The sequence below is a fragment of the Haliotis cracherodii genome, unplaced genomic scaffold (assembly GCF_022045235.1).
Source record: "Haliotis cracherodii isolate W230 unplaced genomic scaffold, xgHalCrac1.p SCAF_3, whole genome shotgun sequence".
Taxonomy (NCBI): Eukaryota; Metazoa; Mollusca; class Gastropoda; order Lepetellida; family Haliotidae; genus Haliotis; species Haliotis cracherodii.
Window position 1 is genome coordinate 188,604 of NW_027266286.1, and position 72,089 is coordinate 260,692.

A 72,089-nucleotide genomic window follows, 5' to 3' on the forward strand; every position below is an offset into this window, starting at 1 on the left:
CCCTTTCAGCACTGGAGTCATGCTTGGGAGTAGCTTCCATAGAAAATGACGCTGAATGCCGTCGAATATTATAAAATTCAATAAATGCTCATATGATGTATCCCCTAAAAGGTATCAAAAAGGAATTTAAAACAAAACAAAAATTAGTTGAATAGCCTTAGTTAGAATAACAATAGTTGAATAGCCTTTTTAAAACACTCCGCCGAGCCACTGGAACCGTCGAGCAGGCAACACACGTGTATAGCTGACTTCCACAGCAGTCGGTCTTCCCACGTGGCACCAAACACACACACACACACACACACACACACACACACACACACACACACACACACACACACACACACACACCACCTCTTGACTCGCCACTGTGGCCACCTCTCTACTGTTGATAACACATAATAGGAGTTATGCATTGCATTAGTATTATCAATAATGCCTCAACTATTCTGTGTTATGCGTCGTGAGCTTGGCAAGACTCATGAATAACACGTTCCGTGACATAAAACACTATGTAGGTGCAGGCGTGCACGACTGAACATGTCTCAGCGATGGCTGAACAAAGAAAAGTAACTTCTTTCAAGATATTAAAGTGCATTCATCGTGTGGTATCTCCTCTCGTGACATGGATCCCGAACTCCCGAACAGCTGTACAGTATATCACGGAGCAGGACGTATCGCATGACTTCTCTCCGCGCCACCCCTTGGCTTATGTATTCTCCGTGTGACAAAAGCCTTTCTGCAGTGTTCACCACTTCCTGGTCGTGAGTCTGCGAGAGGGTAAGAAGAGACACACCCTGAATCAGTGCTGGCACAATGGCGGCCCGAGGTGTGTTGTGGTGGACGTTGTTGGCTTGTGGCTGTGCCGGATTCTTCCGCCTTACAGGTAAGTTGAAGGGTGCCTCGACACAGGTAAGTTGACGGGTCCCTCGACACAGGTACCTTGACGCCGAGCAGTACAAACCACATGTACATAGTGTGCCCACAGACCCGAACATCACATACTCTGTGTGTAGCGTAATGGGTGTCAGTTTGACAGGTGGGTGTGTGGTGTTTACTGGAACCCCCTTGTAAACACAAACAGTGGACGTGTGCATGTCCCCACTCCGACAGGCACCACGTCGACACTGAGACAGACACTACAGACATCGTGTTCCACATTGTCATAGAACGGATTTTTAGGCCATAACATATTATATGTTCATATGAAGGTTTCACCATTTGACGTATGTAAGTAGGGCACATCATGTAACCAGTCGGGCTGTTATTGTACTCGGGGTTTATTCGATATCCTGGGAGTCGGTAAGGTATATTTATACAGAACAAAGGCATGACGTGACTATGACGCAGCCCTTTCAACATACGTTAAACTGATCCACCCATACTGTCTACCAGGCGAGCAACAACGCCGACAGCCGGGACAACAGCTGTCACATGGGTGTGATCAAATGTCACATTCCTACAACTGGTTTGGTCTGTTGTCTCCACATGAGTGATGGGCCCCGTCGCGCCTCTTGGGAAACCCACGACCACTCATGAACTGAGCTGAACACTCCGAGACAGTATCTCAATGAACAGACAAAATAGCGAATTGGGGATATGATAGATGGACAATTGCACTACGTAATAGATTCAAATCTACTCCTGTTATCAAAAGAGAATTCAGTACAATAACAGGAAGGTGAATTTCAACATCTACCGTTAAAAAAACGACTCTTTGCAGCCCGCCGGAAAGCAGGGTGTCCTGTGAAGGGTGTGGCCCTAAAAGCTTACCAAAGGCGGGCAGGATTGGGGTGACTGTGCGATAATGGCGTTATGCCATGTTTACAGACGAATCAAGGTTTTGACTCCGATTCGCAACCGATTGTCTCCAACGAGAAGGCAAACTGACATTGGACAGGTGAGCTGACATGTCTGTGGGGCGGAGGGTGTTCGCCAGTGGCCCAGCACCCACCAACGCGGACATGCTCGGGGTAGCTCTCCAAGCTGAATGGCGTCCATTACCATGTGCAACCATACACACGTTAATACAGCATGCCATCAAGGTGTCGTGCATGTATCACCCAAAATGGTGGACTCGACACCCCAGATATTGATTTACTCGCCCGAAATTGCAAATAATTATCGTCATAACACCTTCACAGTCATTTCATAAGTATAGTATACATACATATTTATATATTTATATGTATATACTTTTGCAAGTTTTGCAGCAGCCTTATAAAACGGTTTTCCCCCTTTTTTAAGTGTACCCATACCCCCCCCTCTCCCCCCCCCCCCCCCAACACCCACACCCACAAACACACATACACCCCCACACACATATCCACACGTCACTACAGTCTAGTCTCGTCACGCTGTGTGTCTTCACATCGCGAGGATGCGAGATAATGACGTCAGTTGACACGGGCTCAATAGAGCAAATCTAACGTCGTAATACTACTGTATTGAAAGACGTACATACTACTGTATCTCGACGGGTGATGTTCACCATGGGCGCGTAATGGTTCACGTGTACATATAGGGTTTCCAGTAGCACATACGAAGTATAATATTGACTTCAGTGTAATATCATGTACCTTTACAGTTCTTGGTTCAACACGTAGTATAACATTGACTTCAGTGTAGTATCATGTACCTTTACAGTTATTGGTTCAACACGTAGTATAACATTGACTTCAGTGTAATATCATGTACCTTTACAGTTCTTGGTTCAACACGTAGTATAATATTGACTTCAGTGTAGTATCATGCACCTTTACAGTTCTTGGTTCAACAAGTAGTATAACATTGACTTCAGTGTAATATCATGTACCTTTACAGTTCTTGGTTCAACACGTAGTATAATATTGACTTCAGTGTAGTATCATGCACCTTTACAGTTCTTGGTTCAACACGTAGTATAATATTGACTTCAGTGTAATATCATGCACCTTTACAGTTCTTGGTTCAACAAGTAGTATAACATTGACTTCAGTGTAATATCATGTACCTTTACAGTTCTTGGTTCAACACGTAGTATGACATTGACTTCAGTGTAATATCATGCACCTTTACAGTTCTTGGTTCAACACGTAGTATAATATTGACTTCAGTGTTATATCATGCACCTTTACAGTTTTTGGTTCAACACATAGTATAATATTGACTTCAGTGTAATATCATGCACCTTAACAGTTCTTGGTTCAACACGTAGTATAATATTGACTTCAGTGTAATATCATGCACCTTTACAGTTCTTGGTTCAACACATAGTATAATATTGACTTCAGTGTAGTATCATGCACCTTTACAGTTCTTGGTTCAATACCTAGTATAATATTGACTTCAGTGTAATATCATGTACCTTTACAGTTTTTGGTTCAACACGTAGTATAATATTGACTTCCGCCAATGTACTGTGTACATTGTAACACCATGTACCTTTGCAGTTGTTGCTCAAGACAAGGTGTCTCTTGGATGTTTTGGGTCTGCTGGAACGTGTCTGAATCACAACCTGACATGCCCAGACACGGCCAGGGTGGCGATACAGGAGGCCCTCTACGGCCACAAGACGTGGGTGAACTGCACCACCGGTGTAATCAGCTGCAACGACACCTGCTGCTCCTACCTCCGCAAAAAGGACTGCTTCCACACCTTCATCGCTGGCGACATCAGCGACATCTACCGGAACTGCTCCTCCCACTTCTGTGACTTCCGCACACCGCGGCTCAATCAACCGTGCTCCGGGTTTCAGGCGATCTCCAGCTACTCAGTGGTGGAGTATGAATGCGTCGAAGGTAGGAGACAATAATGTTTAAGCGAATGAGTAATGAGACAGTGCGTCGACGGTTCTGTGTGTTTTCAAGTCATGCATGAAATAATTTCCGAATGTGACTCGGAAACGTTGTGTTCCTCATAATAAAGAAGTTTGCATCCTTAAATCCTCTTCCTTTACACTTCTTTATACGTTTCAAAGACTAGTTTATCAGTATTATCGACCTTCTTAATGCTCTTATATCAACAATTCCTAGAGAAACGTGTAGATGACTTGAGATGTGAGAAACGACCCACTTAATGTCAACACAACAATTCCTAAAATGTACTTGGTTCGCAGATTCAACATTTAAAAGGAAAAGTGGTGTATGTAAATATTTTCTTGCTATGTGGTTAATGTTTCGATGTTTGTTTCAGTAGTAATTAAACTTCAGATCGCACCCCTTGTCTCAATGCTCATGATACTTGTGTTAGATAGTATTCGTGAGTCCGAGGTGAGCAATGTGACTCAGAGTGAAACATTAGACATCGTGATTCAATGGAGGAAGGGGTTGGCACCCTCATTAACAACACTATATTATAATAAATACGCGAAGACAATTATATAGAATACGCTTTATTATTTAGGTATCTTTCTCCCGGCCCCCTCTGGCGTTGCCCGGACGCTCCCGGAGGCCCCCGGGGGTTAATTTGTAGGACCGGTTACATGTCTGATTCCATTCGTGACCTACTCATTCCATTCGTCGACAAGCCGATAGTAGACTCGTGCCCCTCTCGAAGGTTTCTATATTGGCGTATAAACACGAGAACTGCTTCAAACAAGAACGATAACACTTATTCTACCCGCGTCTAAAAGTACATTTAATGTAGGTGTTCCAGCAGCGCTCGCTTATTCCTGTTGTAAAAGTATTGAACCTCTCTCATACTATGTGAGGTCTGTGTAGATGTAGATGTAGACATAACGTGATGACAGGGAAGGGTGCGAGGTCTGTGTAGATGTCAACATATCGTAATGACAGGGTAGGGTGCGAGGTCTGTGTAGATGTAGACATAACCTGATGACACAGGGAAGGGTGCAAGGTCTGTGTAGATGTCAACATATCGTAATGACAGGGTAGGGTGCGAGGTCTGTGTAGATGTAGACATAACGTGATGACACAGGGTAGGGTGCGAGGACTGTGTAGATGTAGACATGGCATGATGACACAGGCTAGGGTGCGAGGTCCTTGTAGATGTAGACATAACGTGATGACACAGGGAAGGGTGCGAGGTCTGTGTAGATGTCAACATATCGTAATGACAGGCTAGGGTGCGAGGTCTGTGCAGATGTAGACATAACGTGATGACACAGGCTAGGGGGCAAGGTCTGTGTAGATGTAGACATATCGGCAGGACAGGGTAGGTTGCGAGGTATGTGTAGATGTAGCCATAACGTGATGACACAGGCTAGGGTGTGAGGTCTGTGTAGATGTAGACATATCGGCAGGACAGGGAAGGGTGCGAGGTCTGTGTAGATGTAGCCATAACGTGATGACACAGGCTAGGGTGTGAGGTCTGTGTAGATGTAGACATATCGTGATGACAGAGTAGGGTGCAAGGTCTGTGTAGATGTAGACATAACGTGATGACACAGGCTAGGGGGCAAGGTCTGTGTAGATGTCAACATATCGTGATGACAGGGTAGGGTGCGAGGTCTGTGTAGATGTAGACATAACATGATCACACAGGCTAGGGTGTGAGGTCTGTGTAGATGTAGACATAACTTGATGACAAAAGCTAGGGTGTGAGGTCTGTGTAGATGTAGACATATCGTGATGACACAGGGTAGGTTGCAAGGTATGTGTAGATGTAGACATAACGTGATGACAGGGTAGGGTGCGAGGCCTGTGTAGATGTAGACATAACATGATCACACAGGCTAGGGTGCGAGTTCTGTGTAGATGTAGACATAACATGATGACACAGGCTAGGGTGTGAGGTCTGTGTAGATGTAGACATAACGTAATGACAGGGTAGGGTGCGACATCTGTGTAGATGTAGACATAACTTTATGACACAGGCTAGGGTGTGAGGTCTGTGAAGATTTAGACATAAAGTGATGACACAGGCTAGGTTGTTAGGTCTGTGTAGATGTAAATATAACATGATGACACAGGCTAGGGTGTGAGGTCTGTGTAGATGTAGACATAACGTGATGACACAGGCTAGGGTGCGAGGTCTGTGTAGATGTAGACATAACGTGATGACACAAAGTAGGGTGTGAGGTCTGTGTAGATGTAAACATAATATGATAAAACAGGCTAGGGTGCGAGGTCTGTGTAGATGTAGACATAACATGATGACACAGGTCAGGATGCAAGGTCTGTGTAGATGTAAAGATAACATGATCACACAGGCTAGGGTGTGAGGTCTGTGTAGATGTAGACATAACTTGATAACAAAGGCTAAGGTGTGAGGTCTGTGTAGATGTAGACATATCGTGATGACACAGGGTAGGTTGCGAGGTATGTGTAGATGTAGACATAACGTGATGACAGGGTAGGGTGCGAGGCCTGTGTAGATGTAGACATAACATGATCACACAGGCTTGGGTGCGAGGTCTGTGTAGATGTAGACATAACATGATGACACAGGCTAGGGTGTGAGGTCTGTGTAGATGTAGACATAACGTGATGACATGTTAGGGGGCGAGGTCTGTGTAGATGTAGTCATAATATGATCACACAGGCTAGGGTGCAAAGTCTGTGTAGATGTAGACATAACATGATGACACAGGGTAGGGTGTGAGGTCTGTGTAGATGTAGACATAACGTGATGCCACAGGGTAGGCTGCAAGGTCTGTGTAGATGTAGACCTAACGTGATGACACAGGCTAGGGTGCGAGGTCTGTGTAGATGTAGACATAACCTGATGACACAGGGAAGGGTGCGAGGTCTGTGTAGATGTCAACATATCGTAATGACAGGGTAGGGTGCGAGGTCTGTGTAGATGTAGACATAACGTGATGACACAGGGTAGGGTGCGAGGACTGTGTAGATGTAGACATGGCATGATGACACAGGCTAGGGTGCGAGGTCTGTGTAGATGTAGACATAACGTGATGACACAGGCTAGGGTGTGAGGTCTGTGTACATGTAGCCATAACGTGATGACACAGGCTAGGGTGCGAGGTCTGTGTAGATGTACACATATCGTGATGACAGAGTAGGGTGCGAGGTCTGTGTAGATGTAGACATAACTTGATGACACAGGCTAGGGTGTGAGGTCTGTGTAGATGTAGACATATCGTGATGACACAGGGTAGGTTGCGAGGTCTGTGTAGATGTAGACAAAACGTGATGACAGAGTAGGGTGCGAGGTCTGTGTAGATGTAGACATAACTTTATGACACAGGGTAGGGTGTGAGGTCTGTGAAGATTTAGATATAAAGTGATGACACAGGCTAGGTTGTTAGGTCTGTGTAGATGTAGATATAACATAATGACACAGGCTAGGGTGTGAGGTCTGTGTAGATGTAGACATAACGTGATGACACAGGCTAGGATGCGAGGTCTGTGTAGATGTAGACATAACGTGATGACACAAAGTAGGGTGTGAGGTCTGTGTAGATGTAAACATTATATGATAAAACAGACTAGGGTGCAAGGTCTGTGTAGATGTAGACATAACGTGATGACACAGAGTAGGGTGTGAGGACTGTGTAGATGTAGACATGGCATGATGACACAGGCTAGGGTGCAAGGTCTGTGTAGATAAACACATATCGTGATGACAGGGTAGGGTGCGAGGTCTGTGTAGATGTAGACATAACGTGATGACACAGGTCAGGATGCAAGGTCTGTGTACATGTAGACATAACATGATCACACAGGCTAGGGTGTGAGGTCTGTGTAGATGTAGACATAACTTGATGACACAGGCTAGGGTGTGAGGTCTGTGTAGATGTAGACATATCGTGATGACACAGGGTAGGTTGCGAGGTCTGTGTAGATGTAGACATAACGTGATGACAGGGTAGGGTGCGAGGCCTGTGTAGATGTAGACATAACGTGATCACACAGGCTAGGGTGTGAGGTCTGTGTAGATGTAGACATAACGTGATGACACAGGGTAGGCTGCAAGGTCTGTGTAGATGTAGACATAACGTGATGACACAGGGAAGGGTGCGAGGTCTGTGTAGATGTAGACATAACGTGATGACACAGGCTAGGGTGCGAGGTCTGTGTAGATGTAGACATAACGTGATGACACAGGGAAGGGTGCGAGGTCTGTGTAGATGTCAACATATCGTAATGACTGGGTAGGGTGCGAGGTCTGTGTAGATGTAGTCATAATATGATCACACAGGCTAGGGTGCGAAGTCTGTGTAGATGTAGACATAACATGATGACACAGGGTAGGGTGTGAGGTCTGTGTAGATGTAGACATAACGTGATGCCACAGGGTAGGCTACACGGTCTGTGTAGATGTAGACATAACGTGATGACACAGGGAAGGGTGGGAGGTCTGTGTAGATGTAGACCTAACGTGATGACACAGGCTAGGGTGCGAGGTCTGTGTAGATGTAGACATAACGTGATGACACAGGGAAGGGTGCGAGGTCTGTGTAGATGTCAACATATCGTAATGACAGGGTAGGGTGCGAGGTCTGTGTAGATGTAGACATAACGTGATGACATGTTAGGGGCGAGGTCTGTGTAGATGTAGTCATAATATGATCACACAGGCTAGGGTGCGAAGTCTGTGTAGATGTAGACATAACATGATGACACAGGGTAGGGTGTGAGGTCTGTGTAGATGTAGACATAACGTGATGACACAGGGTAGGCTGCAAGGTCTGTGTAGATGTAGACATAACGTGATGACACAAAGTAGGGTGTGAGGTCTGTGTAGATGTAAACATAATATGATAAAACAGGCTAGGGTGCGAGGTCTGTGTAGATGTAGACATAACGTGATGACACAGGTCAGGATGCAAGGTCTGTGTAGATGTAAAGATAACATGATCACACAGGCTAGGGTGTGAGGTCTGTGTAGATGTAGACATAACTTGATATTAAACGCTAAGGTGTGAGGTCTGTGTAGATGTAGACATATCGTGATGACACAGGGTAGGTTGCGAGGTATGTGTAGATGTAGACATAACGTGATGACAGGGTAGGGTGCGAGGTCTGTGTAGATGTAGACATAACGTGATGACATGTTAGGGGGCGAGGTCTGTGTAGATGTAGTCATAATATGATCACACAGGCTAGGGTGCGAAGTCTGTGTAGATGTAGACATAACATGATGACACAGGGTAGGGTGTGAGGTCTGTGTAGATGTAGACATAACGTGATGCCACAGGGTAGGCTGCAAGGTCTGTGTAGATGTAGACATAACGTGATGACACAAAGTAGGGTGTGAGGTCTGTGTAGATGTAAACATAATATGAAAAAACTGGCTAGGGTGCGAGGTCTGTGTAGATGTAGACATAACGTGATGACACAGGTCAGGATGCAAGGTCTGTGTAGATGTAAAGATAACATGATCACACAGGCTAGGGTGTGAGGTCTGTGTAGATGTAGACATAACTTGATAACAAAGGCTAAGGTGTGAGGTCTGTGTAGATGTAGACATATCGTGATGACACAGGGTAGGTTGCGAGGTATGTGTAGATGTAGACATAACGTGATGACAGGGTAGGGTGCGAGGCCTGTGTAGATGTAAACATAACATGATCACACAGGCTAGGGTGCGAGGTCTGTGTAGATGTAGACATAACATGATGACACAGGCTAGGGTGTGAGGTCTGTGTAGATGTAGACATAATATGATCACACAGGCTAGGGTGCAAGGTCTGTGTAGATGTAGACATAACATGATGACACAGGGTAGGGTGTGAGGTCTGTGTAGATGTAGACATAACGTGATGCCACAGGGTAGGCTGCAAGGTCTGTGTAGATGTAGACCTAACGTGATGACACAGGCTAGGGTGCGAGGTCTGTGTAGATGTAGACATAACCTGATGACACAGGGAAGGGTGCGAGGTCTGTGTAGATGTCAACATATTGTAATGACAGGGTAGGGTGCGAGGTCTGTGTAGATGTAGACATAACGTGATGACACAGGGTAGGGTGCGAGGACTGTGTAGATGTAGACATGGCATGATGACACAGGCTAGGGTGCGAGGTCTGTGTAGATGTAGACATAACGTGATGACACAGGCTAGGGTGTGAGGTCTGTGTACATGTAGCCATAACGTGATGACACAGGCTAGGGTGCGAGGTCTGTGTAGATGTAGACATATCGTGATGACAGAGTAGGGTGCGAGGTCTGTGTAGATGTAGACATAACTTTATGACACAGGCTAGGGTGTGAGGTCTGTGAAGATTTAGATATAAAGTGATGACACAGGCTAGGTTGTTAGGTCTGTGTAGATGTAGATATAACATAATGACACAGGCTAGGGTGTGAGGTCTGTGTAGATGTAGACATAACGTGATGACACAGGCTAGGATGCGAGGTCTGTGTAGAGGTAGACATAACGTGATGACACAAAGTAGGGTGTGAGGTCTGTGTAGATGTAAACATAATATGATAAAACAGGCTAGGGTGCAAGGTCTGTGTAGATGTAGACATAACCTGATGACACAGGGAAGGGTGCGAGGTCTGTGTAGATGTCAACATATCGTAATGACAGGGTAGGGTGCGAGGTCTGTGTAGATGTAGACCTAACGTGATGACACAGGCTAGGGTGCGAGGTCTGTGTAGATGTAGACATAACCTGATGACACAGGGAAGGGTGCGAGGTCTGTGTAGATGTCAACATATCGTAATGACAGGGTAGGGTGCGAGGTCTGTGTAGATGTAGACATAACGTGATGACACAGGGTAGGGTGCGAGGACTGTGTAGATGTAGACATGGCATGATGACACAGGCTAGGGTGCGAGGTCTGTGTAGATGTAGACATAACGTGATGACACAGGCTAGGGTGTGAGGTCTGTGTACATGTAGCCATAACGTGATGACACAGGCTAGGGTGCGAGGTCTGTGTAGATGTAGACATATCGTGATGACAGAGTAGGGTGCGAGGTCTGTGTAGATGTAGAGATAACTTTATGACACAGGCTAGGATGTGAGGTCTGTGAAGATTTAGATATAAAGTGATGACACAGGCTAGGTTGTTAGGTCTGTGTAGATGTAGATATAACATAATGACACAGGCTAGGGTGTGAGGTCTGTGTAGATGTAGACATAACGTGATGACACAGGCTAGGATGCGAGGTCTGTGTAGAGGTAGACATAACGTGATGACACAAAGTAGGGTGTGAGGTCTGTGTAGATGTAAACATAATATGATAAAACAGGCTAGGGTGCAAGGTCTGTGTAGATGTAGACATAACGTGATGACACAGAGTAGGGTGTGAGGACTGTGTAGATGTAGACATGGCATGATGACACAGGCTAGGGTGCAAGGTCTGTGTAGATGTAGACATATCGTGATGACAGGGTAGGGTGCGAGGTCTGTGTAGATGTAGACATAACGTGATGACACAGGTCAGGATGCAAGGTCTGTGTACATGTAGACATAACATGATCACACAGGCTAGGGTGTGAGGTCTGTGTAGATGTAGACATAACTTGATGACACAGGCTAGGGTGTGAGGTCTGTGTAGATGTAGACATATCGTGATGACACAGGGTAGGTTGCGAGGTCTGTGTAGATGTAGACATAACGTGATGACAGGGTAGGGTGCGAGGCCTGTGTAGATGTAGACATAACATGATCACACAGGCTAGGGTGTGAGGTCTGTGTAGATGTAGACATAACGTGATGACACAGGGTAGGCTGCAAGGTCTGTGTAGATGTAGACATAACGTGATGACACAGGGAAGGGTGCGAGGTCTGTGTAGATGTAGACATAACGTGATGACACAGGCTAGGGTGCGAGGTCTGTGTAGATGTAGACATAACGTGATGACACAGGGAAGGGTGCGAGGTCTTTGTAGATGTCAACATATCTTAATGACAGGGTAGGGTGCGAGGTCTGTGTAGATGTAGACATAACGTGATGACATGTTAGGGGGCGAGGTCTGTGTAGATGTAGTCATAATATGATCACACAGGCTAGGGTGCGAAGTCTGTGTAGATGTAGACATAACATGATGACACAGGGTAGGGTGTGAGGTCTGTGTAGATGTAGACATAACGTGATGCCACAGGGTAGGCTGCAAGGTCTGTGTAGATGTAGACATAACGTGATGACACAAAGTAGGGTGTGAGGTCTGTGTAGATGTAAACATAATATGATAAAACAGGCTAGGGTGCGAGGTCTGTGTAGATGTAGACATAACGTGATGACACAGGGTAGGGTGTGAGGTCTGTGTAGATGTAGACATAACGTGATGCCACAGGCTAGGGTGTGAGGTCTGTGTAGATGTAGACATAACTTGATATTAAAGGCTAAGGTGTGAGGTCTGTGTAGATGTAGACATATCGTGATGACACAGGGTAGGTTGCGAGGTATGTGTAGATGTAGACATAACGTGATGACAGGGTAGGGTGCGAGGCCTGTGTAGATGTAAACATAACATGATCACACAGGCTAGGGTGCGAGGTCTGTGTAGATGTAGACATAACATGATGACACAGGCTAGGGTGTGAGGTCTGTGTAGATGTAGACATAACGTGATGACATGTTAGGGGGCGAGGTCTGTGTAGATGTAGTCATAATATGATCACACAGGCTAGGGTGCAAAGTCTGTGTAGATGTAGACATAACATGATGACACAGGGTAGGGTGTGAGGTCTGTGTAGATGTAGACATAACGTGATGCCACAGGGTAGGCTGCAAGGTCTGTGTAGATGTAGACCTAACGTGATGACACAGGCTAGGGTGCGAGGTCTGTGTAGATGTAGACATAACCTGATGACACAGGGAAGGGTGCGAGGTCTGTGTAGATGTCAACATATCGTAATGACAGGGTAGGGTGCGAGGTCTGTGTAGATGTAGACATAACGTGATGACACAGGGTAGGGTGCGAGGACTGTGTAGATGTAGACATGGCATGATGACACAGGCTAGGGTGCGAGGTCTGTGTAGATGTAGACATAACGTGATGACACAGGCTAGGGTGTGAGGTCTGTGTACATGTAGCCATAACGTGATGACACAGGCTAGGGTGCGAGGTCTGTGTAGATGTAGACATATCGTGATGACAGAGTAGGGTGCGAGGTCTGTGTAGATGTAGACATAACTTTATGACACAGGCTAGGGTGTGAGGTCTGTGAAGATTTAGATATAAAGTGATGACACAGGCTAGGTTGTTAGGTCTGTGTAGATGTAGATATAACATAATGACACAGGCTAGGGTGTGAGGTCTGTGTAGATGTAGACATAACGTGATGACACAGGCTAGGATGCGAGGTCTGTGTAGATGTAGACATAACGTGATGACACAAAGTAGGGTGTGAGGTCTGTGTAGATGTAAACATAATATGATAAAACAGGCTAGGGTGCAAGGTCTGTGTAGATGTAGACATAACGTGATGACACAGAGTAGGGTGTGAGGACTGTGTAGATGTAGACATGGCATGATGACACAGGCTAGGGTGCAAGGTCTGTGTAGATGTAGACATATCGTGATGACAGGGTAGGGTGCGAGGTCTGTGTAGATGTAGACATAACGTGATGACACAGGTCAGGATGCAAGGTCTGTGTACATGTAGACATATCATGATCACACAGGCTAGGTTGTGAGGTATGTGTAGATGTAGACATAACTTCATGACACAGGCTAGGGTGTGAGGTCTGTGTAGATGTAGACATATCGTGATGACACAGGGTAGGTTGCGAGGTCTGTGTAGATGTAGACATAACGTGATGACAGGGTAGGGTGCGAGGCCTGTGTAGATGTAGACATAACATGATCACACAGGCTAGGGTGTGAGGTCTGTGTAGATGTAGACATAACATGATGACACAGGGTAGGGTGCGAGGTCTGTGTAGACGTAGACATAACATGATGACACAGGCTAGGGTGCGAGGTCTTTGTAGATGTAGACATAACATGATGACACAGGCTAGGGTGCGAGGTCTGTGTAGATGTAGACATAACGTGATGACACAGGCTAGGGTGTGAAGTCTGTGTAGTGGTCACCTCTGATGACAAACCGACACCCTGCAACGATGAATGCAGTAATAATCATACAATTGTACATTTCATGTATTAATCAGCTGTGAACATAGAACACAGAACACTTGATAATACAACACTTAAGTCCTGGATGAAACAACACTTACGTACTGGATAATACAACACTTAAGTACTGGATAATACAACAAGTAAGTACTGGATAATGCAACACGTAAGTACTGGATAATGCAACACGTAAGTGCTGGATAATACAACACGTAAGTACTGGATAATGCAACACGTAAGTACTGGATAATGCAACACGTAATTGCTGGATAATACAACACGTAAGTACTGGATAATGCAACGGGATAATGCAACACGTAAGTACTGGATATTACAAGAAGTAGGTACTCGATAATACAACAAGTAAGTACTGGAAAATACAACACTTAAGTACTGGATAATACAACAAGTAAGTACTGGATAATGCAACACGTAAGTACTGGATAATGCAACACGTAAGTGCTGGATAATACAACACGTAAGTACTGGATAATGCAACACGTAAGTACTGGATAATGCAACACGTAATTGCTGGATAATACAACACGTAAGTACTGGATAATGCAACGGGATAATGCAACACGTAAGTACTGGATATTACAAGAAGTAGGTACTCGATAATACAACAAGTAAGTACTGGAAAATGCAACAAGTAAGTACTGGATAATACAACAAGTAAGTACTTGATAATGCAACAAGTAAGTACTGGACAATACAACACGTAAGTGCTGGATAAAACAAAACGTAAGTACTGAATAATACAACACGTAAGTACTTCATATTACAAGAAGTAGGTACTCGATTTTACAACACGTAAGTACTGTATATTACAACAAGTAATCACTCGATAATACAACAAGTCTTTCAGCTGCGATCTGTCTGAGTTAAATTGTCCTCCCACCCGATATTAGGGATCTATCCGACACTTCTCTGACAGACCCGGTAACCTGCATACAAGCATGTGAGTTGAATGTGCAGTGAAGCCGTACAGATATGGGGGTTAACATTTAGGTTGTGGGTCATGCTGAAACGAGATCTACTAGATTGTCATTCCTCAATGGCGGCCATATTGGATTTGTTGGTTGAATGTATCTCTCTGGTCCTGACAGAGTCGTCCATCATCCCGATGTGTGGCGCTGCGAATTACACCGTAGGCCAGTCTGTCTCCATCCTGTACGACCCGACCCACCAGTACATGCTCCCCACTGACGTGTGTTATTGCACCATGTACCAACCCACCACAAACCCAGTCGTCATTGAAGGCATCGACATCCGCCTGGCTGGACCGAACGGCGGCTGCGGAACCCTGGGTATCTACAACAGCACTTCCGCCTTCCCGCAGCGCAACTGCCGCTCTCCGTCAACATGGCCGTCACTGAGTCTCGCGCAGACGTCAGATCGCTACTTCTACTTGACGCTGACCAATCTGGCAGAATTTGTATGGATAAGATTCAAAGGTAATCCCACCCTCAAGCTTAAAAAAGAAATATTGCTAGAGAAAAAGAATTAGAAACTAAACTGTATGATCTGGAAACAAAAATAGATAATGTGGAATTAGAATTGGAAAAGACCAAAATATTGAGCACCATAGATGAACTAAAAGCAGAAAGGGTGGATATATATAAACTTAAGACACAGGGATTATTCGTCAGGTCAAAAGCAAAATGGATAGAGTATTGGGAAAAACCTAGTAAATATTTTCTGCATTTAGAATATAGAATTTTTTTAAATAAATCTATTAGTGAATTGATAAAAAGTGACGGAACAGTAATTAAAAAACAAAATGAGATATTGGAAGAAACAAAATTATTTTATCAAAATTATATTCCAGTGAAGAATGTACACAAATTATTTTAGAAGAGCTTTTCATTGAGATAAATATTCCAAGACTAGACACAAATATTTCGTTAGATTTAGAAGGTGAAATATCTTATGAGGAAGCTCTTGTAGCATTAAAAAATATGAAAAATGATAAAAGTCCTGGACCTGATGGCTTTACATCAGAATTTTTAAAATTCTTTTGGAATGACATTGGTAAATATCTAATAAATTCTCTTAGTTATGCATACATAAATGAATCTTTATCAATAACACAAAAACAAGGATTGATTACATGTTTGCCTAAAGAAAACAAATCTAAATTATTTCTAAAAAACTGGAGACCAATATCACTTTTGAATACCTCATATAAATTAGCATCAGCAATAATTGCAAACAGACTTAAAAAAGTACTACCCCAAGTTATATATGAAGACCAAAAAGGTTTTGTTCCTGGAAGATATATTGGAGAAGTGACGAGGCTTATATATGATTTGATGGATTATGCTGATACATACCAAATACCTGGTCTATTATTACTCATAGACTTTGAAAAAGCTTTCGATTCAGTGGATAGAAAATTTATTTTAGATGTTTTAGAATTTTTTAAATTTGGACCAAGTATACAACAGTGGGTAAAAACATTTTTTAATGGTATGGAATCAAGTGTTCTAGTAAATGGTTTTGCAAGTTCTTTCATTAAACTGACTAGAGGTTGTCGTCAGGGCGATCCATTATCACTATATTTATTTATTATGCGTGCTGAAATACAAGAAAGTATAACATATTTTCAACAGTTACTTCTAGATAAACTTGATAACAATATTGAGGGGGCAATTGATGACTTTGTTGAAATTATGCTAACTGCAGCAGCTTGTATGAGAAAAGAATTAAAACTGAACATGGATAAAACTAAAACTTTTAATACTGGATGTAGAATTGCAAGGCGTAACGCCCGCAAAGCGCTGCGAAAATTTAGAACAACCCGTACTAGTCTTGACAGAAAACAATATTGCGAAAGTAGGAATAAATATAAAAGTTGCTGTCGGAAATACAAATTCGATATGCGTAGACATAGACAAGACAAACTGAAAAAGTCCATTAACAACCCTTCTGCGTTCTGAAAACAAGTACGATCTCTGAAGAATAGATCTTCTGCTACAGATAACATAACAAAGTCGCAGTGGCTTAGTCATTTTAAGAAGGTTTTTTCAAATGATGCAATATTCACTATGGTAACTGATGATATGCAAAATTATTTTAGTGAATGCTACACGGATGTTGATGAAGTTCTGCTAGATTCACCCATTGTTGAAAACGAAATATAAGATGCGATAAATCACCTCAAGAAGGGAAAAGCAGCTGGTCCTGATGATGTAGTTATCGAAATGTTGAAGTGTTCTAAGTTTGAAGTTATGCCTTTTCTTTGCAAATGTTTTAACAAGCTATTTGAAAATGGAGTTTTCCCAAGCAATTGGTCATGTTCTATAATAATCCCCCTGCATAAAAAAGGAGACAGGAGTGACCCAGATAACTATAGTGGTATTTCATTAATGAGCATTTTAGGAAAAGTATTTACTACAATACTAAACAATAGAATTTCAAAATTGGGCGAATTTCAAGCTGGCTTCAGAAAAAGTTATTCCACCGTAGATCATGTATTTACACTTATTCATAAAAACCTTGTCACGGCGTAAGCATAAACTGTATGTAGCATTTGTAGATTTTAAAAAGGCCTTTGATTCTGTCAATCGCTTTAAGCTATGGACATGTCTACGAAAAGCTGGCTTACGTGGGAAAATGTTTACTATTCTAAAGTCAATGTATTCTAATGTGAGATCATGTGTTCGTTGTGGGGATAGTTTAACAGATTTCTTTGATTGTCCTTTGGGCCTAAGACAAGGCTGTATTTTGAGTCCGATCTTATTTTCATTTTTCATTAATGAATTATATTACGAAATAGCTGCCAGTGGTAAACATGGTATCCAAATGTTCCCAGATTGGATAGAAATATTAATGCTACTTTTCGCAGATGATGTCATTCTAGTGTCAGATACTGTTGTTGGTCTTCAAAGGCAATTAAATATTTTAAGTACGTACACCAAAGAATGGAAATTATCAGTAAACTTGGAAAAAACTAAAATTGTGATCTTTAGAAAAGGTGGTCCAATAGCGTCGAAAGAGAGATGGTCATTCGATGGCCAGTTAGTCAATATAGTAGATCACTACTCATATTTAGGAATCTGGTTCTCAAACACAATGAATTGGAAAAAATGTGCCCTTGACTTGTCCTTGCGTGCAAAGAAAGCTTTAATAAGTGTAATGTCTATTTCTCATAAAGTGGGATCGATGTCACCTAATATCTTCTTTAAGCTTTTTGATTCCCAGTTACAACCAATTTTATTGTATGGTTCTGAAGTATGGGGATTTCAACGTTATGACTGTTTAGAGAAGGTTCATTTATTAGCATGTAAAAAGTTTCTTTGTGTCGGATCCAAATTGCATGGTTTATGGTGAATGTGGTAGATACCCATTATATATTAATTCTCAGATCAGATGTTTAAAATACTGGTTTAAAATTCTTCATATGCATGAACAACGTCTCCCCAAATTAGCTTATAACATGCTTCTACATTTAGATAACATGGGAAAGAATACTTGGACATCGCATATAAGAAATCTTTTATTTTCGCATGGTTTTGGTTTTATATGGCTATGTCAGTCAGTTGGAAATGTAAATATGTTTCTTAATGAATTTCGGAATCGGTCTATAAATATGTTCTACCAAGAATGGCACTCCACTTTAGAGCAGAGTTCACGTTATGAATATTACAAAACTTTCAAGACTTTACTTCAACCAGAAATATATTTATCAGTACTCACTACGGAAAACTTAAGAAAACAGTTAATTAAATATCGACTTGGTTTGCTAGACCTATTTGTAAATGAAGGAAGAAAACTGTCCATTGAAAAAATGAAAAGAATTTGTCCATTGTGTAATCTAGAGATAGAAAATGAAATTCATTTTGTGTTTGTCTGTCCATTTTACAATGATCTCCGAAAGAAATATATAAAAGATTATTTAATAGCAATGTCACCGATAAAAGCCTTTGTAGTTATGCTGACGACAAAGGACGAATCAAATATATTAAATCTCTCTCTTTATATTAAGCATGCATTAGCCAAAAGAAATGAATTAATCAAACAACGTGTATATCCTAATGTGTAACATATATAATTGTATCTCCATGCGTAACTCTTTCTTGTATATGGGCCGGTGGCCTTTTGTACAATAAACTTCTTTGACTTGACTACTGGCAATTATGATTAGGAGCAACAAAAAGATTAAGGGAATTCAAATGGGAAATGTAGAACATATCTTAGCTCAATTTGCTGATGATACTACTCTAAGTTTAGATGGTACAGAAAATAGTCTCTATGCAGTAATGAATACATTACAGTTTTTTGCTAGATTTTCAGGATTAAAGGTAAATACAGATAAGACCAAAATAATATGGATTGGATCCAAAAAGAGATCACGGTATAAACTATGTAAAGAATGGAAGTTAGATTGGACAAGTACAAAATTTAAATTGTTAGGAACAAATTTTGATGTGGACCTTGCAAAATTAGTGGAGATTAATTATGAGGGAAAACTGGAAAAAAATTGAAAAGGAAATGAATCAATGGTCAGCAAGAAGTTTGACACCAATAGGCAGAAATGTAGTCTTAAAATCCCTTCTATTGTCAAAACTAAACCATTTATTCACTGCAATACCAAATCCTTCTATCGAAACTATTGAAAATTTTCAAAAAAAAGTTTTAGATTTGTATGGAAGGGTAAACCAGACAAAATCAAGAGAAGCAATATTTCATTACCTAAAAAATATGGAGGAATTAAAGTACCCATTATAAAAGATGTTATAGCAGCACAAAAAATAGTATGGGTGAAGAGATTACTGTATAGTCAGTCCAAGTGGTCAACTCTAGTTTCTTATTGTATAACGAATAGAAACAGATTACTATGGATGGCAGATGCTATGTACATTGATACTTACACCATCCCAAATGTTGTAAATTTATTTTGGAAAGAGGTTTTGGAGGCATGGTCGCGATACCTGGGAATGAATAAAATAAAGACTAAAATTGAATTTATAAGCCAATCTCTATGGTATAATAACAATAATATGATTGGGGGAAAACCGGTATTTTATGGAAATTGGTTCTGTAAAGGTTTAATGTTTATTTGTGATTTATTGAAGGATAGCGGGGAAATATATACATATGAAGAATTTGTGGAAGCATACAAAATCTAAACTGATTTTCTTACATTTCAAGGTTGATTAAGTGCTGTCCACCAATATTGTAAAACCAACAATTTAGATAATTATACGGGAATATATTTACGACCAATATTACCGTTTAATGTATCACTTATAATTAATTGTAAAGGCGGAAGTAAAGACTTTTATAACACTCTTCTACAACCAAATTTCGTAAAAACCCATGGTATGCTTAAGTGGGAAAATGTTTTACAAAAAGATTTTAGTAATGAGGAGTGGGAAATATATAATTTGATGGTTTATAGATGTACACAAAGTGTAAGCCTAATTTGGTTTCACCTTAAGATACTACACTATATTCTTGCAACAAATAGTTATTTATTTAAGATTGGTTATGGAGATACCCCACATGTACCCTTTGTAAAACTTGCCCAGAAACCATGATGTTTTGTGAATGTCAATATACAATTCATATTTGGGAGGACTTGAAAGATTGGTTAGGGACAACAGTGGAAGGAAGTATTGATTGTAGTAACCAAAATCTTATATTTGGATTTAAAGGAAAAAACAATCACCCAGTAAATATTATATTTTTAATTGCAAAATTTGTAATTTATAAACAAATGAGAAAGAAATCAATTCCACACTTTAAACAAGTAAAGTGGGAAATAATTAAATATTATGAAGCTACAAGATCTATTGCTTTCTCAAATTGTAAACAAGCTAAATTTTTCTCTTTTTGGTCTTCATTCCACACATTATTCAAGAATACCAAAATATGATTTAATACTACAATTTGTCTGTTATTCTGTATAGAAACCTTATATATAGATCTACCAGATGTACCAGAGAAACAAACCACTGACTTTACAACAAGGCGATTTGAATATATACCATGCTAATCTTAGTGTAATATGTTCCATGTATACTTTGTATTTTAAATGATGGGGAAAAAAAAAAAAAAAAAAAAAAAAAAAAAGATTCAAAGGTAATCGCACCCTCAAGCTTAAAACGTATGCTAATATTAAGAGTACAAAGTAACAGTCAGGACATAGTTGTAGGGACCGTGATCACCACGAAGCCCAGAGACCCTATCTCCTGACTGAAGATCTCGAACCCATACCACTATCCCATGACTGTAGAGATTGTAATAATTTTTCCCCGCCACGATGTGGGGCGGAGATATAGGCACGGAATTCGTCCGTACGTCCGCCCGTCCGTGCGCTTCTAAAAGGGGACCAATATTTCTGAAAAAACTATTTAAGTCAGAGAAATTAAATTTTAAACATTGACTTTACTGGTCATGATCTCAAATGGGTTCCAAATTTGGTGTCGTAAATTCATGGTATGACCCTTGATCTGTGCTTTTCAACTTAGTACATAATGTATGAAATGGGGACAAGTTTCCTCAGAAATAACTCAAGGTACATGAATGAAAGTTTGCATGCTTACCTAAGAGATAAGAGAGTTAAACCTTTGTTCCGTGCTTTTCAACTTCGTGCATACTGTGTGAAATGGGAACACGTTTCCTCAGAAACTACTGACGTTACTTGAATATAAGTTTGCATGCTTATCTAAGATATATTTGTCAAGACTGAGTTTTGTTATATTCACAAACATATTTCTAATGTGCCCAACGGCAGGAGATACTGATAACGCTGTTTTTTTTGTTAAAATTATCTTCATTCTTTCTTAATTACACTCATTTGAAACCGTTCTGCTGACTGCAGACATCATGCGTAAGTTTGCAAAGTAAGAGATACAACTGCCATTGCAGTGTCGTGTCTTATGCCCGTGTCCCGTGCGCTGGTGTTATAGTAATGACAACACAGACGGAATAATTATTTAAAATTGTTTCACACTGACCAGGCAATACATTAATTGTGTATATCGCTTGACATAAATATAAAGCATATTTCCTACCTTTTCAGCCACAAATTCGTTGACAGTTGCTTGTAGCCTGAACGCCGTGCACACCACAACACGTAAGTACTTTAACATACAACACGTAAGTACTCGAACATACAACACGTACGTACAGGAATATACAAGACGTAAGTACTTTAACATACAGCACGTAAGTACTCGAACATACAACACGTAAGAATGGATCATTCAACACGTAAGTACAGGAACATACAACACGTAAGTATTGGAACAAACATCATCTACGAATTGGTCATACAACACCTAAGTACTGGAACATACAACACGTAAATACTGGAACATACAACACGTAAATACTGGAACATACACCACGTAAGTACTGGAACATGCAACACGTAAATACTGGAACATACAACACGTGAATACTGGAACATACACCAGGTAAGTACTGGATCATGCAACACGAAAATACTAGAATATACAACACGTAAATACTAGAACATACACCGCGTAAGTACTGGAACATACACCACGTAAGTACTGGAACATACAACACGTGAATACTGGAAAATACAACACGTAAGAATGGAACATACAACACGTAAATACTGGAACATAAAACACGTAAATACTGGAAAATACAACACGTAAATACTGGAACATACAAGAAGTAAATACTGGAATATACAACACGTAAATACTCGAACATACAACACGTAAATACTGGAACATACAACATGTAAATACTGGAACATACAACATGTAAGTACTGAAACATACAACACGTAAGTACTGGAACATGCAACACGTAAATTCTGGAACATACAACACGTAAATACTGGAACATACAACACGTAAATACTGGAACATACAACATGTAAATACTGGAACATACAACATGTAAGTACTGAAACATACAACACGTAAGTACTGGAACATGCAACACGTAAATTCTGGAACATACAACACGTAAATACTGGAACATACAACACGTAAGTACTGGAATATTCTGTTATTATGTATGTACTAACGGAAGAAAGAAACATTGGTTATAAAGTGGTGTAAATGTCATGTTTTGAAAATAACAATATAATATTGGCCATTCGTCTTATAAATGTTTTATCACAACTAATTCATTGACTAAACTCCTAGCCAGTAACAGGAGACAGAGCGACACGCCCTAAAAGAGGGGTGGTGTAACAACTCAACTTGCAATGTCAATATTGGGTGTGACCACCATTTGTAATGATACAGGCAAGGTAGCGGCCACCCATTGAAGTCTCCAGATGGTAGAAAACAGACTGGGAGATGTTGTTCAAAATATCAACCGAACATTGATCCTGAGCTGGCGTTACCGGCTGGTTCTGGTCCTGTCGTAGGGGTTGGTGTATTTCATCCCAGGTTTTTTTATATGGGGAAGTGATCTGGAGAAACAACCGGCCGTGGCAGTACAAGAATGTTATACTGCCTCAAAAAGTATTTCACAACATGTGGGTGGGCATTATCCTGCTGTGTCCTGGTAGCGACAACATTCAAATTATGATTTGTGTTCGCCCATGAGTTGTGGTGCCACTCCATACCATTGTACTCCCACACCCAATCTGACGACGTTGAGTAACGTCAACTCATCTGTCAACAGTATACTGTCCCAATCGTGTCTTCTGAACCTCAGATGCTGTCTACACCAAGCTAGGATGACGGTGACGTGGCAGCAAAATTGAGCGCATCGCTGAACGTCGTAGGGTTGTGCTCCCTGAACCGGTTGCGTAGGGTTCTGTCACTCATTGGTCTCAAGCTGGGACTTGTTCAAGATGTTAATGTGGTAGTTTGGTGTCGATTCCGTAAACGCACAACCGAATATGGTTATCTTGTTGACGCGACGTCCCACGTGGACGACCGGTCCGTCGCAAGTCAAGGAGAATATGTTTTCGATGCAGCATACCCACAGCACGTAGACGTTGATTTTCAGCAAGCCGTGGCATCACGTAAGCGTTATTCCTGTTAAAACAAAATGTTTCTTGGAACACGGGACAGCTGACAGTCATTGTGCGCTGTTTACATTAAACAACTACCTGTAACATCCAAACTGCATGTGCACCGTACATTAACATGCACGTAGAGTTGTTAATCACGACCATAAAGTTGCATTCATAAATATGTATTGAAAGAAGCATTTTTAATTCAGAATACATTAATGCACATTTGAAGCACATTTATTTTTTTCCGTTAGTATGTATGAACGTGGCATAATTGTGTCATTCCAGCTGCCCCTACTACAACGACGTCAACGACAACTTCTACAACAACTACTACCATTACGTACCCCACGGCCCCACCAGCGACCACAAGGCCACCACCGACTCGTTTCTCTTCGTCAACACCTCAAACTGCTACAACATCAACTACCACATCCACAACCACATCAACTACCACGAGAGGACCATCTGCAACGCCTACGCCTACGACAACGCCTGTATCACCGATGACAACAACTGCAGTGTTGCCTACAACCACCACCTCGTCAGCGTCATCAACAAGTCCAGGGACAACGACTGCCAGCAACAGTGTGTCGACAGAGAGGCAGGCCACTTCAACTGGTACGTAGTTTCACAACCTGTTTAGTATGACCCAACCGGTTCCGGCGTGAACTGATCTCATCTGTGTGTCAGGCAGACCGTACTGTGCAGTGTGTGTCAGTGCTGGTCTCTGTGTCAGGCAGACCGTATTGTGCAGTGTGTGTCAGTACTGATCTGTGTGTCAGGCAGACCTTACTGTGCAGTGTGTGTCAGTACTGATCTGTGTGTCAGGCAGACCGTACTGTGCAGTGTGTGTCAGTACTGATCTGTGTGTCAGGCAGAACGCACTGTGCAGTGTGTGTCAGTACTGATCTGTGTGTCAGGCAGACCTTACTGTGCAGTGTGTGTCGGTACTGATCTGTGTGTCAGGCAGACCGTACTGTGCAGTGTGTGTCAGTACTGATCTGTGTGTCAGGCAGACCGTATTGTGCAGTGTGTGTCAGTACTGATCTGTGTGTCAGGCAGACCGGTTTTTTTTGCAGTTTGTATCAGTACTGATCTGTGTGTCAGGCAGACCTTACTGTGCAGTGTCTGTCAGAACTGGTCTGTGTGTCAGGCAGACCTTACTCTGCAGTGTGTGTCAGTACTGATCTGAGTGTCAGGCAGACCTTACTGTGCAGTGTGTGTCAGTACTGATCTGTGTGTCAGGCAGGCCGCACTGTGCAGTGTGTGTCAGTACTGATCTGTGTGTCAGGCAGACCGTACTGTGCAGTATGTGTCAGTACTGATGAGTGTGCCAGGCAGACTGTACTGTGCAGTGTGTGTCAGTACTGATCTGTGTGTCAGGCAGACTGTACTGTGCAGTGTGTGTCAGTACTGATCTGTGTGTCAGGCAGGCCGCACCGTGCAGTGTGTGTCAGTGTGGGTCTGTGTGTCAGGCAGACCGTACTGTGCAGTGTGTGTCAGTACTGATCTGTGTGTCAGGCAGACCTTACTGTGCAGTGTGTGTCGGTACTGATCTGTGTGTCAGGCAGACCGTACTGTGCAGTGTGTGTCAGTACTGATCTGTGTGTCAGGCAGACCGTATTGTGCAGTGTGTGTCAGTACAGATCTGTGTGTCAGGCAGACCGGTTTTTTTTGCAGTTTGTATCAGTACTGATCTGTGTGTCAGGCAGACCTTACTGTGCAGTGTCTGTCAGAACTGGTCTGTGTGTCAGGCAGACCTTACTCTGCAGAGTGTGTCAGTACTGATCTGTGTGTCAGGCAGACTGTACTGTGCAGTGTGTGTCAGTACTGATCAGTGTGTCAGGCAGACCGTACTGTGCAGAGTGTGTCAGTACAGATCTGTGTGTCAGGCAGACCGTACTGTGCAGAGTGTGTCAGTACTGATCTGTGTGTCAGGCAGACTGTACTGTGCAGTGTGTGTCAGTACTGATGAGTGTGTCAGGCAGACCGTACTGTGCAGAGTGTGTCAGTACTGATCTGTGTGTCAGGCAGACCGTACTGTGCAGTGTGTGTCAGTACTGATCTGTGTGTCAGGCAGGCCGCACCGTGCAGTGTGTGTCAGTGTGGGTCTGTGTGTCAGGCAGACCTTACTGTGCAGTGTGTGTCAGAACTGGTCTGTGTGTCAGGGGGATCGTACTGTGCAGTGTGTGTCAGAACTGGTCTATGTGTCAGGGGGATCGTACTGTGCAGTGTGTGTCAGTACTGATCTGTGCGTCAAGCAGTCCTTACTGTGCAGTGTGTGTCAGTACTGATCTGTGTGTCAGGCAGACCTTACTCTGCAGTGTGTGTCAGTACTGATCTGTGCGTCAGGCAGACTTTACTGTGCAGTGTGTGTCAGTACTGATGAGTGTGTCAGGCAGACCTTACTGTGCAGTGTGTGTCAGTACTGATCTGTGTGTCAGGCAGACCGTACTGTGCAGTGTGTGTCAGTACTGATGAGTGTGTCAGGCAGACCTTACTGTGCAGTGTGTGTCAGTACTGATCTGTGTGTCAGGCAGACCGTACTGTGCATTGTGTGTCAGTACTGATCTGTGTGTCAGGGGGATCGTACTGTGCAGTGTGTGTCAGAACTGGTCTGTGTGTCAGGGGGATCGTACTGTGCAGTGTGTGTCAGAACTGGTCTGTGTGTCAGGGGGATCGTACTGTGCAGTTTGTGTCAGTACTGATCTGTGCGTCAGGCAGACCTTACTGTGCAGTGTGTGTCAGTACTGATCTGTGTGTCAGGCAGACCTTACTCTGCAGTGTGTGTCAGTACTGATCTGTGCGTCAGGCAGACTTTACTGTGCAGTGTGTGTCAGTACTGATCTGTGCGTCAGGCAGACCTTACTGTGCAGTGTGTGTCAGTACTGATCTGTGTGTCAGGCAGACCTTACTGTGCAGTGTGTGTCAGTACTGATCTGTGTGTCAGGCAGACCGTACTGTGCAGTGTGTGTCAGTACTGATCTGTGTGTCAGGCAGACCTTACTCTGCAGTGTGTGTCAGTACTGATCTGTGCGTCAGGCAGACTTTACTGTGCAGTGTGTGTCAGTACTGATCTGTGCGTCAGGCAGACTTTACTGTGCAGTGTGTGTCAGTACTGATCTGTGCGTCAGGCAGACCTTACTGTGCAGTGTGTGTCAATACTGATGAGTGTGTCAGGCAGACCGTACTGTGCAGTGTGTGTCAGTACTGATCTGTGTGTCAGGCAGACCGTACTGTGCAGTGTGTGTCAGTACTGATCTGTGTGTCAGGCAGGCCGCACCGTGCAGTGTGTGTCAGTGTGGGTCTGTGTGTCAGGCAGACCTTACTGTGCAGTGTGTGTCAGAACTGGTCTGTGTGTCAGGGGGATCGTACTGTGCAGTGTGTGTCAGAACTGGTCTGTGTGTCAGGGGAATCGTACTGTGCAGTTTGTGTCAGTACTGATCTGTGCGTCAGGCAGACCTTACTGTGCAGTGTGTGTCAGTACTGATCTGTGCGTCAGGCAGACCTTACTCTGCAGTGTGTGTCAGTACTGATCTGTGCGTCAGGCAGACTTTACTGTGCAGTGTGTGTCAGTACTGATCTGTGCGTCAGGCAGACCTTACTGTGCATTGTGTGTCAGTACTGATCTGTGTGTCAGGCAGACCTTACTGTGCAGTGTGTGTCAGTACTGATCTGTGCGTCAGGCAGACCTTACTGTGCAGTGTGTGTCAGTACTGATCTGTGTGTCAGGCAGACTTTACTGTGCAGTGTGTGTCAGTACTGGTCTGTGTGTCAGGCAGACTTTACTGTGCAGTGTGTGTCAGTACTGATCTGTGCGTCAGGCAGACCTTACTGTGCAGTGTGTGTCGGTACTGATGAGTGTGTGAGGCAGACTGTACTGTGCACTGTGTGTCAGTGTGGGTCTGTGTGTCAGGCAGACCGCACCGTGCAGTGTGTGTCAGTGTGGGTCTGTGTGTCAGGCAGACCGCACCGTGCAGTTTGTGTCAGTGTGGGTCTGTGTGTCAGGCAGACCGCACCGTGCAGTGTGTGTCAGTTTTGGTCTGGTTGTCAGGCAGACCTTACTGTGCAGCGTGTGTCAGAACTGGTCTGTGTGTCAGGGGGACCGTACTGTGCAGTGTGTTTCAATACTGATGAGTGTGTGAGGCAGACCGAACTGTGCAGTGTCTGTCAGTACTGATGAGTGTGTGAGGCAGACCGTACTGTGCAGTGTGTGCCAATACTGATGAGTGTGTCAGGCAGACCGTACTGTGCACTGTGTGTTAGTGTGGGTATGTGTGTCAGGCAGACCGCACCGTGCAGTGTGTGTCAGTTTGGGTCTGTGTGTCAGGGGGACCGTACTGTGCAGTGTGTGTCAATACTGATGAGTGTGTGAGGCAGACCGAACTGTGCAGTGTGTGTCAGTACTGATCTGTGGGTCTGTGTGGGTTAAGCCGTCACTACTCACTTCAGCGTAATTTTACAATAGTGAACTATGTTGTACTTTATCCTATTATTCTGTACCCTACTGAACTATACTACACTGTACTTAACTATACTATACTGTACAATACTGAACTATACTGTACTATATCATACTATACTGTACCCTACTAAAGTATACTGCACTGTGCTGAACTATACTATACTGTACAATACTGAACTATGCTGTATTATATCATACTACACTGTACAATACTGAACTTTACTATACCATACTGAACTATACTGTATTATACTGAACAATACTCTACCATAATGTACCATACTGTACTATACTACACCGTAAAGAGCAGAACTACTCACCCCATATGAGCTTTATCGTCAGAAAAAAATCCCAGATTTCCAACACCCATCTCACATATTTCACGTAAGAAGTGTGGTGCAGAAATTTTGTTATTCGACGTAGTTTTGTTTTAATATCAGTAATTGTAATATGCAACGATATTATTGTTTTAAAGACACCACGTTCAAGACTTTATCAATCAAATTATTTTAGGAAGAAAGCTCGCAAGGGAGGTCCCTGATTTACAAATAGTTATACTATACTATATTGTACAATACTGAATACTATGCTTTGCCATGCTATGCCATGCCATGCTATGCTATATTGTACAATACTGAACTATACAGCTTAATACTATACTATACTATACTATACTATACTATACTATACTATACTATACTATACTATACTATACTATACTATACTATACTATACTATACTATACTATACTATACTGACCTTTACTATACTATACCATACCATACTGTACAATACTGAGCTATACTCTACTATACTGTTCTGTACAATACTGAACTATGCTATACTATACCATACTATACTGTACAATACTGAACTATGCTATACTATACCATACTATACTGTACAATACTGAACGATGCTATACTATACAATATTATACTGTACAATACTGAGCTATACTCTACTATACTGTTCTGTACAATACTGAACTATGCTACACTATGCCATACTATACTGTACACTACTGAACTATGCTATACTATACCATACTATACTGTACAATACTGAGTTATACTCTACTATACTGTTCTGTACAATACTGAACTATGCTATACTATACCATACTATACTGTACAATACTGAACTATGCTATACTATACCATACTATACTGTACAATACTGAACTATGCTATACTATACCATACTATACTGTACAATACTGAACGATGCTATACTATACAATATTATACTGTACAATACTGAGCTATACTCTACTATACTGTTCTGTACAATACTGAACTATGCTACACTATACCATACTATACTGTACACTACTGAACTATGCTATACTATACCATACTATACTGTACAATACTGAGTTATACTCTACTATACTGTTCTGTACAATACTGAACCATGCTATACTATACCATACTATACTTTACAATACTGAAATATACTATACTATACTATACCATACTATACTGTACAATACTGACCTATGCTATACTATACTGTACAATACTGAGCTATACTCTACTATGCTGTTCTGTACAATACTGAACTATGCTATACTTTACCATACTATACTGTACAATACTGAACTATGCTATACTTTACCATACTATACTGTACAATACTGAACTATGCTATACTGTACCACTTTCGCGACTTTATTGACTTTATACTGTTCTGTACATTACTGATTTCAAACTACGCTCTACTATACCATACTATACTGTACAATACTGAGCTATACTCTACTATACTGTTCTGTACAATACTGAACTATGCTATACTATACCATACTATACTGTACAATACTGAACCATTCTATACTGTACCACTTTCGCGACTTTATTGATCGAAATTATTGAGGAAAAAAGCTCGCAACGTAGGTCCCTGATTTACAAATAGCAACGTCATAGAAAATAATTTAGGGTGCTGTATACGGTGACATTAGATTAGCAATATTTCTTTCTGTTGTACTGTACTTTACCATACTATACCGTGCTATACCGTACTATACTGAAATATACTGTACTATATCGTGCTATACTGTACTATGCTGTACTATACCGTACTATACTGTACTATACCGTACTATACTGTTCTATACCGTACTATACTGTGATTTACCATACTATACCGTGGTATACTGTACTATACCGTACTATACTGTACTATACCGTACTATACTGTGATTTACCATACTATACTGTGATTTACCATACTATACCGTGGTATACTGTACTATACCGTACTATACTGTACTATACCGCACTATACTGTACTCTACCCTACTATACTGTACTATACTGTACTATACCGTACTATACTGTACTATACCGCACTATACTGTACTCTACCCTACTATACTGTATTTTACTGTACAATACTATAGTATACCGTACTTTACTGTACAATACCGCACTATACCTTACTATGCTGTAGTATACCATACTATACTGTACTATACCACACTATACCGTGCTATACCGTACTATACTCTACTATTCTGTACTATACCGCACTATACCGTACTATACTGTACTATATCGTGCTATACTTTACTATACCGTACCGTACTGTACTGTACTATACTGTACTTAAACGTACTATACTGTGTTATACTGTACTATACCGTTCTCTACCGTACTATACTGAACTATACTGTACTATACAGTATTATACCGTACTATACTGCACCATACCGTACTATACCTAACTATATCGTACTATACCATTCTTTACTGTACTATACCGTAATATACCGTACTATACAGTACTATACTTTACTATACCGTTACTATACTGTAGGGGGCACGGGTGGCCCAGTCGTCTAAGGCGCCGCGATTCGCTGTGCAGAGTTGCGTCCCTTGGGCATGCAGAAACCTATGATTGTGGGTTCGAATCCCGGTTCGCCCCGATTATGTTTCTAGGTTTGTCAGCACCATACCCGTGCTCGTGGGTTTCACCGAAGTGGTAAACGTCCAAGACCTGCATCACTTCGGGCTTTCCTCCCACATTAAGCTGACACGCCGTGATATAACTGGAATAATGTTAAAAGTGGCGTTAAACCCAACTCACTCACTCACTCACTACTATACTGTACTATACCGTACTATACTGTACTATTCTGTACCATACTGTACTATACCGTACCATACTGTACTATGCTGTACTATACTGAACTATACCGTACTTTATCGTACTATACTGCACTATACTGTAATTTAACAACAAGTCATGTGGATATCTTTATCATCCGTTGTATTTAACAACAAGTCATATGGATATCTTTGTAATACGTTGTATTTAACAACAAGTCGCATGGATATCTTTATCATGCATTGTATTTAACAACAAGTCATATGGATATTTTTGTTAGCTGTTGTATTGAACAACAAGTCATATGGATATCTTTATCATCCGTTGTATTAACAACAAGTCATATGGATATCTTTGTTATCCGTTGTATTTAACAACAAGTCATATGGATATCCTTGTTATCCGTTGTATTTAACAAGAAGCTATACAGGTTACTTTGTAATCCGCGGAGTCTAAGAACAATATATGTGAGTTGTTTTGTTATCAAAGGTTGTGTTTGTATAAACGAGTATACTAGGTAAACAAGCTCAATATACGATGCTCCCCAGGGCCAGCTGACAATGTCGGCACCATCATCGGCGCAGTAGTCGGAGGAGTAGCCTTCCTGATCGTCGTCATTGTCGTCATCACCTGGTGCCGGAAGTAAGTAACTTGTTTGAAACCAATTCACCCTCCATCAGTGCGCATCCCTGCAGAGACAGCACATGCGGTATATCTGAAGCCCGATGTAGACACACATTGTCGCACTGCACAGAGACAATACACAGGGTATATTTGAAGCCGAATGTAGACACACAATGTCGCACTGCACAGAGACAACACACGGGGTATATTTGAAGCCGAATGTAGACACACAATGTCGCACTGCACAGAGACAACACACGGGGTATATCTGAAGCCGAATGTAGACACACAAAGTCGAACTGCACAGAGAGAACACACGGGGTATATCTGAAGCCGGATGTAGACACACAATGTCACACTGCACAGAGACAATACACAGGGTATATCTGAAGCTGGATGTAGACACACAATGTCACACTGCACAGAGACAATACACAGGGTATATCTGAAGCTGGATGTAGACACACAATGTCACACTGCACAGAGACAATACACAGGGTATATCTGAAGCTGGATGTAGACACACAATGTCACACTGCACAGAGACAATACACAGGGTATATCTGAAGCCGAATGTAGACACACAATGTCACACTGCACAGAGACAATACACAGGGTATATCTGAAGCCCGATGTAGACACACATTGTCACACTGCACAGAGACAATACACAGGGTATATTTGAAGCCGAATGTAGACACACAATGTCGCACTGTACAGAGACAATACACAGGGTATATTTGAAGCCGGATGTAGACACACAATGTCGAACTGCACAGAGACAACACACGGGGTATATCTGAAGCCCGATGTAGACACACAATGTCGCACTGCACAGAGACAATAATCAGGGTATATCTGAAGCCGGATGTAGACACACAATGTCGAACTGCACAGAGACAACACACAGGGTATATCTGAAGCCGGATGTAGACACACAATGTCGCACTGCACAGAGATAACACACGGGGTATATCTGAAGCCGGATGTAGACACACAATGTCACACTGCACAGAGACAACACACGGGGTATATCTGAAGCCGGATGTAGACACACAATGTCACACTGCACAGAGACAACACACGGGGTATATCTGAAGCCGGATGTAGACACAAAATGTCGCACTGCACAGAGACAATACACGGGGTATATCTGAAGCTGGATGTAGACACACAATGTCACACTGCACAGAGACAACACACGGGGTATATCTGAAGCCGGATGTAGACACATAATGTCACACTGCACAGTGAAAACACCATAGAAATACTTAACCACCATTCCTTTTGAAAGAAAAACACAAATCCTTAAATATCAAATCGTTATTCCTTAGTTCTGAAAATCTTCACAAGGGCCAATGTGTGTGTACTTGCACATAACAAGTCGTCAAAACGTTGTTGAAATGATATTTTCCTTTTCACAAATATCGCCATGTTGTCATCTCTTTTACAGAAAACACAAAACAGCCAAGCAATCCGATCCCTCCGGACATCTCGTGTCTCGTGACACGGAGAAAGGACGACAGTCTGCCGTATATGACAACATCGTAACTTCCGGAGTCCCAAACTCCAATCCTGTGTATGAAACTATAAAACCTCCAGAAAGTAAACCTGTAGGCCCACCTAAACCTGTAGACCAACCTCAACATGTAGGCCCTGCTCAAACTGTAGGCCCACCTCAACATGTAGGCCCTGCTCAAACTGTAGGCCCACCTCAAACTGTAAGCCCACCTCAAACTGTAGGCCCACCTCAAACTGTAGGCCAACCTCAACCTGTGGGCCCACCTCAACCTGTGGAGGCATCACAGAAAAAGGAAGCTGCTAAACTCTATAGCAAGTTGACCAACAACAACAACACGAAAAGCAATGAACACACTTACACGACTATTGTTCCTTCTGAAGCAGTGAAGGAGAACAACATTATATCCATACGGCTGTGATCCCGGGACACACACAAACTGTACGATACCGACATATAATGCATAGCTCCAAGTACACCAGCTTAATGTCCAACATATTCAAATGACCTTTCTTGACATTTATGACCGAATGATCCATTATATGGACATACGATGAAATCTACAGATCATGGTGCAGATGGTATTTATATTGCTGTGAGGGAGGCTGGTGACATCAAATGCTCACCAGCTCACCGCTGTGCCTGCTGCTGCACACACACTGGGTGGACATGTGACGCATTAGTCATGGATAAGAGTTATCGATGATACACTATGGTGGTCTAAGGCCGCACAATTCACAGTGCAGAGTTGTGTCCCTGTGTTTGTGACATGGCCGGCCATCCCAGATCACAGGTTCTGTAATATAATATGTTATTTTGTGTCATCGTCATGGGCATGACGAGCAGCCAGATCAATACGCTAAATGACAATAATGATATATACGCATATATTTCACTCAGATGATAAAACAATATACACCACAAATACATGTCGTTGTTATGCCTGTCTGTCTGCCTGTCTTGCCTCTCTTCAGTATCAACTCGAGTATGTTTAACATCTTTAAGTTGTAGCAGTTTGAAGCGTTCTTTAATGATAGCACCACTTGAAGCACGGGACAGAACATCAATAATTGACTGAAGCCGAGCAATGGTAGCATGTTTAATGTGGACTAATAAAAATTAAAATCATGCTTAACTACGTTGTGAGGTTGCTGCACATGCTGCTTCGGGGCAGTGTTATTGGTCACGGTCCACATGCTTCAAGGCAGTGTTATTGGTCACGATCCACATGCTTCAAGGCAGTGTTATTGTCCATGGTCCACATGTTTCAAGTCATTGTTATTGTTCACGGTCCCCACGCTTCAAGGCAGTGTTATTGTTCACGGTCCACATGCTTCAAGGCAGTGTTATTGTCCACGGTCCACAAGCTTCGAGGCAGTGTTATTGTCCACGGTCATCATGCTTCAAGGCAGTGTTATTGTCCACGGTCCACATGCTTCAAGGCAGTGTTATTGTCCACGGTCTACATGCTTCAAGGCAGTGTTATTGTCCACGGTCCACATGTTTCAAGGCAGTGTTATTGTTCACGATCCACATGCTTCAAGGCAGTGTTATTGTTCACGATCCACATGCTTCAAGGCAGTGTTATTGTTCACGATCCACATGCTTCAAGGGGCGGTCGGGTAGCCTCGTGGTTAAAGCGTTAGCTCTTCACGCCGAAGACCCGGGTTCGATGCCCGACATGGGTACAATGTGTGAAGCCCATTTCTGGTGTTCCCCGCCGTGATATTGCTGGAATATTGCTAAAAGCAGCGTAAAACCATACTCACTCACATGCTTCAAGGCAGTGTTATTGTTCACGGTCCACATGCTTCAAGGCAGTGTTAATGTTCACGGTCCACATGCTTCAAGGCAGTGTTATTGTCCACGGTCCACAAGCTTCAAGGCAGTGTTATTGTCCACGGTCATCATGCTTCAAGGCAGTGTTATTGTCCACGGTCTACATGCTTCAAGGCAGTGTTATTGTCCACGGTCCACATGTTTCAAGGCAGTGTTATTGTTCACGATCCACATGCTTCAAGGCAGTGTTATTGTCCACGGTCCACATGTTTAAAGGCAGTGTTATTGGTCACGGTCCACATGCTTCAAGGCAGTGTTATAGGTCACGGTCCACATGCTTCAAGGCAGTGTTATTGTCCACGGTCCACATGCTTCAAGGCAGTGTTATTGTTCACGGTCCACATGCTTCAAGGCAGTGTAATTGTTCACGATCCACATGCTAAATATATTCGTTCTAAATAAATTGAAAGAAAGTTGTATTTTAAGTGAGACATTGATTTACGTATTTATGTGCCATTAATTTCTCATTTGTTCTTCATGTGATATCCTCTCAATTATCCAGCAATATTCGCAGGTCGTGCAGGTGTCTATGTATTTGTAACACATAACTGGTGTGCACGCAATAGGTATTTATGGTAAGTGATATGTACACGTGTCCATCCTCTGCTTATCATGCCACCACTAGTATAGGAAACAAGACTCGTATCTCCTTTAATGTCTGAGATAGAAGAAATTGCAAGAAAAAGCTGAATTAACACAGTACAGATGTTGCACTGCATGCGTATGGATGTATGCATAACGGTTACTATATGTAGGAAGTAATGCGGTACTTGTGCGAGTACTTTTGTTTACAGAGCGTTATCTGATAACCACTGACACTCACAACAGAATGCTTCCTCGAGGCAGTCACGTGTAATCGGAACTGCTTCCTCATTTACACCACAGTCACCTGTCAGAGAGGAACATTTGTGACACGGCCTTGTAACACAACAGTCACCTGTCAGAGACGAACATTTGTGACTCGGCCTTGTAACACAACAGCTCCATGTCAGAGACGAACATTTGTGACACGGCCTTGTAACACAACAGTCACCTGTCAGAGACGAACATTTGTGACACGGCCTTGTAAGACAACAGTTACCTGTCAGAGACGAACTTTTGTAGAACGGCCCTGTAACACAACAGCTCATTGTCAGAGACGAACATTTGTGACACGGCCTTGTAACACAACAGTCACCTGTCAGAGACGAACATTTGTGGCACGGCCTTGTAACACAACAGCTCCTTGTCAGAGACAAACATTTGTGACACGGCCTTGTACGACAACAGTCACCTGTCAGAGACAAACATTTGTGACACGGCCCTGTAACACAACAGTTACCTGTCAGAGTGGAACATTTGTTACACGGCCTTGTAACACAACAGTTACCTGTCAGAGTGGAACATTTGTTATACGGCCTTGTAACACAACAGTTACCTGTCAGAGTGGAACATTTGTAGAACGGCCCTGTAACACAACAGTTACCTGTCAGAGTGGAACATTTGTTACACGGCCTTGTAACACAACAGTTACCTGTCAGAGACGAACATTTGTGACACGGCCTTGTAACACAACAGTTACCTGTCAGAGTGGAACATTTGTAGAACGGCCCTGTAACACAACAGTTACCTGTCAGAGTGGAACATTTGTTACACGGCCTTGTAACACAACAGTTACCTGTAAGAGAGGAACATTTGTGACACGGCCTTGTAACACAACAGTCACCTGTCAGAGTGGAACATTTGTTACACGGCCTTGTAACACAACAGTTACCTGTCAGAGACGAACATTTGTGACATGGCCCTGTACCACAACAGCTCCTTGTCAGAGACGAACATTTGTGACACGGCCCTGTAACACAACAGCTCCTTGTCAGAGACGAACATTTGTGACACGGCCTTGTAACATAACAGTTACCTGTCCGAGAGGAACATTTGTGACACGGCCTTGTAACATAAAAGTCACTTGTCAGAGACGAACATTTGTGACACGGCCTTGCGAGGACTGGGGCGGCACACAGGGCCTCTCATTACTGGACGTGTTCCTTGAACAGGATCAGTTATATACTGCTGCTGTGTTCGGGCCTGCCATTGATCTGCGTGGTCTTGGATGGTGTACATGAAAGGTGTCATGAACAAATTGATGCTCACATTGTGTCTTAGCCCTGTTTCGTCGAAGAATGCAGCAGGTAATTATTCATCCTCTCATTTAAATCAGATCTCAGTACAGTTTAATGAGATTGATGTTCACATGAACACATTTGCATGATTAATAATTTATGTTTATAAGCTATATTTTCCCCCTGGTTTTATATTAATCCTAAGTGTACTGAACAATCTTCATGAAAATATAAAAATTATAGTTTGTATTTTAAAATAGTGGGCAAACAGCTGACATTGGTTAAATAAAGGTACACGTAGTATACACAAAGTGGATGCTGCCAATACTGCTGCACATGCTCAGATGAGGGTGGGTGTATACGTCATGACGCTAACACCTGAGGTCATATTTGAGGATGCTGTTTTGTCATTATGCGAACACCTGAGGCCATATTTGAGGGTGCTTGTATAAGGCATCATGCAAACACCTGGTGCCATATTTGAGGGTGCTTGTATAAGGCATCATGCAAACACCTGGTGTTATGTTTGAGTGTGCTTGATTTCTAAACACATATTAAACATTCATGGCAAATATACCCCAATGCCAAGCCTGTGGCTGTGTGAATTGGAATATTTTCAACAGCACGCACTGCCACTGTATAGATCCACACTGGACTTCATGTGAGAGTCCCAAGATGGTCTAAAAGCACCATGTTGTTGACAAGTATTCCTATTTCAGCAAATATCAAGTGTGCATGGTGTATTCTGATGGTCACAGACATCATTTCCAGAACCAGTGCTTAAGATAGCCTGTGTATAGAACTTTAATGTGTTTACAACTGAATATACAACACGATTTTATTTTTCATGGGCAATGTATTGCTTGACCACAAAATACTCAAAAGAAATCTGAAGATCTGTCACAGCCCATGTTGCTCTTGAGGTGCAGTTTTGCTTGACGTCAATGGTAATTCTGATTAGGAAATCTTTCTTCCCTCAAACTTGGAAATCTGGTCCAACGGCAAAGGATGAATATCACTTATGACGATATACTTCTAAAATACCAACAGTTCCTTACAATGCTTACATCAAATATAATTGATAAATTAAGCATGTAGATTTTACCTTTAACTGATATTGCTTAACAAATGCTAAATGGGGTTTTAATTATCAAGTTTATTCATATCAAACAGAATATAGAATAAATTTAAGTAGGGTCACTTTTCAGAGCTCTTAAAAACAATCATTGCAAGAATTTAATTGTCATCATTTACAATTTAAATTAAAAGAATTTGTGTGTGTAGATAAAACCTGATTTTTGTATTAACACAGACACCCCAATAAAAGTCTTTGTGCAGCATAATTACTTAGAGAGATGACAAATCACGACAATTTACATTGCCAACATGGCTACAATAAGCCCATTTAAGAATATATTTTGTGTCACCTCCCCTGGACATGATTCTGCGACGTTCCTTATCAGAGCTGAACACTACAATGTATTGGAAAAGGCCCAGGACAGATGTAATGGAAATTTGACATAACATTGTATGATGCATAAACGGTGAGCATAAGTTAGTTAACAGTTACAAATTCCTTCCTTCTCTCATTTTGACAATAGAAAACAAATTAAATCAAACGCCATCATCAATGTACATGTGATGATTAACCGAGCAGTACTGACTCATCAACATTGGAAATTGTACCAGTCTATCAGACAAGTGGGCGAAAAGTGAAAACTTACCTCGATTTATGACTGGGTATGATGAGCCGGGTTCTGTCCGACGTCACACTTCTAGTCATTGCCGTGAAACGTTCTTTTATCACCGGAAGTACTAAAACAACGTAAGGTCTCTCGTAGTCCCGTGACCTAATTCATTTCAATTCTTACCGGCCCTATAATCTTGAAAGCGACATTAAACCCTATTTCACCTCATCTCTCAACCTCACTCAGTTGCCTCTCAAAGATGTTATGTACATCAATATTGAAATGACATATGACACTACTACCGCTGACTTTTACAAAATGGCGTGCTCACTGACAGCACTACGCGGAATTTTCAGAGGAGGACTTTCGTTGATTCAGTGATCTTACACACGTAAATGTGTCCTGTCAGTAATCAGAACCAATCTAACAATCTGTGCATTGTTATTTATTTCCATGTTTTCCATTGTAACCAGGAGAATGAATTAGTCAGAAAATATATATTGCTGTCATTGTGCGTGATTTTGCGTTAGTCGTGGTGTCATGATGGACGGAAATTTTAACAATAGTCAAATTCTGATGAATATGCCAAATCATTGTAATATATCTAGTATTAATTCCCTAATTCCTTACACGCATATTCCCTAAAAATGAGCCAATATATGATTAAGCAGATGGATCTCTCAAACTAGAAGAAATTAACTGCTGCACAGTGTAAAATCTGAATTTTGTTTTGTTTTTTCAAACAACAAACGAAACCACCCTTGATACCCCATTCACGTACACGGATTTTTCTTACGAGTCCTTACGGATCGCCAACTCGTAGTCAATAGCAAGCTTCAATAAATAACTCTACTCACAACAACTCGCAGACACTCTTCGTGGAAGGAGAGACACATTTTTTTACATGTCAAAAATCATCGGATTGTCCACGGATATTTTTTTTTCGTAAATAACTAGTAACAGTCCGTAGGTATCGTAAACCGCTTGCAACAACACGTAACTATCCGTAAACTGCTCGCAAGAATCCGTAAATGACTTGTTACAATTTTTTTACGATTTGTTACGATTAGTTTAGGATTTGTTTACGGATTATTTACGGATTATTACGAGTGCTAATGTGTTGTTTACGATTTCATTCGATGGCTTTACGGATTGTTACGAGTTATTACGAGCTATTTATGTGTAGTTACAAGTTCTTTACGAATAGATACATATACTTTACATAGTCTTACGTATTGTTTATGATTTGCGAAAAGGTATAAAAGCTGCAAAATCGAACACTTCATTTTCACTTAAAGCTTGTTTTTAAGAAGTCATAGAAGTCACATTTCTGCATATCTACTCTACAATATTGAAATTGTGCGATCAGTAAGGATTCATAAGAAAAATCTGTGTATGTGAAGGGGGCATAAAATACATGATCCAATGTTTAGGCTGAGTGTTTGGAGCACCAGTAACGACCTCGTTGATAAAAATGGTCCTGACAACATTATTACAATAAATGCAACCTGATTCAAATGTATCTACAACCAATATAACAAGTAAACCCACTCACTGACATAGCCAGAAACATCTGTAACCATAGACGTGGTTGTAAATTAAGTATGTTGGTCAAAGTGCTTAAACTGGTATAAACCATACAACATAACTTAATATCAAAATAACATTAACATACGGCACATTAACAAAATCTTAATGGAAGTGACTGCTAAATTTCAATAGAAATGTCTTTTTATACGTAACTTTACCTTATACTGAAATGTACACAACACCTATAATTACCAACTATGGACTGAACCACAGGGTCTCACGAGCAAGTATCGACTGGTCACCCACTGCCAGTACATGAAAGCTACAGTATGATAAATACACCAGTTAATACAATAATCAACTGTACAGACAGAACTGCCAAACGTTACTTGCCACCAACAGTTATTCTGTTCACAACTACACACTTGAAATGTTCAAGTAATGTTAGTACTAAATTGCATTGAGAATTAGACTACCATTACATAGTGTGAACTACTACAAACATTTTTATTAATATTTCATACTCTTTTCATAATGTTTTCTTAAACAAAGTCAGCTAACCTGAATCGTTGTTTTCCCATATTTCAAGCATGGCAAAGGTGTTCCCTCTCCTGATGTCACTATCATGGGCATTAAATATGTACATAAGTTTTGTAATGATGCTATATATAAAAAAAAAAAAACTGTTAAAAAACCTTCAAAGGTAGTTATTCATAAAATATACTTTAATACATAATATATCAAAATATAATATCATTGCACTGTTCTAAATCACCTAAATATCAAACTATAAATACTCTGTCACGTAAACCAAAACATTAAATAATTATCTCTATTAAAATAATGTTAATCTAAATGCCATGTAAGCTATGACTTAATGTGGGTGTCTAAGTATCAATGTAAACAAACCTTAATCCTCATTATCCAACTAAATAAACATAACCCTAAAATAACATTGTTTCCACCACTTAATTACCTCTGTATTCAATAAGTCTAGACAGTACCCTAATGACCTAGAGCTAAACATCTAAAACAATAGATGTCACCTGCCAACTAGTTAGTGTCAAAGGACACATCTTAAGGTTCCAAATAGTTCCAAACCTTATAAAAACATTCACATAAATATAAATCCTTAATATGGTTAGTCAACACAACCTAACTTTGTTGGGATTGGTCAACTTACCAAAACCCATGGTATACCAGTTAGTATAAATCTTGGTCCGGAAGAAGTGTCTCGCCTTCCTAGGAACATGTTCGGTACCTGGGAAGTCTATGTATGCTCATCATTGTTGTATATATTTGCTAGCTACTTATATATATATATGATGTTCATGGAAATATATCTGTGTATATTGTATTATTCGTTCTATTGTTCTACCTGGCTAAGGTACCCCTTTAAGTCAGAACATGATAGTAGGCGGAGAATCCTTACGATTTCGACCAAGAGACCTAGTGCATCATAGCTTTACTATGTGAACACATCAGTTTACTGATGTTATGGTGAACCAGCATCAAAACCAAGACTGAACTGTGGAAAGAGACAGCGTCCTCCAGGAGATTCAGGTTCATCAAAGATTGTAAGTATTGCTTACATTGTTGATATACTTTTGGTTATTTCATAGTATATTGCAACATCTTGAATATGGCTAAACAGAAGGTAAGGTTTGCTTTGGATAGTAACTCCAAACAGAGTGAAATGCTCAGTGTCTCTTTCATTGCACCTTTGACTAAAAACCTTGTCAAGGCCAACATGAGTACAGATATATCATACAAATTGTTTGGATGATACAGGTGCATCAACCACATGTGTTTCACAAAAGATTGTTAAACTAGCCTACCCTAACCATGAATATGAGAGTTCAAACATCTATAATGTGACAGGAGTAGGGGATGAGATCAACTCAGTTCTAGGGTGTCTTGTGTTACCGTTTTCCGTTGAAGGTAAGGATTTCTCACAACAGTTCATGTCAAAATGTCTCTGGTTTAGTATGTACAACTGACAAAGTTATTGTTCCTGCCAACAGTGAGATGCACGTTCCAATCATCCTTCCCCATGTCAGAAATGGCTCCTTGATCCTTATCAAACCGATAGTTTCTTTAACCCAAAACAATGAAGTAGCAGGAGGTAGAACCCTATATGCATAGCAAAAAACACCCACCGTATCTTTAGACTTATTAATCCCTCACACGTGGAAAAAGTCATCACCAAAAACACAGTTGTTGGTAAGTATAGTTACATTGACTCTCACTGTGTTTATGATATTAATCCTATGGAAAATGCAACTGTAAACACAGATGACACAGATGACACAACTGATTATGTCAGGATTGACCTGGACCTTGGTATTGACCTATCCCAAGCAGATCTCACACCAGACCAAAAACAAAGATTGTTGCAGTTCCTTGGTCAACACTGTGATGTATTTGCCAAAGATATGACAGAACTAGTTTAAGTTAAGACAAATCTTCATTATCATCACATTGAAATAGCTGATGCACCACCAGTCAAATGTCGGCCATATCGTCAGTCACATCTTATTAGAAAAGCACCCAAACAGTTAATTCAAGAGTTTTTAGACAATGATTTGATCAAAGAATCCAATTCTCAGTATGCTGCACCAATTATTCTCGTTAAGAAACGTGATGGCTCTTTCAGGTTTGTTTGTGATTATCGCAAACTAAATTCTGTCACGGTCCCAATGGCATGGCCTCTACCAGTTCTTGAAGATGTAATAGACAGTAAAGCTGATGCCAAGGCAAACATCTTTACTACCTTAGATTAAGCAAATGGTTTTTTTTCCAAATTCCTTTAAATGACGATTCTAAGTACAAGACTGCTTTCACCACTCACCTAGGATTGTACCAGTTCAAACGATTACCACAGGCTTTTATCGAACTCACCAATGTGTTTTCAGCAACAAATGACACAAGTCCTTCACAAAATAATCTGGAAAACAATCCTAGTTTACATTGATGATATTATCTTGTTTAGCAAATGTTTTGATGAACACCTTGCACATCTACAGCAATTCTTCCATCTTCTACGAGGAGCCAGTCTTACTCTAAAACAATCAAAATGCATCTTCGCTACCAAAAAGGTACTCTATTTAAGTCATGTTCTCACCGAGAATGGTGTGCAAGTAAACAACTGTAAGATAGAGGCAGTAAAATGCTTTCCAGTACGTAAATCACAAAAAGATGTACATTCCTTTCTCAGCCTATGCAATTTCGATCGCAGGTATGTCAAATTTTATGCCATATTATCCCTGCCCCTTAACTCACTTCTACAAAGTGGTGCAAATCCAGAGGGTTCATCCAAGTTCATCTAAGGCCAAAATTCACTGGACTGCAGAGTGTGACAAGTACTCCCGTACTTGCTTATCCGAATTTTTGTGTCAACAGATGCTTCAGATTCATCTATTGGTTTTGTCCTTTCTCAGAGAGATAAAAACGATAACAATAATCCAGTAACATATATGGCAGAGCTCTACAGGGAAATGCAAAGAACTGGAGTATTACAGAAAAAGAAGGTTTAGCATTACTTGAGGCTATTAGAACATTCCAACCTTACCTTGCTAATTCAAAATTTACTGTTTTCACAGATCATCTAGCATTGAAACGGATTAAATCAATCAAAAATGCCACAGGCAGATTAGGTAGATGGTCTCTTGAACTCTCAACCTACAATTTTGATAACATATACAAGAGTGGCAAGTCCCATGGTAATGCAGATGCCTTGTCATGTTGCCAGTATGAAGTCAACATCAACTATTGCAGTCAGACAAATCCTGATACAGAACAAACAATCTACACACTCTCAGGTGGTACCCAAACTAATACAAAGCATACCAACAGCTTGTCAACTTACAAACACAATTTACCCCAAGGTACAGACACATCTATCCTCACAGTACAACCAGAGGAACAAAACCAAGCATTTTGATTATGAAGAAGATTACCATCCATTTCAACCAATAAATGTTGTTGTTTCTTTACATGCTTCTGATGCCAATGTTACAAGTGATGCTCTTATTGAAGCTAATCTTCAATCACACCCAATTTGCGTCACTTACAAAGAGTTTGTCCTGACTATAGCTACACTACTGCCTAGAAGTTCATTCCCCTTACACGCATGGGCAACGCGTTACGCAACCAGTGTTTTATATCAACATAAAGGAACAATATCCGTTGCGTATGCAGCTGTACAAAAATACTTATTCGATGTCAAATGTCTATGTGAGAATCAAATACTTTAATAATAATTATTTGGAAACAATATTTGGAATATATATGAATATATTAAAATGTTCAAATATATCGTTTGTAAACGTTATTTAAATGTATCGAATATTATAACCCGTGTTTGTTTCTTAACTGATCACTTAGTTTGTTTCAATTGTATCACATAGGTGCCAAGTTAGCTGAGAAAGCCCACGTGACAACTATTTTTATAATGTCCACGGTTCTTAAAAACATACATTGTGTTAGATAACAATGAACAACCAGTCAGTGTATTATCGGTTACCCTTTGAACAAAGTATGTTGTTTTTACATCTGTATTTCACGCCATGATATGAGTGTATTGCCTATGTTTAGTAAACCTACCTTCACATGTAAACACTTACTTTTGACATATCCACTGTGCAAGATAACAGTAATTAATCAATCAACGTATTTCCTGTTGATCCTTTGATGTCTGGGAATGATCAGTTGATTTGCCAAAAAGTAAAGCAACTGATCATACATCTCTTGCTGGGCTGCCTCGTGCATATCACATAACTCACATTCAACCTCAATTCAAACCTGGATTTAGATTGAATAATTACCCCAGGTACAAGAAAGACCAAATTTGAACCTTTATTGGGTAATCTGAGTGGTGCTACAACTAAGTATACATGTTATAAATTCATTAAATGAGCAGTAAGTGAATTACGACAAATACACAAGTGTAGGGTTATACCAGAAAATGTGGATGACAACAAGGGAGTAGTAATTGTATCATCCATGCAATCCGAAATCCGCAAATGATTTCACTCAGGGATACTTTTTCATTATTAAACTGTAACCATCAGGGGTATTTCCAAATTTCGCCGTTATTTGTCTGCTTGTTTAGGCTGAAGAAATTAATTACCATGCGCACTTTGTCGAAATCTTCGTAGATCACGGGTAACCAATCAGTTTTCAAAAATGCATAAGTTTATTTAGCTGACCTTGCAGATTGGTAGCCCAGTCTCTTTTCACGCTCGGTTGTGTTAACGAGCAAATTGACTCACGGCAGCTAGTAAGCCCAAGCGGAAATCCGAAGGTCGCATTACCTGAAGAATCAACCTTCATTTGAGAAATATCTACTGCTCTCAAAATCAATATTTCTCCCAATACTAAAAGTCAGAACTTTCTAACCAAGGATTATCAGTTGAAACTGGTCGATGGCTGAACATTCCCAGGGAAGACAGCCAGTGTCCACTCTGTGATTCTATGGCTGTGGGAGATGAATTGCATTATTTATTCCGATGTGAAGCTTTTCACCAACGGCGATATGAACTCTTAAATAAGCAATATCTTAAGTTTCCAAACATTTAAGAAAATTATGACCACTAACAGTGTAAGAAATCTAAAAGGCCTATCTAAATAGGTAAATTGTATTAGTATCCACGTATCCTATTTTTATTATTTTTGTTAAATTGTACAAAATCAAAATTGTAGACAATTGTATGTCATGTTATTCTAAGAATAAATGAGTTTGAGTTTGAGTCTGACACCCGTGAAAAAGCCAAAGATTAGTGCCCATTTTTGAATAGTTTACAATCATGTGTTTTAGGGTTAGCTGTGTTGGCTTAAACGTATTTTTATTTCAAAAGAAATCTGGAAACAAGCAAAACTTGCTTATGTAATACCTCTCCAGGTAACAACTTAACAACAGCTGGATATATATAAGAGAGTGATGAACATAAACATACAAAATGCACACATGAAATACACGAAGCCAATACACTGAAGCAAGTAGTGTTTGTGAAATAAGGTAATGCAGTTTTCCTTTACTACATGCATAAAATTAAGCTACTCAAACTTTTTGCTTTTGACAATGATGTCGCGAACTGATTTAAGAAGAGTCATGTTTGTAGAACTGCTTAACTATTGCCATGTAATATCATTTTTAGATCATACCCATGTGTGTAGAAATACACAGTATTTCTGATATTATCGTAATTTTTGACAGTTACAGAAAAAGTGAATTGCATCTTCAAGGTGATATCCACAAGTACAGTCTGGTATGTCTGATACATGTCGTCTAAACTTATCAGCGTTTAAGTCACTGCAGCCGAGCCAAAGGCAACAGTGGACAATTTGGCATGATCTATGAAAATATTTGAAGTCAAAATTATTAATAATTGCATCAGAACGATTAATTAAGGATTTGATTTCTTTTAATGAACGAGCATTAGTTACTTCATCGGATAGAGGGTTCCGCAGGTTGATCATATCCAGAAGAAATGATTAAGCATAGGTCTGTGTTCTACATTTGATTGTTTGCATGTTGAATCTATTTCTAAGGTTATATTTGCTGTTATCAGAGAATTGAATATACACTTTTCAAATAGTTTGGCTGGGCTAACTTGTGAGTGCTACAGGTCTATAATTTGAGCATTCATGTTCATCGCTGACACTGACACCGCATCAGCCCGGCAGTGGACTTGACACAGTTATTTGCGCACTGATTATTTAACTCCTACAGACAGGGTGGGGTGGTCTGTTATCAAATAAATGCTGTGCAGCGCCTTTGATCTTGCCTCCAACCATACACCTTATAGTAGTAAACGACAATCAGGATGGCCTGGAAGTAAACACAATTCTGTCTGCCCAGTGTATCCACAATTAACTAGAGTGCTTCATATCCACAAATATATATAGAAAATATATATTTGCCCACAGCAAATATTCATTTGCTTAATTGCATCAGTGTGGTTTATCAAAACATGTACAATACTTTCTTACGCTTGGTGAGGCAGACTGAAATTGAACATTAGGATAACGTCAGCAGGGATAAAAGAGGTCATACCAAAGAACTTTATTAACTAGTGGAAAAATCAGACATTCCGATCAACCACTACAAGGCCCGGCCGGATCTCAAGGTTGACCAGATCAACACCCCAAAGGAACATCTCTACGCGAAACAAGGAGTCCCTTTCGTCATGGTGCATAGGAAAGGGGGGACAGGACATCGAGTACGACATCACAAACTACACAGACTTGTACCACTTCTTCCAGAGTAGTGGCGTACCGACCTCAAACCACTTCGTCGCCATTACCGCCGCCCTCCTTACCAAGAGTCTCTACCAGAATCCTGACCCACAGGATGAGAAGCTGACCAAGAGACTACTACAAGGATACCACCGCTAGACTTCTAGCCACACAGGCTCGCCAGCCGACGCCGTGCGTTCCCACGCTTGCCCACCGCTTAAGGTGAGTTTATTTTTAAACTGTCAAAAGCGAATGTCCCTTCAATACTAGTATATGTATGGAAGCTGTCTCTCGGACTGTATAACTGAGGAATGTTCAAATTAGTTACTGTCATTTAATCCAACGTTCTCACTGTCAACTGTCTCAACAGCATCATGGGTTTGGTTATATATCTCCTCCCTGTCTCTATGTCTTAAGTTGTTAATCGGTAACTGCGGTCCAAATATATCAACTTATTCATCTATTGTTGCAAACTTGACTGATTTAAACATATCTTATTGATCATGAACTACTCAGTCAGTCAAGCACCTGTATCAGAAATGTAAAACCAGCCATGTTTCATGTAGTCACAATATCACTGAAAAATGCCGATGTAACGTGACATATAAATTTACTCACAGACAATATTTTTTTCGTGAGAGTGAAGCACAATTTTATTAAAGTTTTATTAACAATTTCATAAACTATAATAATATTAATATTAAAATTCATCATCACTTGCCAAGTTTATGAAAATGTCCCCATTTGGGAGATGTCACATATAAACAAGGATTTGAACTAAGTTTGATCGTCTTTGACACAGAGGTTTATCCCCACTTTGCCAGCAAACTGCAGAAGATTAACAGTGAGTGAGTGAGCATCGTTTCTATGTTTATACAAGAAAAGATGTCATGCCAAAAACGCTCACAGTAGTTAGTGAGTAAACTCACGACCTGTCATGACCTGGTTGAGTGACTTCCTCCAATCAACGTGAAAGGATTACCCACAGAGAAAGAAAGGATTAAAGTCACCCATAGATCTACTTCTAATGTAGTACTCCAACTTCTAAATGCCTCTCAAAGAAGGATTAAAATCCTAAAGATATCCTATCTACGTGGTATAGGTACTCACAACCTCTAATAATATACTGTTACGTTTGGTATCCCCAGCAATACTCACTATGGTCATTGTGCAAATGTAAAAATCACAAACCCCAACGAGATTCTGTCTACATGGTCACACCCGGTGATTGTGAAGATCTCAAATTCTATCAACAGTCAGACAGCATGGCTGTTCATATTCATTTACAACATCCTCTTATAATTAATATAAAAGTGTCCCACACAAAACCTTCTTTTTTTATTCTTTCAAAATACAAAACAGAAAGTGGGGTGTGGGGAAATGGGACATATTCCTATGTGAAATAATGAGACATTAGTAGTGGTGACGGCTATATCATAATTGTACTGTTTAAAGCATAACTTTGGCGAACGAAAAACGTTATATTTGCAATCAAATGGAATGACTCGTGTGGGCAAATGAATATGTTCGCAATCCACAAACAATCATTTTATTAATGGCGAACATTTACCAACCCGCGACAATCGTCTCAACACGGCGGTTCCCCTAGCAATAAACTCGCATCTAAATTCACTACTATTCTACTGTCGGCTAGCCACAATGGCTAGACTGGACCCTAGTGGAATGGTTCATGCCATAAAAGTCTAGCAACAGAACACTAATTAAGACGGGCCGACCATGTATTTACGGTCTGGTGAACACAGCTCAATGGCCGCTCATTAACTCAAATTTCACATCTCACTGTTTTGTTTTATCTCACTATTCATTTGATAAATTTGTCAAATTCAACTGGAACCCGGTCCCGTGTTACACGCGTGGCACACGCGTGTGCAACGGGTTGCACACGTGATGCACACCCGCTGCACACCCGTGTCCAACGGGTGCTCATCCCGTGTGCAACCCGTTGAGCACCCATGTCACATGTGTGTTACACGCGTTCTCAACGCGTGTTAGGGGAATGAACTTTTAGGCAGTAGTGTAAATATTTGATTATAAGGAAGATAGCATTCTTCCAGATAACGAAAAGCAAAGGTGCCAGGTAATATCAGAATCTAGCCTTTTTGAAATAGATAATGGAATACTATATAGGTTTGTCCCACAGCGACACAAAAGTCACTCCCAGAAATTTCTGAAGCAACAAGCTGTTCCAGGTACACTACGCAACGACCAATGTACTTTTTGCCCAGCATGTATTCAGATGTTGCAACATATGTGCAGACCTGTGAAGTATGTCAACAGACAAAGCGAGACTATCATGGTAAGAAAGCTCCACTACGATCATTGCCATTTGAAGAAGTTTTCACAAGATGGCATGTGGACATTTTGGGCCCCCTCCCCACTACTCCAGACAAGTTTAAATAAATCTTAGTTTGTACAGATGCTCCATCCAGATGGTGTGAGGCTTTTCCCCTCAAAACTCAGGAAACCAGTGAAGTAGCAGATGTCATGGTGAAGGAAATATTCTGCCATTTTGGGAGTCCACGTACCTTGATTTCAGATAGAGGTCAAAATTTTATGTCTAACCTACTTAAAGCCATTTGTGAATTATTCAGAATCAAGCAGGTCCACACATCTTCATATCATACTCAAATGAACAGCTGCGTCGCGAGGATGAATTCATACATCGACCAGTTCCTGCAAGCCTACTGTGACAAGTCACAGACAAATTGGCCCAAGTTCCTCCCAGGTATCATGATGGCTTATAGAATGGCTCCAAATTCTTCGACTAAAAAAATCTCCTTATCTTATGTTGTTTGGCAGGGAAATGAGAGCACCACAAGATGTTGCCTTAGTTCCAAAGGAAAATTTAGGAAAGAACCATAAGAGCTATTTGTCTGACTTGTTGCAGGATTGAGTAGTAACCAGAGCAGTTGCAGCAGAAAATACCATTAGAGCCAAAGCAGTATACTCAGAGCAGTATAATCGTAAAGCTAATATAAAGAACCAGATGTTTCTCTAGGCCACTGCGTTTGGCTTTACTGTCTTTCCAACAAGTTAACTAAGAAATGGTATGGCCCTTACTACATTGTATATCGAGGATCTAGCTATACTTATCAGTTATGAAGATGTTCAGATGATAAGTGACACAGGGCCTTAGTCCATGCAAACAGGATGAAACACTACTTTGACCTGCTGACTGTCCAGCCTATCCACGTGAGCCTCTCATCAATAATGATCAAGACATTGACCATGAAGAAATTGATGAGGATCCTGACCTTCAGACAGGTCCCCTTCCTAGTCCTACAAGTCAACCACTGTCACCACCAGATCTTACAGGTAATGACAAGAACAAGGGTAAGAACAAGGATAAGAAAGGAAAAAGTCCTACCAGTCAACAAGAAACTCCGAAGTCCCCCACACCAACAACAACAAACAAACAAATGGCTATAAACACCCCAAAACAACACGCTAAGGCAAACAAAGCACCAAAAGTATCACAGCTCTCAGGAGCTCCAAATACACCAAAGACGAGCTCATCACAAACATCCACCAACCACACACACCCACATGTTTTCAGTGCAGAAGACATAGACAAAATTGTCACTTCAAAGCAAAGCAATAGTAAGTTATCTTACAGAGTAAAATGGAAGGATCTCACCAAGGGCATTACATGGGAGTATGATGTGAGCATACCAGAAAGTCTAAGAAGGGATTTTCACATTAAAAAGAGCATGTCAGGTAAACGTAGGAAAAAGCCCCTCCATAAGCATAAGTTTTTCAATCAGCCATATTAAGATTCCAATGCTAATTCCATTCAACTCGGCTCACAAACACCCCGTTTCCAACCATACCTTAAACATTTAAGACAAATATATCATGATGTGGAAGAAGTAATAGGAATCGAAATGACCACTGATAATGACTGCTATGTAAAAGTACGTTTTTCGGATCCCACATATGCACCTTCTAGAGTTTACTTTGAATCTGTCTGCCGATGACGCATGACGATAGGAGCCCATTCGCACCTGATCGTTTTGATTACACAGATCATGTTTCAACAAGACAGGTAGGTGACTTCCTGAGAAGAATACAAGCAATGAATGAAGAGATGTATTTATAAGAGCCAATTCTTTAATTATATTTACTGATTTACGAAATTGTCCTCACAGGAAACTATGTCACATGCACCCTATCATTGACAAATGGGACGGGGGACTGATGAATCAATGTCTATACCATGCATTTAGGAGCACATACTAATTCTAACTAAACTGCTGCGAAAAGCACTTGCACAAGTCATACTCACAAAGCAAACTTTGCACTTGCACAATGATTCAAAATCACAATGATAATGTAACAAAAATGTACACCTTTTTTCCAATTATCCAGGTTGTATGCAGCTACCCTGTCCATGTACAGTGCTAAGTCCATACCCTTCGCCCTGACCCCCTTCACACACTGACAAGAGGGACGGACACTCCTTGCAGACCAACACCCAAGTAGAATGGACAAGAAAACCCATTCTTCCCATTGGAAACCAACAACAATCCATTCCCAGAGTGTCAGCTTGCAGTTGTGACTTCTCTTTAAAGACTCGGTTTATGGACTCAAATCATGCTATGCTGCATACCATCAAATGATCTGTATCAATTGTACCATTATGTACAAGTATATTTGATGATAAATATTTGATGATTGTACATCCATAAATTCAATTTTAATACTATTGTAAACTTTTTTTTTCAGTTTGGAGACTGAAGGGTGATATCATGGGCATTAAATATGTACATAAGTTTTGTAATGATGCTATATACACAAAAAAACTGTTAGAAAACCTTTAATGGTAGTTATTCATAAAATATACTTTAATACATAAAATATCAAAATATAATATCATTGCAATGTTATAAAGCACCTATTTATTAAACCATAAATACTCTGTCATGTAAACCAAAACATTCAATAATTATCTCTATTGAAATAATGTTAATGTAAATGCCATGTAAGCTATGACTTAATGTGGGTGTCTAAGTATCAATGTAAACAAACCTAAATTCCAATTATCCAACTATATAAACATAACCCTAAAATAACATTGTTTCCACCACTTAATTACCTCTGTATTCAATAAGTCTAGACAACACCCTAATTACCTAGAGCTAATCATCTAAAACAATAGATGTCACCTGCCAACTAGTTAGTGTCAAAGGATACACATCTTAAGGCTCCAAATAGTTCCAAACCTTATCATAAAATCATATAAATGTTAATCCCTAATATGGTTGGTCAACACAACCTAACTTTGTTGGGATTAGTCAACTTACCCAAACCCATGGTATACCAGTTAGTATAAATATTGTTCTGGAAGAAGTGTCTACAGACTTGCTGTTGCCCTCCTAGGAACATGCTCGGTCCCTGGGAAGTCTATGTATGCTCACAATTGTTGTATATATTTGTTAGCTACTTATATCTATGATGTTCATGTAAACAAATCTGTGTATATTGTACTAGTCGTCTCTTGTTCTACCTGGCTAAGTTACCAATTTTAGTCAGAACCTGATATCACCAACCAATTGATCATGCATGTTGCATGTTTACAGCATGAAAAGCATGTGCATTACTAATGTTGCACAACAGACAAAACGGTCTATGGTTTCAGCAGCTTTTATAATAAGGACTCTCTATACGCTGGTACTACTAACGGTTTGCAAGGGCGTGGCAGAGGCTGTGAGAGAGGCTATGGGCAGTTTCAGGCATGACCAAGTGTGACTAGAGCCCGTCACAGTGTGCTGGCCTTCTGAGCAACGAGTCGACTGTAAGCTGTTGGCCATTGGTTTGTGTTCTTATGCCATGCCATTTGTCCTGGACTGCTATGTCAGTCGCATCCTGTTCAATGTTCAGTGCCTTTCTCTGCCTTCCTCTGCCGACTTCAGTGACGGTGCTGTTTATATAGGGGTTTCTTAGCTCATTAGATGTGACCCTCAAATCGTTAGGGTGGTCAAAACAAGTTTGTGGTACAATAAACTGGAAACTCTTGGTCAGCAACTGTCCTATCTATGACCATCACCTGGTCATTAAATACAAGAACGCATGGAGGATGTCTCCTTTCCTATAACCATGGTTCAGTACCTGTTTCTTCTGATGATCACAATAAGCCCACCTGTGTGCACAGCCTCTGGTCACACTGGATAGTGTTACACTCAACAAATCAAAATGGTCTATATCTCCGTTGAAAGCCAAGTGTTAATTTGTTAATATGATATATGATGTTACTTTGTGCCATCCACATATCATTCATATCCTACCTCATGTAAGCTGAGCTATTTGCGATGCACATGTTCTGCTGTGTATTATCCTTAATGGTTAGGGTGGGTTGTGGCAGAACCCTCCTCGCCTATACTACTGTTGTGCATCATTCTTAAGGCAGGACGTCTACGCTGTGCTACTACTCCAACCAGTCAGACACTATCTGGAGTGTTCACGAGGTTCCGTGATTGGATTACAGACCTGGACATCCATCAGTCACCACTCCATGCTTCATCCAAGACTACAACGTCTCACAATACAACATCAGTAAAGTCAGCTGTCAGTCACGACATACGTCCATGTGCTCAGACCATCGTCATAGAACAGATTGCACGACTGAGCTGGGTTACGCCTGCCCCATGAGGCGCTCCTGTTCTCCACCTGTTCCTGTCTCAGATGATGTCACAGTGTAGTTGCCTATTCAGTTAATGTTGTACAATGCCAAAGCTTCTGACACATGATCGAAAACGAACTAGGCATACCATGTCGTGTGATAATCTAGCGCTGTTTGAAGCTCACCAAGAAAGGCTTTTGCAACGTTTGTGAGTATGGATGAGACTTGGGTTTCTGTCTTGTACTGACTTGTCACAGCGACACAATTTGCTCAAATAACTGCAGAAGTTGTGGATACGAAACAGGGTTAGTGTGTGGATATATGAAAGGGTCCAGGATACTTATTACAGGGGTAGTCATGTTTTGTCAGACAACATATACACAGCTAAACAACATACCATTACATCAGTTACATATAATTCAGATTAGACAGCTCACAGTTAAGTTTACAACAAGGTGAGACTGACTCAATATATGTATTATACTAAGTTATCTGCTTTGAAATTCCCATCTGACTTAACGATGATTTACATTTGATTTAACATGCTTAAGGTTGAATGTACTGATAATACTTAGATAAAAAAACATTAAACACATATGGCATTGTAAAACTGTACACCCTTATGAACCAAATCTGACAGATTAAACTAATCTATGAGGGATTATAATCTAGAAACAGTCTTGCTGGCGCAAAAGGTTAATGTGAAGTTCATATTTGAATTAGGAAAGAGGGCAAGAGTTTGAATGACACAATCAGCATTGGTTGAATCAAGACACATAATAATGTGGTTTCTCCATGAATAGGTAGAACAAATATTAATACAATTATTAATACTATTAAATGGCTTAAAACTAATATGTACATGACTGTGATACAATAAATGCATCTGACACAGATATACCTCCATGACATCATACAAAATGTTCACTATTACATAATTCCTTCTATGCGAGACCTAGAACTTATCAATCAACCCTCGTAATATTCTTGTATATTTTAGATCCGACGACAAGAGCGATACAGCAGCATTTCCCGCTGACATCAGGTGAGTGCTACATCCTTCTGTTTGTTCGTCTGTTTATTTGTCAGTCTGTTTACTTGTGTGTTTGTTTAACGTCGCACTCAGCAATGGTCCAGCTATATGGCGGCAATGTCCTGTTACCCATCCTTCTGTACAAAACACAAAAAAAGGTTATGGACAAACCATCATTTTCAGGAGCAATCCTGAAACTTGTTGCCGTCCAATGCCAAGGGTGTACAAAACTGCAGGAGATACCTTGATATTTTGAGTAATTTCCACTTGTTTCAAGACGATTCAGGCAGGAGTCATTTTGATGGTGATGTTTCCGGTAACACTAGAATTGACTACTTATTATCAAATGAAATGCTGCCGTGGTAACTACCTGGTCATATATGCATGCTTATAGTTTATAGGAAAAGGAACATCGTGTTTCAGGCAATGAAACATCACCTTTGGTTCCTGTTGTTGCCGGCGTTGTTGGAATAATGTCAGTGATGGCAGCGGTGACGACGCTCTGTTGTTGTGAGAGGTAACTCCCTGACTTATACCTCACGTTACATATAAAGTCGATCGTCGTCAACGCATGACCTATTAATCGAGTAAATGTGTGATGCAAAATGCTGTTAATTGTATGCTTAATAATCAGGGGATTAATATGATTTATAGGAAAAAACGTTCAGTTGAAAGTAACGACACAACACCGAACCAAACTGATGAAGAAACACGTGATCCTGAGGGCGTGGTTACGTCTCCAACACGTGACCCTGAAGGCGTGACAACAACACCACCACGTGACCCTGAAGGCCTTGCTACAACTTCAACACGTGACCCTGAAGGCGTGGTTACGTCTCCATTACGTGACCCTGAAGGCGTGGCTACATCTCTGTCAGCTGCCAGTGATGCAGCGGAAGGTCATTCACGGAAGAGCTCTTGCACTGACGTCACCGTCTATGTTGGGAACGGTTCACCAGGAGCCGGAGACTATGACCGTGTGACATTTACTCGAGTCCTTCAGACCACAACAACACGAGCAGGAAACGTGAAGAAGTCATCACATGCCTACAGTCACATAACTATGTGTGACCGCAATAGCCACGGCAAGTTGAAGTTTCAAGAGTGTCAAGATTATGACCACGTAAAGTTCACAACTGTTTCATCCTCTAGTGCCGCAGCTGACGACCAGACGCACGTCTACGTTGTTTCTGAGCCCTTGGTCGGACACAGGCTTGCCAAGGAGGTCGCGGAAGAAGATGGAACTGAAATCCACGAATCAACCCTTTAAGGACAACAAAATCATTTTCTCAAATGATAGCTCATTTGATCACGTGTATTTCATTGAAGTATTCATCCTCGACTATCCAGGGAATGTTATCTCAATTCCATTTCGATAAATACCCTGATCCTGAAAGTGAAGACTTGACGTCTGTAGCTCTGTATATCGAGATAATGTATATGCATAATGTACCTCTGTATATCGATCCGACAGAGATAATGAGATAATATGTATGTGTAATGTAACTATGTATATCGACCCGACAGAGATAATGACATAATGTATATGTGCAATGTAGCTCTGTATATTGTCCCGACAGAGCTACATGAGATAATGTATATGCATAATGTAGCTCTGTATATCGACCTGACAGATATAATGAGATAATGTGTATGTGTAATGTAGCTCTGAATATCAACCCGACAGAAGTACAAAGATAATGTGTGTGTGTGTTTGTGTGTGTGTGTGTGTGTGTGTGTGTGTGTGTAATGTAGCTCTGTATATCATCCCGACAGAGCTACATGAGATAATGTATATGCATAATGTAGCTCTGTATATCGACCCGACAGAGCTACATGCCATAATGTGTATACAAAATGTAGCTCTGTATATCGACCCGACAGAAATAATGAGATAATGTGTATGGATCATGTAGCTCTGTATATTGACCCGACAGAGATAATGAGATAATATGTATGGATCATGTAGCTCTGTATATCGACCCGACAGAGATAATGAGATAATGTGTATGGATCATGTAGCTCTGTATATCGACCCAACAGAGATAATGAGATAATGTGTATGGATCATGTAGCTCTGTTTATGAACCCGACAGAGGTAATGAGATAATATGTATGGATCATGTAGCTCTGTATATCGACCCGACAGAGATAATGAGATAATATGTATGGATCATGTAGCTCTGTATATCGACCCGACAGAAATAATGAGATAATATGTATGGATCATGTAGCTCTGTTTATGAACCGACAGAGATAATGAGATAATATATATGGATCACGTAGCTCTGTAAATCGACCCGACAGAGATAATGAGATAATGTGTATGGATCATGTAGCTCTGTATATCGACCCGACAGAGATAATGAGATAATATGTATGGATCATGTAGCTCTGTATATCGACCCGACAGAGATAATGAGATAATATGTATGGATCATGTAGCTCTGTATATCGACCCGACAGAGATAATGAGATAATATGTATGGATCATGTAGCTCTATATATCGACCCAACAGAGATAATGAGATAATATGTATGGATCATGTAGCTCTGTATATCGACAAGGCAGATATAATGAGATAATATGTATGGATCATGTAGCTCTGTATATCGACCCGACAGAGATAATGAGATAATATGTATGGATCATGTAGCTCTGTATATCGTCCCGACAGAGATAATGAGATAATATGTATGGATCATGTAGCTCTGTTTATGAACCCAACAGAAATAATGAGATAATGTGTATGGATCATGTAGCTCTATTTATGAACTCGACAGAGGTAATGAGATAATATGTATGGATCATGTAGCTCTGTATATCGACCCGACAGAGATAATGAGATAATATGTATGGATCATGTAGCTCTGTATATCGACCCGACAGAGATAATGAGATAATATGTATGGATCATGTAGCTCTGTATATCGACCCGACAGAGATAATGAGATAATATGTATGGATCATGTAGCTCTGTATATCGACCCGACAGAGATAATGAGATAATATGTATGGATCATGTAGCTCTGTATATCAATCCGACAGAGATAATGAGATAATATGTATGGATCATGTAGCTCTGTATATCGACCCGACAGAGATAATGAGATAATATGTATGGATCATGTAGATCTGTATATCGACCCGACAGAGATAATGAGATAATATGTATGGATCATGTAGCTCTGTATATCGACCCGACAGAGATAATGAGATAATATGTATGGATCATGTAGCTCTGTATATCGACCCGACAGAGATAATGAGATAATATGTATGGATCATGTAGCTCTGTATATCAACCCGACAGAGATAATGAGATAATATATATGGATCATGTAGCTCTGTATATCAACCCGATAGAGATAATGAGATAATATGTGTAACCGGGTGTGTTTATGAATAACACAGGTCGTTATTTGTCGTGAGGATTTATTATCAGAACATATAGACGCCCTGAAACATATTAAATGTAAAGACATATATACACGTAAATATATATGTATGTTATTATACACAACCATAGATATATAAAAGCACATCACATTATATTCATTCACATCGTCACACCGACGACATCATAGAAATAGTTAGAACTCTTGCTTTCAACAAATACATTGAAGGATGTGTTATAACTTACAAATAAAAATATATACATTGGTATCCCTATACATGTGTAATAGCATGATAAATACAATTAATTAATTTCATTAATACACAAGAAAATACAAGCATACCCTGTAGGTGAAACTGGGGCGGGAACTGTGTCACCAACGCAACTGACAGAACTTATGGTGCCTGCATCTATTTGGACGGTCTCAGTTGGAAATACTACACAGAGCAGAAATTTGTTGTCCGCATGGCAAGGTGTAGTGGCTGGTGTGCTGGTTAAATGCTGGGTGTTAGTATTTGAAACAAGGCCAATCAGGCGCAAGCTGTACTAAACAAAGGACCGACCCAAGCTACCTACTCTACCCCACAACCAGTAGAAGTTAAAAGAAAAGAAAACTCCACGCAGAGATCAAGTCGTTATGCAGAGCTGTTAAATACAGCAGCCATACAGGTTTATTTAATTCAATTCAACATAATAAAAGGTTAAAACACCATTTCATTACAAAACATTATATGTATACAAATATATAAAATACAGACAATATGCATATATTCAACACTGCCACATATGTATGGATCATGTAGCTCTATATATCGACCCGACAGAGATAATGAGATAATGTGTATGGATCATGTAGCTCTGTATATAGACCCGACAGAGATATTGTGTGTGTGTGTAATGTAGCTCTGAATATCAACCCGACAGAGCTACATGAGATATTGTGTGTGTGTAATGGAGCTCTGTTTATCATATAATGGGTAGGTTTCTCGGCAGGACAAAGCAGGTAAAGACGATATCCGTTGGGGTCATATGCGGAGAGGTATTAGAGGTTATCACGCTTGTTTATTTAATTTAATTCAACATAATAAAAGGTTAAAACACCATTTCATTACACAACATTATATGTATACAAATATATAAGATACAGACAATATGCATATATACAACACTTCCACACACTTCCCTCCACTACGAAATGATGTCCTCATCATTTAATCCTACCAGTCACAATATCCAGGATTGCATCAGATACTCGATGTGACTGATCAGAAAAACTTGCTGTATCAAGGAGGGTGTTGAGATAATTGGCTCTCGTTAGCCAGTCCGGCTGTGCAATGGCTGACAGAACATAGTCTCCACTTGTCATCCACCGTGGTTGTGTCCGCTGTCGATTAGACCGTCGAGGTTGGGGGACAGGTGGCGTAGATGACCTTACACCAGAATGAGAGTTAGGATCTTCAGGATGAGTGAGTGATTCACCAGAGGGTAGTTCCTCCTGAGCATCCCCTGTGTCCTCCTCTTGATCTCCTTCAGTGACTGCAGTCATCTCATCATTCTGATTCTCTTCTACTGCTGCTGCTTCAGGTGGCCTATCAGCTGTAAAAACAGCTGACTCTGAAGATTCTGAGGATTCATGGGAGAGATATGCGATATAATCATCCTCACTTTCTGTTTCACAATCAGATCCTGGTCTGTCTACATCAGCCTCGTCAACTGGGATGGTCACAGTCGGTGCCAAAGTCCTCTGTCGTGGTCTTGCTGGATGTACTTTCCTTGGCCACGGTATGGGTGGCTCTTGGTTCTCAGGCTGTGGGATGGATCCAATTGGAAGTAACAAGTTCCTGTGTAATGTCCGCTTCCGTCCTTCTCCACACTCCTTACCAACTGTATACACTGGTATGGATGGATTCGGCTGGGCAAGCACAATGTACACATCCGTTTCCCATCTGTTGGCCAACTTGTGTCTACCATCAAAAGCCACTACCTTGACAAGTACTCGGTCGCCTAATGCTAGAACAGCAGCTCTAGCCTTCTGGTCATAGTACTTCTTCTGCTTACTGCGTGACTTCGTAACTGCACTGGAAGCAATGTCGTAAGCTTGACTGAGTCTTTCCCGAAGTTCCTTGGTGTACTTATTGATGGACTTGGACTTGCTTGGCTCCATGTCTAACCCAAATGCTACATCAACAGGCAACCGAGGGTGCCGTCCATACATCAGAAAGAAGGGAGACAACTCTGTAGACTCATGTCGGGTACAATTATAAGCATGGACCAGTTGTCCAACATGGGCTTTCCAATTCCTTTTGCTGTCAGGATCAAGTGTGCCGAGAATGTTGCATAAAGTACGGTTGAAGCGCTCACACATTCCATTTCCCATCGGATGGTAAGGCGTGGTCTGTGACTTGTCTATCTTGAGCAACTGACATAGTTCCTGCATGAGCTTCCCTGTGAAATTAGCTCCCTGGTCTAATCATCTTTGGAGAAGATGTCCTGAAACCTTGTAATTAATTCAAGTCCCAAACCAACTTCATCAGTAGAGAGTCCTTCCTGTTCCATCTCAATATTCTTCAATATGGAGGCAGAGTCTACAGATGTACCACAAGGTGGGTCCTGAAGAGTTACAGGTTGCAGCTCACACAATAGGGCATGGGGAGCAACAACTATAGTACGTGTGGTCACGTTGAAGAGATGAACTTCTACAATATCCGGACGACCATCGTAAGAAATGACAGTTGGGGCAATGTCTATGTCTTTGCTGATGCTTGACTTTGGAGTAGGTTGCATTAAAGCACAAAGTCTGGGTGATCTAACTTCTTTGGCAACTTGTCCTTTAATTGATGCTATGCTGTTAGACGGTATCAATATATTCTTGTCCACCACACTCTTAACTAGACCTAACCTCCAGTCATTGCGTAGCAATTCCCGTTCCTGTAGGGTCATGGTCCTGTAGGTAAGGTACCAAGGCGTTTGTAAGGCTGCCTTTTGCAAGTACTTGACTCCATGGGTGTGCTTACAGTTTTCCATCAGACAATTCAGTATGTTTGTTCCTAACAGTACTGGTACATGTGCATTATATCTGGTGTCGGGTACTATTAGGAAAAGGCATGGTGCTGGTTCTGCATTATCTATTCCACCTCCAACAGACTTAATCCCAACTTCAATGAAGCCTTTGTAAGGTAGGTTGTCTCCTCCAGCACATTCAATATCCAACATGTCACAAAGTGGCTCCAAGGAAATGTGTTTTAAGTGTTTATCATAAAATGATTCTGATATCACAGAGACAGTAGCTCCGGTATCCAGTAAGGCACGGGTCTGAACATTATCAACTGTGATGTATGCTTCATTTGCATGTCCAACAAGTCCGTCTGGCAGCGTGTCCCTGGGGTTCTTCGATGAGCCTAATGGTGACCCCTTCCCATAGGCCCTTGCCAGTTTAAAGGTCGATGAAGGTGATCTAGTCTGACTCTACATCCCGATGCTATGTGGCCAGGGTACCCACATCTATAGCATATCGGTTCTTGGTAGTCCTCCTGATCCCAATATGGTGGTGTGGAATAGGCTCCAGTAGACTTAGTACTTCCTTGGCCGACGCGGGTATCTTTGGCATAGCTTGGGTAATCTCTGGATGAACTTCTATCCTCATACCTTGTTTGAAACATTCTGTCTCCATAGCTACCAGAATGGTAAGCAGCACTCGTGGACTCATCCTGTTGTTCATTTCCTGCATAATTGTTTCTGGTATGGACGGTGTTACCAGATGGAGCTGGGTGAGGTGGGTACTCCAGGGCATGGCCCTTCCCTCTTCTGTTCCTCTCAAAAGACATATCTTGCCTTGCTTGGAATGTCTGGTGTTGATATAACTGGGCTGTGTCCTGTCGTTTCCTGATGTCAGACTCTTCCACTCGTATTTGATCTATGGCGGATGTCAGGGTCTCAAGGTCATTCTTTGAAACTGGTTCAACTGGGATAGCCATTTTAGCTGAAACATTGCACTTCTTTGTTTCCGACTTGGATAGTCCCCGCTTCATGTCGTACTCTAATTCCCGTAAGGAGATTCGTAGCTCATCAAAACTAGCTAGTGAGTCAAACTTGTGTCCAGATATAGCCTTCATTGTTGGTTTCAGACCACTCCAGAACATGTTTCTCCGCATCTCATCCTGTTCCTTCATGGGAATTGTATGGTGCTCAGTGATCTGTGATAGGAGGTGTTCCAGGCGGCAGCCCCAACTAGCAATATCTTCATCCTCCGACTGGGTTGCACTATAGAACTGTGCCATGAGGGTTTCCCTGCGCCTAACTGTGCAATAAATACTTTGGAGCTTCGAAAGTAAATCCTTGGTAGAAGCTGTAGATCCAAGTCTCATCGCAACTCTAGCAGCCTCCCCCTTGAGAGATCTGCGGACAGCCTGATCTATAACATCTGAGGTATAGCACTTGGACTGAAATAAACAATCAACTTCATAGGTCCAGAGATCGAAAGGAGCATCCTTTCCTGTGTCATCTCCACTAAATAGAGGTAACTTTGGGAATTGGTGATAAGCCACAGCTTGGGCTTTGCCTTCCACTCCTGGAGGTGGCACTGACTGTCCATGTAGACTTGGCTCTTCCTTTATCAAAGGCCCCGCTTGCTGTGCCATTCCTTGGATCCATGCCTTCAGGTCCTGTGGTGATTGGTCCTTGGGTTCCATACCAAGCTTCCTGAACAGATTAGCCACAGGCTCCAATTCATCATCCTTAAATTCCATGATCACAGAGAACAGGAACCACGAGTAGCAAAGTAAATAAAGTACACAAAAAATATGCAGATGGGTACACCCACGAAGACGAATTGTCTTGAGTGGGAAAGGTAGAAATGTCGATTCAGAAGAAAATAGCGATAGACAAATAACTTTGCACGTTATGCAACAGAAATACTGACAACTACTCGTTGTCCTTCGGTCATGGATGTCGGTGTACATGTGTAACGGACGCGTGAATGCGGACACGAAGAAAAAAATCAAACAAACATGAGCAACCTGATAATTGTACTATTCCCGAACAATGACTAAGTATCTTTGGTACGCTACATTGCAATGGGTCAGTGGTAAATGTTTATCTGGTATGAGGGGGATTATGCAATAGTAGGTGCCAAAGTGAAGTGCTCGTCTAGTTCGTCATAAACTTACAAGTACACACAAATAGATCCTACTTTACCTATATGACAAGTAACAACTGTATTTGGTAATGGTATAACCACATAGGACCTGGAAGAATACTTGGTTCAATGGGGTAACCAAGTGTGTTTAGGGGCTAAATATGTTAAATTAACAGTCAGCTAAATTGATTTAATGCCTTAACCATTTAAGGTTTTAGTTTGTTTTAGGTAAGGGGTGCTATAAGCAATTGGGGAAGGATTCACACACATCATTGATTCACACACAACTTTCAAACAAAAATATATACGAACAACCTATTTATTTATTAAATAATCTAACCAAAGGTACAAAGGGTAATCACATATTCACACCAACACGTTGAAATATATAAACATCAACTTAATACATGTTTATTCGGATGAGCGCTGATGTTATCCTTGAACGGGTACCCGCAAAATATAAACTCAGCTAAACTAAGCTAAGCTAAACTAAACTAAACTAAACTGAGTTGAGCTAAGCTTAACTAAACTAAACTAAACTAAACTAAACTAAACTAAACTAAACTAAACTAAACTAAACTAAACTAAACTAAACTAAACTAAACTAACATGAACAAAAACAAGCCGGCATATGCATTTCTCCACTATATAGGCCTTTACGTAAATCAATATTTACAGATTTGTCAATCACCAAACAACAGTTCATGTGGTCTTGGCTGTGTACTGTACACTGTAGACCAGGTCTGTAGTATCACATCTGAGGTGCCTCCTCTATCCAACGTTGGTGGTATGTCACTGATAAATCCTCACTGGGGGCTCCATTTGTAACCGGGGGTGTTCATGAATAACACAGGTCGTTATTTGTCGTGAGGATTTATTATCAGAACATATAGACGCCCTGAAACATATTAAATGTAAAGATATATATACACGTAAATATATATGTATGTTATTATACACAACCATAGATATATAAAAGCACATCACATTATATTCATTCACATCGTCACACCGACGACATCATAGAAATAGTTAGAACTCTTGCTTTCAACAAATACATTGAAGGATGTGTTATAACTTACAAATAAAAATATATACATTGGTATCCCTATACATGTGTAATAGCATGATAAATACAATTAATTAATTTCATTAATACACAAGAAAATACAAGCATACCCTGTAGGTGAAACTGGGGCGGGAACTGTGTCACCAACGCAACTGACAGAACTTATGGTGCCTGCATCTATTTGGACGGTCTCAGTTGGAAATACTACACAGAGCAGAAATTTGTTGTCCGCATGGCAAGGTGTAGTGGCTGGTGTGCTGGTTAAATGCTGGGTGTTAGTATTTGAAACAAGGCCAATCAGGCGCAAGCTGTACTAAACAAAGGACCGACCCAAGCTACCTACTCTACCCCACAACCAGTAGAAGTTAAAAGAAAAGAAAACTCCACGCAGAGATCAAGTCGTTATGCAGAGCTGTTAAATACAGCAGCCATACAGGTTTATTTAATTCAATTCAACATAATAAAAGGTTAAAACACCATTTCATTACAAAACATTATATGTATACAAATATATAAAATACAGACAATATGCATATATTCAACACTGCCACATATGTATGGATCATGTAGCTCTATATATCGACCCGACAGAGATAATGAGATAATGTGTATGGATCATGTAGCTCTGTATATAGACCCGACAGAGATATTGTGTGTGTGTGTAATGTAGCTCTGAATATCAACCCGACAGAGCTACATGAGATATTGTGTGTGTGTAATGGAGCTCTGTTTATCATATAATGGGTAGGTTTCTCGGCAGGACAAAGCAGGTAAAGACGATATCCGTTGGGGTCATATGCGGAGAGGTATTAGAGGTTATCACGCTTGTGTGTTTGGGGATGGTACATATCCTGTATTAGGAATAAACACTATGTATTTAGCTCGCCAAGGCTCGCTAATACAATGTTTATTCCTTATGCAGGATATGTACCATCCCCAAACACACTCGCGTGGTAACCTCTATAGACCGCCTCCGTGGTCTTGTGGTAGAGCGTCCTCCCGGAGAGAGGAAGGTCCGGAGTTCGATCCCCGGCCGCGTCATACCAAAAGACGTTAAAAGATGGTACTTGTTGTTATCCTGTCTGGCGCTCGGCATTAAGGGGCTAAAACAAGGACTGGTCGGCTCGGAGTCAGTATACTGTGTCTGAGTGGGGTATTCATGTTAAACTGCAGCATGGTATCTCAGTGAGCTAGCGCTATAAATCGGCATCAGTCTGGACTAGTACAAGCAGCCACACACACACGTGCATGCACGTCGCTATATAAGTGCAATAATCTTGGACGCGACGTTAAACCCAATTTCACCTCACCTCACAGGTAACCTTTATATATCGACCTAACAGAGATAATGAGATAATGTGTATGTGTCATGTAGCTCTGTATATCGACCCGACAGAGCTACATGAGATAATGTGTATGCATAGTGTAGCTCTGTGTGTTTGATAGGATACATTGCCAAATCTATGAATCGCATTTAAGTCTAATAAATCAATTAAACACACTTCGCAGAGTATCAGTATCAATTGTTATATGGCATTGTATCTTATTGTTGAACAGTAATTGTAACTGTGATACAGTGTTTCTGATAAAATTCGGGGCTGTGGGGTAGCCTAGTGGTTAAAGCGTTCGCCGAAGACCCAGGTTCGAATCCCCACATGGGTACAATATATGAAGCCCATTTCCGGTGTGCCCCTCCGTGATATTGCTGGAATATTCCTAAAGCGGGCGTAAAACTACACGCACTCACTTCTATTGATATTCGGTAGACGCTCAATGCATTGAGTTTTTTCATGTTATTAGTCCTCAAACTTCCGGTATACCGTGGACTCATGCCGAATATTTTGTAATGTTCACTGTGTAGACATTTTCAGTAACTAGTTAGACTATACATATAGTGGCACAAGGGCGTGGTTATGTATATCTCACACATTTCATCGCTTAGGGACCAGCTTTAGTGTGAGGATCGCTCATCATCCATGATTCCCTGCCTAGCCATTCACGGAAGCTTGACCACTGTCGCAACCGGGTGAATATACTATTATCACTGACTTTTGATATCACCACTATATAATTATGTTTGATGCTGATCTCTGCCTTTGAAAATTGTACTACAACTCTATTATGTACTGTCATTGTAAATGTTGTACAGTAATTAACATTTATTTGTAATACATTTGTTGTTTGTTTGTTGGTTTCACACTAAATTCTTTACCGTACAGATTTCTGGGTTACCATATTGTTTCAATTTAAGAATCGATACGTAACATGTTATACATGCTAGGATCTATTGCACTTTGACGGAGCAGTGAGTGGAAGTGGGGGTGAGGTTAACGACCTTTTGAACAGCGTTTCTTTTTATTCCATGGCGTGTCACTGTTATGTGGAAGGAAAACCACAAGTCAGATTAGATAACTTGTGAAAACGTCACAAGTCCGATACAAATGTTCATTTGAGGTTTATTGACAGGACAAGGAAACTATTTGACTTGGCATATTTATAGGTATTATGCTCTTTCCAGGGCATAGTTCGCTATGTCGTAACCGTTGTCAGAGTATAGTTCGCTATGTAGTAGCCGTTGTTAGGGTATAGTTCGCTATGTCGTAACCGTTGTCAGAGTATAGTTCGCTATGTAGTAGCTGTTGTTAGGATATAGTTTGCTATGTCGTAACCATTGTCAGGGTATAGTTCGCTATGTCATACACCATTGTCAGGGTATAGTTCTCTATGGCATGCACCATTGTCAGCGTATATTTCGTTACGTCATACACCATTGTCAGGGTATAGTTCGTTATGTCATACACCACTGTCAGGGTATAGTTCGTTATGTCATACACCATTGTCAGGATATAGTTCGCTACTTCACACACCATTGTTAGGGTATAGTTCGTTATGTTATATATCATTGTCATGATATAGTTCGTTATGTCATACACCATTGTCAGGGTATAGCTTGCTATTTCACACACCATTGTCAGGATAAAGTTCGCTATGTCATATACCATTGTCAGGGTATAGTTCGCTATGTCATACACCACTGTCAGGGTATAGTTTGCTATGTCATACACCATTGACAGGGTATACTTCGCTATGTCATACACCATTGTCAGGGTATAGTTCGCTATGTCATACACCACTATCATGTTATAGTTCGCTACGTCATACACCATTGTCAGGGTATAGTTCGCTATGTCGTAGCAATTGTCAGGGTATAGTTCGCTATGTCATACACCACTATCTGGGTATAGTTCGCTATGGCATACACCATTGTCAGGGTATAGTTCGCTATGTTAAACACCGTTGTCAGTGTATAGTTCGCTATGTCGTAGCAATTGTCAGGGTATAGTTTGCTATGCCATACACCATTGTCAGGGTATAGTTCGTTATGTCATACATCAGTTTCAGCTATCACTGGCGACAGATAGCAACTCTCAAACTTTGTATCGATTATACAAGCACAACGAAGCATGGCCATATAGCAGTTAATGTGAAAATCTATTTAAATCATGAACACCTCGAAACCACTCGTTGCCATGACGACGGTTACAGGATCTCACACTTTGTCGATCAACCGAGGCGGGGTGCACATTGTGGACATATGTGGAGATATATTGATTTCTCCTTGTCCTCAAAGCAACCAGGATAGTAAATCATGAGCGTTAACCATCACAATAAATCACAATAGTGTACTTGAACCGAACACGGATGATAAAAGTGATAAGTGCGAATAGCTTCAAGATAGATAATTGCCATTGTCATGTACACGTTCACATACAGTAAAATATATTAGAGTGTTGTTATACAAGGTGTTGTACAAAAAAGTTATGAACATGTATGCAGAGAGCAAAACATATCTCCTTCGTCATACAAGACGCTATACATAAAGCGTTATACATGTGTATGCAGAGAGCAAAACATATCTCCTTCGTCATACAAGACGCTATACATAAAGCGTTAAACATGTGTATAGGACAGTAAAACATATCTCCTTCCAGTCATACAAGACGCTATACATAAAGCGTTATACATGTGTATACAGTCAGTAAGACATATCTCCTTCCAGCCATACAAGACGATATACATAAAGCGTTATACATGTGTATGCAGAGAGCAAAACATATCTCCTTCGTCACACAAGACGCTATACATAAAGCGTTATACATGTGTATAAGACAGTAAAACATATCTCCTTCCAGTCATACAAGACGCTATACATAACGCGTTATACATGTGTATAAGACAGTAAAACATATCTCCTTCCAGTCATACAAGACGATATACATAAAGCGTTATACATGTGTATGCAGGGAGCAAAACATATCTCCTTCGTCACACAAGACGCTATACATAAAGCGTTATACATGTGTATAAGACAGTAAAACATATCTCCTTCCAGTCATACAAGACGCTATACATAAAGCGTTATACATGTGTATGCAGAGGGCAAAACATATCTCCTTCGTCATACAAGACGCTATACATAAAGCGTTATACATGTGTATGCAGAGAGCAAAACATATCTCCTTCGTCATACAAGACGATATACATAAAGCGTTATACATGTGTATAAGACAGTAAAACATATCTCCTTCCAGTCATACAAGACGCTATACCTAACGCGTTATACATGTGTATAAGACAGTAAAACATATCTCCTTCCAGTCATACAAGACGATATACATAAAGCGTTATACATGTGTATGCAGGGAGCAAAACATATCTCCTTCGTCACACAAGACGCTATACATAAAGCGTTATACATGTGTATAAGACAGTAAAACATATCTCCTTCCAGTCATACAAGACGATATACATAAAGCGTTATACATGTGTATAAGACAGTAAAACATATCTCCTTCCAGTCATACAAGACGATATACATAAAGCGTTATACATGTGTATAAGACAGTAAAACATATCTCCTTCCAGTCATACAAGACGATATACATAAAGCATTATACATGTGTATACAGGCAGTAAAACATATCTCCTTCCAGTCATACAAGACGATATACATAAAGCGTTATACATGTGTATAAGACAGTAAAACATATCTCCTTCCAGTCATACAAGACGATATACATAAAGCGTTATACATGTGTATACAGGCAGTAAAACATATCTCCTTCCAGTCATACAAGACGATATACATAAAGCGTTATACATGTGTATAAGACAGTAAAACATATCTCCTTCCAGTCATACAAGACGATATACATAACGCGTTATACATGTGTATACAGGCAGTAAAACATATCTCCTTCCAGTCATACAAGACGATATACATAAAGCGTTATACATGTGTATACAGGCAGTAAAACATATCTCCTTCCAGTCATACAAGACGATATACATAAAGCGTTACACATGTGTATACAGGCAGTAAAACATATCTCCTTCCAGTCATACAAGACGATATACATAAAGCGTTATACATGTGTATAAGACAGTAAAACATATCTCCTTCCAGTCATACAAGACGATATACATAAAGCGTTATACATGTGTATAAGACAGTAAAACATATCTCCTTCCAGTCATACAAGACGATATACATAACGCGTTATACATGTGTATACAGGCAGTAAAACATATCTCCTTCCAGTCATACAAGACGATATACATAAAGCGTTATACATGTGTATAAGACAGTAAAACATATCTCCTTCCAGTCATACAAGACGATATACATAACGCGTTATACATGTGTATACAGGCAGTAAAACATATCTCCTTCCAGTCATACAAGACGATATACATAAAGCGTTACACATGTGTATAAGACAGTAAAACATATCTCCTTCCAGTCATACAAGACGATATACATAAAGCGTTATACATGTGTATACAGGCAGTAAAACATATCTCCTTCCAGTCATACAAGACGATATACATAAAGCGTTATACATGTGTATACAGGCAGTAAAACATATCTCCTTCCAGTCATACAAGACGATATACATAAAGCGTTATACATGTGTATAAGACAGTAAAACATATCTCCTTCCAGTCATACAAGACGATATACATAAAGCGTTATACATGTGTATAAGACAGTAAAACATATCTCCTTCCAGTCATACAAGACGATATACATAAAGCGTTATACATGTGTATACAGGCAGTAAAACATATCTGTTGACCTCCACTCTGTCATGTGACTATACACACACGTCAACATGTTCATCCCTACCCTGCCATGTGACTATACACACATGTCATCATGGTGACCTCTACCCTATAATGTGACTATACACACATGTCAACACGTTGACCTCTACCCTGTCATGTGACTATACTCACATCAGCATACTAACCTCTACTCTGTCACGTGACAATATCTGAGAGAGTGACGTATGGACCTGAATACCGCATTTATTGTACCTATTCAGTCACATATATAAATGAAACCAGACTTTTTGTATGAACGAGATATTTTGATAAGTTTTGTGGAAATGACGTTATCCGCGTTTTCCTCATAATTTTGTACTCTCTGATAGCGTTGTTGACATTGCGGAACCTGATACACAATATGCAGGATGTAAGCTGTGCGCGAGACACATGATCTTCGTTTAGTTTGGTATATTTTTTCTTTCTACTGATAGTCTCGGAAGACGTAGAGAAGATATGACAGGTTTCTTGTTGCTGTGGGGACTCGTTCAGCTGACGCCAGGTATAGTGGTCCTCACGTGCATATCTTTCCTTATCATTCAGTCGTTGAGGGGGGCACGGGTGGCGCAGGGTTGCGTCCCTTTGACACGCCAGAAACCTATGAGTGTGGGTTCGAATCCCGGT

The 72,089-nt window shown here is 40.7% G+C and overlaps 3 protein-coding genes across 3 annotated transcripts; 2 read left to right on the plus strand and 1 right to left on the minus strand.

Moving 5' to 3' along the window:
• The first annotated feature begins 805 nt into the window (after nucleotides 1–805).
• On the plus strand, nucleotides 806–34,580 carry LOC139474345 (mucin-2-like). Its single transcript, XM_071257326.1, has 7 exons — nucleotides 806–886; nucleotides 3,432–3,779; nucleotides 15,052–15,399; nucleotides 21,975–22,028; nucleotides 24,195–24,527; nucleotides 32,034–32,127; nucleotides 33,563–34,580. The coding sequence occupies exons 1-7, from the start codon at nucleotides 817–819 to the stop codon at nucleotides 34,047–34,049; spliced, it is 1,734 nt and encodes a 577-aa protein (XP_071113427.1). The 5' UTR covers nucleotides 806–816; the 3' UTR covers nucleotides 34,050–34,580.
• Nucleotides 34,581–37,368: 2,788 nt separating this feature from the next.
• Nucleotides 37,369–56,966, plus strand: LOC139475936 (uncharacterized). The gene is made up of 4 exons (XM_071259151.1): nucleotides 37,369–37,635; nucleotides 55,664–55,708; nucleotides 56,120–56,213; nucleotides 56,351–56,966. Exons 1-4 carry the CDS (start codon nucleotides 37,557–37,559, stop codon nucleotides 56,964–56,966), a joined length of 834 nt encoding a protein of 277 aa, XP_071115252.1. The 5' UTR covers nucleotides 37,369–37,556.
• A 4,594-nt stretch (nucleotides 56,967–61,560) lies between these two features.
• Nucleotides 61,561–64,052, minus strand: LOC139474068 (uncharacterized). Its single transcript, XM_071256926.1, has 2 exons — nucleotides 62,594–64,052; nucleotides 61,561–61,679 (listed from the first exon to the last, which is right to left on the minus strand). The coding sequence occupies exons 1-2, from the start codon at nucleotides 64,050–64,052 to the stop codon at nucleotides 61,561–61,563; spliced, it is 1,578 nt and encodes a 525-aa protein (XP_071113027.1).
• Nucleotides 64,053–72,089: the final 8,037 nt, after the last annotated feature.

Bases quoted from the DNA above. Each gene is read 5' to 3' on its own strand.
- LOC139474345 (XM_071257326.1), top strand. From the start codon at position 817: ATGGCGGCCCGAGGTGTGTTGTGGTGGACGTTGTTGGCTTGTGGCTGT. The intron at 15,400-21,974 runs GTAATCCCACCC...CTACCTTTTCAG, and splicing joins TGTATGGATAAGATTCAAAG to CCACAAATTCGTTGACAGTT. The intron at 32,128-33,562 runs GTAAGTAACTTG...TCTCTTTTACAG, and splicing joins GTCATCACCTGGTGCCGGAA to AAAACACAAAACAGCCAAGC.
- LOC139474068 (XM_071256926.1), bottom strand. From the start codon at position 64,052: ATGTACACCGACATCCATGACCGAAGGACAACGAGTAGTTGTCAGTAT. The intron at 61,680-62,593 runs GTGGGTACCCTG...GTACATCTGTAG, and splicing joins AGAACCGATATGCTATAGAT to ACTCTGCCTCCATATTGAAG.
- LOC139475936 (XM_071259151.1), top strand. From the start codon at position 37,557: ATGGTGTACATGAAAGGTGTCATGAACAAATTGATGCTCACATTGTGT. The intron at 55,709-56,119 runs GTGAGTGCTACA...ATCGTGTTTCAG, and splicing joins GCATTTCCCGCTGACATCAG to GCAATGAAACATCACCTTTG. The intron at 56,214-56,350 runs GTAACTCCCTGA...TATGATTTATAG, and splicing joins ACGCTCTGTTGTTGTGAGAG to GAAAAAACGTTCAGTTGAAA.